General features: G+C 42.3%; 2 protein-coding genes across 4 annotated transcripts in view; one reads left to right on the top strand and one right to left on the bottom strand.

Moving 5' to 3' along the window:
- Window positions 1-18,401: 18,401 nt before the first annotated feature.
- Window positions 18,402-41,099, bottom strand: LOC109882241 (tetraspanin-15-like). 3 transcript variants are annotated; one of them, XM_031805471.1, is made up of 9 exons: window positions 40,751-41,098; window positions 30,198-30,786; window positions 27,751-27,936; window positions 27,307-27,381; window positions 26,996-27,091; window positions 24,063-24,179; window positions 22,538-22,588; window positions 21,689-21,805; window positions 18,402-19,707 (listed from the first exon to the last, which is right to left on the bottom strand). In XM_031805471.1, the coding sequence occupies exons 3-9, from the start codon at window positions 27,814-27,816 to the stop codon at window positions 19,351-19,353; spliced, it is 879 nt and encodes a 292-aa protein (XP_031661331.1). In that variant the 5' UTR covers window positions 27,817-27,936; window positions 30,198-30,786; window positions 40,751-41,098; the 3' UTR covers window positions 18,402-19,350. The 3 variants fall into 3 exon arrangements, with proteins under 3 accessions (XP_031661331.1, XP_020329926.1, XP_020329934.1); XM_020474337.2 differs by lacking the exon at window positions 30,198-30,786 and having other exon boundaries at window positions 40,751-41,099; XM_020474345.2 differs by lacking the exons at window positions 24,063-24,179; window positions 30,198-30,786 and having other exon boundaries at window positions 40,751-41,099.
- A 16,018-nt stretch (window positions 41,100-57,117) lies between these two features.
- The window catches only part of LOC109882231 (substance-P receptor-like), a 35,712-nt gene continuing 20,740 nt past the window's right edge, over window positions 57,118-72,089 (top strand). Inside the window, exons 1-2 of the mRNA XM_020474332.2 lie at window positions 57,118-57,892; window positions 68,229-68,423. Coding sequence (XP_020329921.2) covers window positions 57,483-57,892; window positions 68,229-68,423 — 605 coding nt within the window. The 5' untranslated portion in view covers window positions 57,118-57,482. The remainder of the gene's footprint in view (window positions 57,893-68,228; window positions 68,424-72,089) is intronic.

Raw genomic sequence — 72,089 nt, 5'->3', positions numbered from 1 at the left:
CACACTTACATGAGACAAAAGTCCAGAGTGGACTGACGGCTTATTACACAGAGATGGAAAAGGGGGTTGGGGAAAATAGAGAGAGAGAAAAAGGGACATTTATCATGGATACATTCTAGGACTGTCTTCACATGAATCATATACCTTGCACACAAACCTCCACCCATTTCGGAATAAGAAGCAATGAATGTATTTACGTGTTTGATTGCTGTCGTTCATCATCTATCTCTGTTGAAACCAAACCTTCTTGAAAGGGGGTTTTGTTGGCCTTTCCACAGCCACTTGTACATGCTCTGATTGTCCAGCAGATATCACAAAGTCCTTCTTCTTAGTTGTCCGGTCTCCAATGGGCTGTTTTTGTTCGGAACATGTTCTTAGCTCGTGTGGATAGTTAGAGTATGAACCCCTTTACACAGACAGCTGCAGCCTGTTCATGTTCGGGTATAGTCTGGTGAGTTTATCTTCTTCACCTCATGTTGTTTCAACCATTTCCCACATGTAGATAACGCTCCACGTTTCCTGGTCTGGTAGGTGAGGTTATCTTCTGGTAGGTGAGATTGAGAGTTTCAATCACTTCCAACATGTAGCTAATGCCTCATGTTTCCTTGTCTGGGGGCTATCTTCTCATTTAGTGTTAAGGTTGAGAGTTTCAAGTTTCTAACCATTCCAACGTGTGGATCACGGTCTCACGTCTTCTGGTATAGTATGTTGAAAAGAGTGGTTCCATCACGCTGACAAGTTCTCTGACCTCATTCGGGGAGTGGCTACTTAATGGGCAACGTATCATCAAAACTATGATCTCTTTAGAAAACTGAAATCATATTTTCATCTTAACAAAAGTATTCTCTTCATCCTTGATATTTCCTACACAACGTAAAGGATGTAAACCTGACATACACAGTGTGAAAGCTCTTCATGTTACAATATTTTCACTGCAACATTTTTATATCATTTTTAATGACATCACAAAATAGACATTAATGTTCCATAGACCATCTCTCATCATTCCCCACATCCGGATGCTTAGAAATATTGTCCCAGTGTTCACCATGTCACACCCTGGCCTAACCAGATCTTGGCTGACTGGCAGATCCTGGCTGACAGACGGGAGACTCTGGCGGCTCATGACAGACGGGAGACTCTGGCGGCTCATGACAGACGGGAGACTCTGGCGGCTCATGACAGACGGGAGACTCTGGCGGCTCATGACAGACGGGAGACTCTGGCGGCTCATGACAGACGGGAGACTCTGGCGGCTCATGACAGACGGGAGACTCTGGCGGCTCATGACAGACGGGAGACTCTGGCGGCTCATGACAGACGGGAGACTCTGGCGGCTCATGACAGACGGGAGACCCTAGCGGCGCTGGGCAGACGAGCAGCTCAGGTGACGTTGGAGAGGAGGAAGGCTCTGGCAGCACTGGACAGGCGAGGCGCATTGTAGGCCTGGTGCGTGGTGCCGGCGCTGGTGGTACTGGGCCGAAGACATGCACAGGAAGCCTGGTGCGGGGAGCTGCCACCTGAGGGCTGGTGCGTGGAGGTGGTACTGGAAAAACCGGACCGTGCAGGCGCACTGGAGCTCTTGAGCACCGAGCCTGCCCAACCTTCCCTGGTTGAATGCTCCCGGTCGCCCTGCCAGTGCGGCGAGGTGGAATAGCCCGCACTGGGCTGTGCAGGCGAACCGGGGACACCATGCGCAAGGCTGGTGTCATGTATGCCGGCCCAAGGAGACGCACTGGAGACCAGATGCGTAGAGCCGGCTTCATGGCACCTGGCTCGATGCCCACTCTAGCCCGGCCGATACGCGGAGCTGGTATGTACCGCACCGGGCTATGCACTGGGGACACCGTGCGCTTCACAGCATAACACGGTGCCTGCCCGGTCTCTCTAGCCCCCCGGTAAGCCCAGGAAGTTGGCGCAGGTCTCCTACCTGGCTTCGCCATACTCCCTGTGTGCCCCCCCAATACATTTTTGGGGCTGACTCTCGGGCTTCCATCCACGCCGCCGTGCTGCCTCCTCATACCAGCGCCTCTCCGCCTTCGCTGCCTCCAGCTCCTCTTTGGGGCGGCAATATTCTCCTGGCTGAGCCCAGTGTCCTTTACCGTCCAGTTCGTCCTCCCATGTCCATTCCTCTTTGCGCAGCTCCTGCTGCCGCTGCCTGTCACCACGTCGCTTGGTCCTGTTGTGGTGGGTGATTCTGTTACGGGTTTCCTCCTGGGAAGGATAGGCGGACCAAAACGCAGCGTGGTTATTTATAAACATCTTTAATAAAGATGATAACAATGTATAATACAAAATAAGAAAATGTGGAAAACTGAAAACAGTCCTAACTGGTGCAAAACACAGAGACAGGAACAATCACCCACAAGAGACTTAAAGAATATGGCTGCCTAAATATGGTTCCCAATCAGCGACAACGATAACCACCTGCCTCTGATTGAGAACCACTCCAGGCAGCCATAGACTTACCTAGAATACTTAACGAAACACAATCCCATAAACTACAAAAACCCCTAGACAAAACAAACCACATAAATCACCCATGTCACACCCTGGCCTAACCAAAATAATAAAGAGAACACAGAATACTAAGACCAGGGCGTGACACACCCTTTGTCTTGATGACAGTATTTGCATGATATTTAAATAAATGTCATGTTAATTCAATTTAGTTTTATTTAGCTATATGTACACTAGGGTGTATGTCATTTTTGCATCAATATATTTCATGATGTGTAACATGTGTGCAATGAGGTGTAAAACTTTTGATTTAGTGCATTATTATAGGGTAAGCATTAGAATAAGCTGCCACAATATTTGTAGCCATACGCTCTCACAAAACAAGTTCCTTGTAGAACCAAAAAGGGTTCTATCGCTTGCTTCATATATGGAACCCCTAAAAGTTCTATATAGAACCCTTTGATCAGAACCCCAAGAGTTATTCTTCATGAACCAAAATAGGTTCCATATAGGACCCTGTACGGTGTCATTTAGGAAGTATAGTTACTACTAATAAATTGTTATATTTTTTTGCTTTAAATATAACAAACAATTATATAATGGACAAAACAATACCAGCATAGTTTTGAGATTTTATTGTCATTATATGCAAACATAGTTCAGAAATATGCACTGGTGGCCAGGGAGGCCTCGCTTTGTTTGAATGATGGCCCACGTCAACCTTGGTACCAACCTAGCTGACTTCTTTTTGGAACAGTACAGTATGGTCTGTTGCCTGGCTGGTTCCTGAGAAGAAGAAAAAAAGAGCAAAAACAGTTCATCTTCAGGAATGAGCATGAGTTCATCTGCAAAATGAAGACCAAAGGCTATGCAGACATATCATTATTATGATGCAGATTAGAAGAACAACTTACATGTAGTTGTCAGCAGCAGCGAAAGCAAGATTCTCTACCTCTGATAGTTGGGTTACTGCCAAACTGAGCAAAACATAGAGAATGTTTTTGAATGTACTTTGCTCCGTTCATCTTTGCCTCGATTCTGACTAGTCTCCCAGTCCCTGCCACTGGAAAACATCCTCACAGCAGGATACTGCCACCACCATACTTGACTGTAGGGATGGTGCCAGGTTTCCTCAAGATGTGATGCTTGGCATTCAGGCCAAAGGGTTCAATCTTGGTTTCATCAGAACAGATCTTGTTTTCATCAGACCAGATGTTGTTTCTCATGGTCTGAGATTCTTTAGGTGCCTTTTGGCAAACTCCAAGCGGGCTGTCATGTGCCTTTTAATAAAGAGTGGCTTCTGTCTGGCCACTCTACCATAAAGGCCTGATGGGTAGAGTGTTGCAGACATGGTTGTCCTTCTGGAAGGTTTTCCCATCTCCACAGAGGAACTCCAGAGCTTTGTCAGAGTGACCATCGGGTTCTTGGTCACCTCCCCGACCAAGGCCCTTCCCCCTCGATTGCTCAGTTTGGCCGGGCAGCCAGCTCTAAGAAGAGGCTTGGTGTTTCTAAACTTCTTCCATGTAAGAACGATGGAGGCCACTGTGTTCTTGGGGACCTTCAATGCTGCAGACATTCCCCAGATCTGTGTCTCGACACAATCCTGTCTTGGCTTTCTATAGACAATTCCTTCTACATCGTGTCTTGGTTTTTGCTCTGACATGCACTGTCAACTGTGAGACCTTATATAGACAGGTGTGTGCCTTTCCAAATCATGTCTAATCAATTGAATTTACCACAGGTGGAATCCAATCAAGTTGTAAAAACATCTCAAGGATGATCAATGGAAAAGGGATGCACCTGAGCTCAATTTTGAGTCTCATAGCAAAGGGTCTGAATACTTATGTAAATAAGGTGTTTTTTATTATTTATACATTTGCATAAATGTATAGAAACCTGTTTTCGCTTTGTTATTATGGGTTATTGTGTGTAGATTGCTGAGGGTTTTTATTTATTTAATCAATTTAGAATCAGGCTGTAATGTAATAAAATGTGGAAAAAGTCAAGGGGTCTGAATACTTTCCGAAGGCACTGTACCTCTTTCAGCCCACTGCCCATCACCTGCATTCAATGGTCTTCTAATGGCTTCATGAAACATTGTCCCCTCATCTGACTCCACACTGAAATACTCAAATAAAACTAACAAGTTAGCTAATTTCCAATGTCAGGCTGAGTCTGGAGCCATATTTGGCATATTCCATAATAAAAAAGGAAGTGTATTTCTAAGAGTTAGCTAGCTACCTTGTAATGTGGATAATTAAAGTAGCCTAGCTTTTTCCTGTCTAGCTAGCTAGCTTACAAACGGTGCTCAAATTCTAATACAACTTTATCTATCTAGCCTAGCTATAGTTTATCATATGACTTTGGTTTCAGATATTTGAATCAAACAATCAACTTTGCTCACCTAAATAAATGGGAAAATAACCTGCTTATTGGTAAGCTATTTGCTAGTTTAATAACCATAACCTCTTGCATCATCATGCTGGAATGACAGTTTGACCAAAGTGTTCTATATAGAACCCACTTTTTTGTCTATAGTGTATGCTTTGGTTAAACACAGTATTTCCTATTGCTTCTAGCTAGCATTTAGATTGCAACAGCCCAGGTTTGTGTGAACCTTGCTGTTTTCCACTCAGATCTCAGCAACAATGTTGCAATATGCTAATTCGATCTCCCGCCTGTCAGAGAGAGTTAATTGTGTCGGAGGTCAGCTAACCATTTTCATGACCGGGAAATCATCCAGCAGTATCATTAATATGGATATAAATGTTAATTAAAAATAGCTAAAACAAATTAAAAAATGAGCTAGTTAGCTGTCATTCCAGAGTTTGATGTGTTAGCATGTGTTAGCTTTTACACTCTGGGGTAGGGATAGAACTCTTGTGGAATAATTCTAATGTAAAGGAACGATTTGAATGGAGAAAGCTGATTCGAGAGAAGACCTCCCTTACTATCGATCCTATCAATATTGACACATGCTCCAACGATGCATTTAGCGACTGTTCTCGCTGCATGGTGTTTTGGGAAATGCATGTTACATCTTCAGCCGTTGTAGGCAAGATCCATCGTTAAAACAATTGTAAGCCTAAATTCCATCGCAATTGGGAAATCGGGCCCAGCATGAGGCAGATAGACCTGTTCACACTGTGATGATCATGGCCATCAATGTCATCAATTCCCAAATCATGTAAGAAAAGAGAAAACAAGTGATGTTAGCCTTTCATTATTGTTTAATACGATTTTCCCATCTGACATCTTTCTCACATATTCTTATAGTCTTCTCTTCATAACTACCATAGACACAAAACCCTTCTTTCCAACCACCATGTGAGTCTGAACAGGCACTATCTGTACCAGCCATTGATTTAGCATCTGTGTTACATCTTAATCCCAAAGTTCAGTAGACAACTCTGTCCCTGCCTGCCTGTGAGTCTGAGTGGAGGGAGGGGAACAGGGGGGGGGGGGGGGGGGTTTGTCCTTGAGAGGCTCCCTGTCTGCTATTGATAATTACCAACAGCAGCATTCATGTCGTTATTATCATAATCATGGCTGTTTGGATGTGTCCCATTCCTGCACTCAGGTCACTGTGTGTTATTTTGGCGACGCAGTTAATTTCCTCCCGTTGTGCTTCTCGCCTCTATGTAATTATTCCATTCCTGCTGTTGATCGCCATCACAAAGGCGGTAGAGAGGTTAGAAGAGAGAGAGAGAGACAGAGAGAGAAAGTGAGCGAGAGAGAGGGTGGGGGGGAATAGAGAGAGGGGCGGTAGACATTGAGGGAAGGGAAGAAAGACACTGAGAGAGAGAGATGGGGGCGTCCAAGAGATGCTTCATCATGTTCTGTTTGTGGAAATGAACTATTGTGTACCTGTATGTGGGTCATTCCACCAATTCGGTGCCTTTTGAGAAGTGTAACTTGGTATAAAAAAAAACTTAGATTTCACCCCCCTTTTTTTACACCTTTTTTTCTCCCCAAATTCGTGGTATTTAATCGGTAGTAGTTACAGTCTTGTCTCGTCACTGCAAATCCCGTACGGAGAGGCGAAGGTCGAGAGCCAAGCGTCCTCAGAAACACAACCCAACCAAGCCGCACTGCTTCTTGACACAATGCCCATCCAACCCAGAAGCCAGCCGCACCAATGTGTCGGAGGAAACACCATACACCTGGCGACCGTGTCAGTGTGCACTGCGTCCGGCCAGCCACAGGAGTCGCTAGTGCGCGATGAGACAAGGATATCTCTGCCAGCCAAACCCTCCCTAACCCGGACGACACTGGTCCAATTGTGCGCCGCCCTATGTGCCTCCCAGTCGCAGCCGGCTGTGACAGAGCCTGAGCTCAAACCCAGAATCTCTAGGGGCACAGCTAGCACTGCAATACAGTGCCTTAGACCACTGTGCCAATCGGGAGGCGATTTCACCATTAACATTAAAAAACATGTTTTCCCATCTCAAGAGGTTAAATAAATAAAACAATGACTATAGTAAGTGCATATTAAGTGCCAAATAAAGTAACAGGGTTGACCATAACAGGGTTGAGGATTTCTTCTTAAATCAGCCATACATCCCCTTGTGATAAGAGGAATGAAAGCTTGTTGTGTGCAACAGGGAGTGGCAATTGAAGGCAAGCTTCACCAAAAAAAACAACATACAATTGTTACAACATTTCTAGCCTGTCTATCTATGGGTGTAATGCTCGACCCGTTCAGTTTTCCACCAGAAAATGGCCACGAAGAGTTGACCCAGCTCACCTGCTTTTACAATATTAGATGTTCAATGTTTAATTTCATTTTAATTCCCCCCCAAAAATAGTTTTGCATATGAAACAAGAGTTCAGTTCATGTTACAGTTTTGACCTTAAAATGAGGGACAGAAGTAAATGAATCACTAATCAAATTAAATAAATAATCCTCCAAAATGACTGTCAAAGCAACAAAATAACTAGGGCTTTACAATGATGGTGAAACTTGGATAAATGTTTGGATTAAGTGGGTTAAAACCTTCCTGGAAATGTTGACGAAGGAACATGTAAAAATGCTGCATTTTGGCACTTTAGCTAGCCTTTATTCATATAAATAAATCAGATTGATTGAATTCTCCATGTGGTCTATATTAAAGGGGACTTCATTTAATATAACAGGCTTTAATTTCTACATAAAATATCAGAGACACATATGGCACTCTTTTCGTGGAACGACCCATGTGTATTTAATTGAAGGAGTCTGTTTATCAGAAATCTATCATGAGAGTAAAGTGTAAAGTGATAAACAGCAGCTCAGGAGAAATTCAGAAATGTCAAAGAAGAAAACAAACACTATATGGCTAAGTTCCAAATGGCATCCCATTTCCAATATACAGATGTAGGATCTTAATTTGATCACTCTTTTGTTGGTGAGAATTTTCCTGCAAATTAGGAAAACCAAACTTAGTGTATTCAAGGTTTAAAAAACAATGTTTGTAATTTAAGCTTTAAAATGTCAGACTTGATTTATTCTGAAGAAAAATGTATCAACCCCTAAAAAACATTTATTTGAATTATAATACACATAATAATTCACATTATTCTTCTGTACCAAACAGACTCATATTAAGATCCTACATCTGTAGTGAACTACTTTAGACCAAGGCCCATAGGGCTGTGGTCAAACGTAGTGCACTATGTAGGGCAGGGTTTCTCAAACTGGGGTCCAGGGTCCAACAGGTACAGCAGGCGTTCAGTGAGCAGATCTCCACGAGGTGCTGCAGGTGTTCCGCGAGCCGACCTCAATATATATACCTCGTGGACCCTGGACCCCAGTACAGTGCCTTCGGAAAGAATTCAGACCCCTTGACTTTTTCCACATTTTGTTACATTACAGCCTTATTCTAAAATGTATTAAATATTTTTTTTCCTTCATCAATCTACACACAATACCTGATAATGACAAAGCAAAAACAGATTTTTGAAATGTTTGCTAATTTATGTATATGTAAAAGGTATTCAGACTCAGTACTTTGTTGAAGCACCTTTGCCAGCAATTACAGCCTTGAGTATTCTTGGGTATGACGCTACAAACTTGGCACACTTGTATTCGAAGAGTTTCTCCCATTCTTCTCTGCAAATCCTCTCAAGCTCGGTCAGGTTGGATGGGGAGCATTGCTGCACAGCTATTTCCAGGTCTCTCCAGAGTTATTAGATCCGGTTTAAGTCCAGGCTCTGGCTGGTCCACTCAAGGACATTCAGAGACTTGTCCCAAAGCCACGTCTGCGTTGTCTTGGCTGTGTGTTTAGCGTCGTTGTCCAGTTGGAAGGTGAACTTTCGCCCCAGTCGGAGGTCCTGAGCGCTCAGGAGCAGGTTTTCACCAAGGATCTCTCTGTACTTTGCTCTGTTCATCTTTGCCTCGGTCCTGACTGGTTCCAAGTCCCTGCCGCTGAAAAACATCCCCAAAGCATGATGCTGCCCCCACCATGCTTCACTGTAGAGATGCTGCCAGGTTTCCTCCAGTTGTGACACTTGGCATTCAGGCCAAACAGTTTACTCTTGGTTTCATCAGACCAGAGACACTTGTTTTTCATGGTCTGAGAGTCTTTAGGTGCCTCTTGGCAAACTCCAAGCGGTTTGTCGTGCCTTTTACTGAGGAGTGTCTTCCGTCTGGCCACTCTACCATAAAGGTGTGAATGGTTGAGTGTTGCAGAGATGGTTGTCCTTCTGGAAGGTTCTCCCATCTCCACAGAGGAACTCTGGAGCTCTGTCAGCGTGACCATCGGGTTCTTGGTCACCTCCCTGACCAAGACCCTTCTCCCCTGATTGCTCAGTTTGGCCGGGTGGCCAGCTCTAGGAAGAGTGTTGGTGGTTCCAAACTTATTTCATTTTAGAATGATTGAGGCGACTGTGTTCAAAGGGTCTGAATACTTATGTAAATAAGGTATTTCAGTTGTTTATGTTTAGTACATTTGAAAAAAATTAAAACAATCTGTTTTCACTTTGTAATTATGGGGTATTCTGTTTAGATTGATGAGGATTTTTTATTTATTTAGTCCATTTTAAAATAAGGCTGTTATGTAACAAAATGAGGAGGTTGGATGGGGAGCATTGCTGCACAGCTATTTCCAGGTCTCTCCAGAGTTATTAGATCCGGTTTAAGTCCAGGCTCTGGCTGGTCCACTCAAGGACATTCAGAGACTTGTCCCAAAGCCACGTCTGCGTTGTCTTGGCTGTGTGTTTAGCGTCGTTGTCCAGTTGGAAGGTGAACTTTCGCCCCAGTCGGAGGTCCTGAGCGCTCAGGAGCAGGTTTTCACCAAGGATCTCTCTGTACTTTGCTCTGTTCATCTTTGCCTCGGTCCTGACTGGTTCCAAGTCCCTGCCGCTGAAAAACATCCCCAAAGCATGATGCTGCCCCCACCATGCTTCACTGTAGAGATGCTGCCAGGTTTCCTCCAGTTGTGACACTTGGCATTCAGGCCAAACAGTTTACTCTTGGTTTCATCAGACCAGAGACACTTGTTTTTCATGGTCTGAGAGTCTTTAGGTGCCTCTTGGCAAACTCCAAGCGGTTTGTCGTGCCTTTTACTGAGGAGTGTCTTCCGTCTGGCCACTCTACCATAAAGGTGTGAATGGTTGAGTGTTGCAGAGATGGTTGTCCTTCTGGAAGGTTCTCCCATCTCCACAGAGGAACTCTGGAGCTCTGTCAGCGTGACCATCGGGTTCTTGGTCACCTCCCTGACCAAGACCCTTCTCCCCTGATTGCTCAGTTTGGCCGGGTGGCCAGCTCTAGGAAGAGTGTTGGTGGTTCCAAACTTATTTCATTTTAGAATGATTGAGGCGACTGTGTTCAAAGGGTCTGAATACTTATGTAAATAAGGTATTTCAGTTGTTTATGTTTAGTACATTTGAAAAAAATTAAAACAATCTGTTTTCACTTTGTAATTATGGGGTATTCTGTTTAGATTGATGAGGATTTTTTATTTATTTAGTCCATTTTAAAATAAGGCTGTTATGTAACAAAATGAGGAAAAGGTCCTGGAATCTGAATACTTTCCCGAATGCACTGTAACTTATAAATACCTAATGAGCTTAATTCAAAATATAAGTTTATTTTACTCAAAACATTTTAAACAATGTAAATGTAAACAAACACTGTATAGCCTCAAAACATTAGTAAAACTATAATTTTGATATCAAGGACGGTCAGTCCTTGCATCCATAGCTCTGTCTATGAGTGGTTACATTTATCCAGGCCTATCCCTCAGCTTTTACCAAAACAGAGGCGTGTAAAATTGCAGGAAATGAGTTTGAAAACTGCGAAATGTTCTCTCCGATGCTAAGAGGTGGGCCTTTAAAATGTTCTTTCCCAGTGCCGAAGTCCTTGTAAACTCCTTGTAAAATATTTCTCTCACTTGAACCCCTTGAATATGGTGCCATTTCGAAACCTATGACGGACAGCCTAAGACTGACAATTAACACCAACAAATCGACTATAGAATAGTCCATTGGTAGTTCACCTTTTCAGAAAGGTATCAGTGAAATTACATTTTCCTTTTTAGTGAATGCAAAGTGCATTGGCATTATATTAACTCAAAGCACACAGCAGCACAGGCTATTTGTGGTGGTGCTATCAAGCCCAACCCTGGAAATAAGACAGACGCAGCATTAATCTCTGGCCTGTGCCAATGCATCTGCTGCAATGTGCCCTGCGTGCCAACCACAAACAAATCTCTGCTGTGCAGACCCAGGGTGTGTCTAAAATGCCACCCTATTCCCTATATAGGTGATTCTACAGAAGTGGTGCAAACTGCAGTCCCACTGTACTGTACTACTGTACTTCAGTTCTCTACTTGAGTTTCATACAATTGAAGCAAGGGCCCATGGCTTCTTGATCTAGTGGTCTTGAGACCAGTCAAGACTACATAAATTTGGTCTTTAAATTTGGTCACAACTCACTGGGTCTTCATCTTGGGACTCTAGTCCTAGTATAAATCTTGGCCTTGGCTCCTGGAAATGTACCTTAGTCTTTTGTTTTCAAACCATAGGAAACCCAATCGGATCATTGGCAACCCATTGGGATCCTGAGTGGCGCAGTGGTCTAAGGCACTGCATCGTAGTGCTAGAGTCATCACTACAGACCCGGGTTCAATCCCGGGGTGTATCACAACCGGCCGTTATCAGGAGTCCCATAGGGCGGCGCACAATTGGCCCAGTGTCGTCCAGGTTAGGGGAGGGTTTGGCCAGGGTAGGCCGTCATTGTAAATAATAACTTGTTCTTAACTGACTTGCCTAGTTAAATAAAGATACAATTGGAATCCCCACCCAGTTGACTACTTTAAAATGGTGAAAGCCCAGTCCTCAATGGCAATGTCTATACTAATATAAGTTACATAAATTCTCTATGATTGACACTGAAACATCTGGTATTTTACCAAAAGACAGGTAAAGTGATCATTTAAAACATCTAACAACATAATAATTAGATGCATAAGTAATTCAATCAACCAAAAAGTTTCAGATTCATTCAATCAACCTTGAACATTTTACAGTGATCAATAGAGATGATATTTCTCTAAATTAAATTTAAAGGTTTTGACAAGATTTTCAAAAATGTATCTGTTATAGAAGGTTAATCAAAATTATCACTACTGTGTTTCCCTGCAATACAAACAAAGTGGGATGGGATATCTCTGCAGAATGCTGTGGTAGCCATGCTGGTTAAGTGTGCCTTGAATTCTAAATAAATCACTGATAGTGTCACCAGCAAAGCACCCCCACAAGTCCTCTATGCTTTACGGTGGGAACAATACATGCGGAGATCATCCGTTCACCTACTCTGCGTCTCACAAAGACACAACGGTTGGAACTAAAAATCTACAATTTGGACTCATCAGACCAAAGGACAGATTTCCACCCATCTAATGTCCATTGCTCGGGTATCTTGGCCCAAGCAAGTCTTTTCTTTTTATTGGTTTTTGCAACAATTTTAACAGGAAGACCTGATTCACGCAGTCTCCTCTGAACAGTTGATGTTTAGATGTGTCTGTTACTTGAACTCTGGGAAGCATTTATTTGGGCTGCATATCTTCCTTTCCTGTGGCGGTCCTCACGAAACCAGTTTCATCATAGCGCTTGATGGTTTTTGCAACTGCACTTGAAGAAACTTTCAAAGTTCTTGACATTTTCCAGATTGACTGATCTTCATGATCTGGTTTTGGTATTTTTCATTTAAATGTACGCAGTCTGTTGTCAAATATTGATTAGGTTAGGATTTGGGTTAAATCAACTGGTGCTGATGTAATTGTGTTTTCTGAAACATGGCTCAGCAAGTCTGACCTTGATAAGGATATTTGTATAAATGGTTACAATGTGTATCGCAAGGAACATGTTCTGATGCTGATTGGCTTCTTTTTAGGCAGCTACGAAACAAGTGTTCTTCTATTCTCAGAAAGGTCAAGTCTGAATATGTTATCTTTTACCACTGATAACCTATTAAGTCTTATGTCTGATAAAATGAATGTTAATTCATTACCGTTATTGTGTATTGAAGGACTCTGTTGCTGTATATGACAAAACTGAAATGCTAAATTGTTTCAATAGGCACTTTGCATCATCTGGTAGGCTATTTGATTCAGTACCCTCTGTCTCAGAACAACCCTGTGTGGATAAACCAATGAGAGCTGGTCAAACATTGAGCTTTTTGCCATTCTCAGTGCAGGAGGCACATAAAGCCCTGAAATTCCCCGCTTGATCCCCGCTTTTTTCAAAACTGGCAGCTGATTTCATAGCTGAACCACTTACATATCTGTTCAATCTAACCCTGGAATGTAAAGGAATTCCAAAGATATGGAAATCAGCATTTGTCCTACCACTTTTAAAAGGGGGAGATCCAACTCTTTTAAATAATTATAGGCCAATCTCAAAGCTGTCACCCCTGGAGAAAATACTTGAAACCCTCGATAATGAACAGCTAATAGGTTTTATATACTAACTCTATTTTATCAATTTACTAAATCGGGCTTCAGGAAGAAGCATAGCACAACTACAGCAACCATTAAGGTTTTAAATTATATCACTGAAGCCCTTGACAAAAAAACAGCACAGTGTCTCACTTTTTATTGAGCTCTCTAAAGCTTTTGATACTGTTGATCGTACTATACTGTGGCAGAGATTGTCGAGCGTAGGTCTTTCGGAGCATGTAGTTGCATGGTTTGCTAACTATCTGACTAATAAAACTCAGTGCACTCAATTTGATGGGCTCAAGTCTGTTAAATTGTCTGTCTGTAATGGTATGTCCCAGGGCTCCTGACTTGGTCCCCTCTTATTCACTATTTATATAAATAATTTAGACAAAAAAAAGTTTCCAGAACTTGCAAACCGCTTTTTATACTGTTCAACATACCTTGTGTCAATTGAAGCTTATCCTCAATGCTGACAAAACTAAACTAATGGTGTTTTCTAAAGCAAGAAATACACCTCTGAAACTTTCACCTATTACTACCGGTCAGGGCAATGAAATTAAGGCTGTAACCTCATATAAGTATCTTTGAATTTTAATGGATGACAGCCTCTATTTTAAATTGCATATTCAACAACTTACAAAAAAATTTAAGCTGAAGTTGGGATTTTATTTTAGGAATAAGGTCCGTTTTTCTGTTGAAGCCAGAAGAAGGCTGGTATCAGCTACATTTATGCCTATACTAGACTTTGGTGATGTTTTATATATGAATGCTTCCACTCAGTGTTTGAGGTCAATTGACACCTTTTACCATGGAGCATTGAGATTTATTTTAAACTGCAAAACCCTTACACACCACTGCACTTTATATACCAGGGTTGGTTGGCTTTCTCTAATCAGTCATAGGCTCAGTCACTGGTATACTTTTATTTACAAAGCCATTTTCGGTTTACTACCTACTATTTGGGCATTTTTATACTTCAGAAATGTGGTGGATACTCTCTTCATTTACAGGACTTCATCCTGCTAACTGTTCCAAATGTCAGAACAAAAATTTGGTAAAAGGGCTTTAATGTACTCTGCGCCATCAGGTTGGAGCACCTTACAAAATACTTTCAAACTGGAATAACTTGTCCCAATTGGTATTTTTAAGTCATTGATGAAGGATTTTGAGGCTAATTCCTTGACCGGTCAATGTTTTTGATTAGCTGTTTTATGATTTTGTTACACTCCTGAGATTTCTATGGTTTTTACTAGATTACCTGTAGTTTTTCATGTTGTCTGTCTATAATTGTGTAATGACTTGGTGCTGCCTATCTTGGCCAGGATGCTCTTGAAAAATAGATATCAAATCTGAATAAGCCCTTCCTGGTTAAATAAAGGTTAAATAAAAAGTCTTAAAAGTAATGATGGACTGTCATTTCTCTTTGCTTATTTGAGCTGTTCTTGCCATATGGACATGGTATTTTACCAAATAGGGCTATATTCTGCATACCACGTCTACCATGTCACAACAACTGATTGGCTCAAATGCATTAAGGAAAGAAATTCCCAAATAGTACTTATAACAAGGCATACCTGCTAATTGAAATGCATTCCAGGTGACTATCTCATGAAGCTGGTTGAGAGAATGCCAAGAGTGTGCAAAGCTGTCAAGGCAAAGGGTGGCTACTTTGAAGAATCTCAAATATAAAATATATTTCGATTTGTTTAACACTCTTTTGCTACATGATTCCATATGTGTTATTTGTGTTATTTCATAGTTTTTTAGTTTTGATGTCTTCACTATCATTCTACATTGTAGAAAATAATAAAAATAAAGAAAAACCCTTGAATGAGTAGGTGTCCAAACTTTTGACTGGTACTGTATATGATTGGTGGCACCTTAATTGGGGATAACGGGCTTGTGGTAATGACTAGAATGGTATCAAATACATCAAACAAATTGTTTCCAGGTGTTTGATGCCATTCCAAACTTTTGACTGGTACTCACATATACATATATATATATATATATATATATATGTCTACTTGACACATTTGAAGACGTGTACTGAAAGTTTTGTAAAAATAGGATACACATTTGCATATTATTCCAACCCCAAATTTCTACCACTTTTGAAGAGCAACCGTATGGGCCCTGGTCAAAAGTATTGCACGATATAGGGAATAGGGTGCCATTTGGCAAGCACACCCAGGAAATCCACCACATAAACTATGTGACCATTACAACATCGTTATAAGACAGGTCTGACAGGTCCGCGTCTGAAATGGCACCCTATTCTCTATATAGCAGTAAACTACTTTTGATAAGAGCCCATAGGGTTATAGTGCCATCCATATGAGACGCAGCCACACTTTACATGGGAGATGCCTGTAAAAAAAAAACGTTTATAGGCAGAATATAGATGACAGAGCAAAGAAATCAAATTCAAAACAGCTTTATTGACAATGACAGTAGTGTTTATCCAATGCCAGAGCTAAGATGAAGCTCAAACAGTGCAATAAATCAGATTAGATATGAAAAAGATCCTAGCTTTACATGGATTGATATAATTTGGACTGGATTTGTTGTATCCCTTAATAACATTGGTTTTGTTTCAAAAAAGCTAAGTATATAAAAACAATGGAAGAGACTGAAAACACCTGATGAGACCCTAAAAGATCTGTAAACAGTTTCCTTTAACTTAATTAAAATACAACACACACACACACACACTTTGTTCCTGAATAGGCAGTTCATACATACAAACATATAGTGCCGTCAAAGTATTCAGACCCCTTGACTTTTTCCGCAATTTGTTACGTTACAGCCTTATTCCAAAATTGATTAAATAATTTCCCCCCCTCTACACACAATACCCCATAATGACAAAGCAAAAACAGGTTTTTAGCCATTTTTGCTAATTTATAGAAAATTCTAAACTGAAATATCACATTTATATAAGTATTCAGACCCATTACTCAGTACTTATTGAAGCACCTTTGGCAGCGAGTACAGCCTTGAGTCTTCTTGAGTATGACGCTACAAGCTTGGCACACCTGCATTTTGGGAGTTTCTCCCATTTTTTACCGCAGGTCCTCAAGCTCTGTCAGGTTAGGTGGGGAGCATTGCAGCACAGCTATTTTTAAGTCTCTCCAGAGATGTTGGATTGGGTTCATCCGGGCACTGGCTGGGTCACTCAAGGATATTCAGAGACTTGTCCCGAAGCCGCTCCTGAGTTGTCTTGGCAGTGTGCTTAGGGTCGTTGTCCTGTTGGAAGGTGAACCTTCACCATTGAGATGGTGCCAGGTTTCCTCCAGACATGACTCTTGGCATTCAGGCCAAAGTGTTCAATCTTGGTTTCATCAGGCTAGAGAATCTTGTGGTCTGAGAGTCCTTTAGGTGCCTTTTGGCAAACTCCAAGCGGGCTGTCATGTTTGTTTTACTGAGGAGTGGCTTCTGTCTGGCAACTACCATAAAGGCGTGATTGATGAAGTGCTGCAGATATGGTTGTCCCTCTGAAAGGTTCTCCCATCTCCATAGAGGAACTCTGGAGCTCTGTCAGTGACCATCAGGTTATTGGTCACCTGCCTGACCAAGGACCTTCTCCCCTGATTGCTCAGTTTGGCTGAGAAGCCAGCTTTAGGAAGACTTGGTGGTTCCAAGCATCTTTCATTTAAGAATGATGGGAGGCCACTGTGTTCTTGGGGACCTTCAATGCTACAGAAATGTTTTGGTACCCTTTCCCAGATCTGTGCCTCAACAAAATCCTGTCTGAGCTTTACGGACAATTCCTTGAACCCCATGGCTTCGTTTTTGCTCTGACATGCACTGCCAACTGTGGGACCTTATATAGACTGGTGTGTGCCTTTCTAAATCATGTCCAATCAATTGAATTTACCACAGGTGGACTACAATCAAGTCGTAGAAACATCTCAAGGATGATCAATGGAAACAGGATGCACCTGAGCTCAATTTCGAGTCTCATAGCAAAGGGTTTCAATACTTACCGTAAGTACACTACTGTTCAAAAGTTTGGGGTCAGTTAGAAATGTCCTTGTTTTTTAAATAAAAGCACATTTTTTGTCCATTAAAATATCACATTTATCAAAAATACAGTGTAGACATTGATAATGTTGTAAATGACTATTGTAGCTGGAAACAACAGATTTTTAATGGAATAGCTTCATAGGCATACAGAGGCCCATTATCAGCAACCATCACTCCTGTGTTCCAATGGCACGTTGTGTTAGCTAATCAAAGTTTATCATTATGGCAAAAGGCAAATACTGATCATTCAAAAACCCTTTTGCAATTATGTTAGCACAGCTGAAAACTGTTGACCTGATTAAAGCAATAAAACTGGCCTTCTTTAGACTAGTTGAGTATCTGGACCATTAGCAATTATGGGTTTGATGACAGGCTCAAAATGTCCAGAAACAAATAACTTTCTTCTGAAACTCAGTCTATTCTTGTTCTGAGAAATTAAGGCTATTCCATGCGAGAAATTGCCAAGAAACTGAAGATCTCATACAACGCTGTGTACTACTCCCTTCACAGAACAGTGCAAACTGGCTCTAACCAGGATAAAAAGAGGAGTGGAAGGTCCCGGTGCACAACTGAACAAGAGGACAAGTACATTAGAGTGTCTAGTTTGAGAAACAGACGCCTCACAAATCCTCAACTGACAGCTTCATTAAATAGTACCCGCAAAACACCAGTCTCTAATTATCAATTAGCCTTTTAAAATGATAAACTTGGATTAGCTAACACAACATGCCATTGGAACACAGGAGTGAGGGTTGCTGATAATGGGCCTCTGTACACCTATGTAGATATTCAAAAAAAAAATTCAAGCTACAATAGTCATTTACAACATTAACAATGTCTACACTGTATTTCTGATCAATTTTATGTTATTTTAATGGACAATTTTTTTAAATTTTCTTTCAAAAACAAGGACATTTCTAAGTGACCCCAAACTTTTGAACAGTAGTGTAAATAAGGTATTTCTGTTTTTAATTTTAAATAAATGAGCAATCATTTCTAAAAACGGGTTTTCACTTTGTAATTATGGGGTATTGTGTGTAGATTGCAGAGGGATTATAAAAATAAAAAAAATCTAATAATAATTTAGAACAAGGATGTAGTTTAACAAAATTGTGGAAAAGGTCAAGGGGTCTGAATACTTCCCGAAGGCACTGTACAAACCGGTACAAATGGAAGCAAAGAGTTCATACAAAAAAGAAAACAGGCTACACATCCTTCACAGACATTGCACTCGAAGCAAGATAAGATTGGCTACTCCCATTCCTCTGCTCTGACTAGAATGATCATCTCAAACAAAAAAAATGTCAAGTCGGTATAGTAAATAAACATGATGTGAATTGTCTTCTGACTATTGGGCCATTTGAATACAGCCTGAGGTATGCTTTAGCACATGAGACACAGTTCAAAATAAAAGATTTATAAAATACCTGCAACAAATTTGAGGAAATGTCAAAATAAGACCACAGCTCCATTTGAAAGCTCCATTTAGAAAAAGGTAAAAACAAACTGTTAAATTAGTGTCTAAAAACCACTGCAGCATCTTGTTCTTTGAAAGACTAACAAATATTTAAAAAACAGGATAACAATTGCTCCAATAATGCCTTTCCAAAGTGCCCAACCTCTGGTTGGGTTCCAGGCCAACTGCATGCATTGCATCAACCAATGGATGTGTGCCACATCATCAACTGCGCAGTCAGTTTGCTATATCATATCATGTGGTTAGCTGATATGTTAAACACCTATCCAGGCATTGAGATCTGGAATGCGTATGCAACGTAGCCAGCTAGGAACGTGGCCATTATAACCTGTGATCATGTCAGTTAATGACCATTGATTGGTTTGACCACCAAATAGTGCAACAGGTCTAACCTGTCCTTCAACAAACACAGAGACCAAAACAAGACCAAAATATAAATTAAATTCAAAAATAATTCAAAACTTAATATTCCCTTCTTTTCTGCTTCCGCCCAATGTCTACCTCGTCCAGTCTAAGCCCAGATAGCTTGAGGTCTTGGAGGGATTGGGCCAGGGGCCTATGGACCTGGACGGGCAGGGGTCGCTGGACTCGGATGGGGATGGGCTTTAGGTCAGGGTCAGACAAGATGGGGTCTAAAGCTGGCAGGGGGAGGTAGCCTCCGTCTCTGGGCAGACACAGGCAGCAGCCAGCACCAGCCAGGTCCAGCTCGCTGTACTCAAAGCCAGCTCTTTTGAGGATCTTGAAGTCCACCATGTCCATGGACTCATTCATCTCCACCAGCAGGTTCCAGAACATACAGCTCAGCACGATGCCCATTAGCTGGAGAGACACACAGCAGAGAGACCCGTTACATTTACTCTGACACTGGGACTAGTACACACAGCTCAGCAGGCTGGAGAGAGAGGCAGGGAACACGGCAGAGATGTAAGTAGCCTTGCAGGAGCCCATCTCCTGGTTCTGTAGCGTGAGTCACCTTGATGTACAAGTTCACCTCCTGGACAGGACGCCATTGCAGGGCCTTATCGCTAATCTGTGTCCATAATGCTGTGCCAAGCAGAGACGCATTGAGTCACATTTTTACAGTCTTTGATATCACTCGGCTGGGGATTGAACTCTGACACCCTTATTCCCTATATAGTTTTGACCAGGGCCCATAGAGACTGGTACCCACAGCCAGGGGAAAATATTCCAGCTGGATATTTAAGGACCACCGCATAGAAACCAGTTTAGACCATGTAACTATGTATTTAAATATAATGCACTGTCATGTTCCTGTTTAATGTGCTTGCATGTACCTGACACCATAAAAGTTGCAGAGGCATACACATATCCAACTTTTCAATTAAGTAATATCTTACTTTGGTCCCAAGGTGGTTAATGCCTGGGCAAGCCAACTTGAGTGTGCAGCTGTCCACTCCCCCAGTGCTTTGAAATTAACTAGTTCCCAACTGAGCTTGCCTGATAAGAACCCTCGGTTTCTTTTTCAGTCCGTCTGCTACTGGACTGGACTGTCTGGATTGCACCTCATCCCCAAAGAATAGGCACATTTTATAATAGTGCAGCTGCTGCAGAATCACTATGTGGTGTAATTACACATCTCCAAGGGGGCTCGCATAGAGGTCTGGCTGCAAAATTGACACAGCACAGGAGAGCGAGGATAAAAGTAAAAAGAGGCTGATAGGGTGGGGGGAGACAGAAGAAGTGAGAGGCAGACAGACGAAACGCTCTAAACTAGAACAAAAAACGAAGTGAATGGATAATAGTAAACAACAAACTCTGATTTATTCAAATGGAGTTTATAACACAATAAAAATCATCCAGCCCCTTGTTGGTTATGAAAGCATTAATGTTACAGAGACACTATCATGCAGTGTAAACTGGCTAAGCTACAGTACATGTAGGCTAGGCCATGTTGCCAACAGAGGGAGAGGGTTGCCTAGCTAAGCCCAAATGTACAGCTCTTCGGGGGGAGTGCTTTCTACAGACACCATTCACATCACATTCTACGTGTTCCAAATGGCACCCTATTCCCTATTTATTTTTTAAAAACATGTATTTTACCTTTATTTAACTAGGCAAGTCAGTTAAGAACAAATTATTATTTTCAACGATGGCCTAGGAACAGTGCCAAGCAGAGACGCATTGGGTCCCGTTTTTACAGTCTTTGATATCACTCGGCTGGGGATTGAACTCTGACACCCTTATTCCCTATATAGTTTTGACCAGGGCCCATAGAGACTGGTACCCACAGCCAGGGGAAAATAGTCCAGCTGGATATTTAAGGACCACCGCATAGAAACCAGTTTAGACCATGTAACTATGTATTTAAATATAATGCACTGTCATGTTCCTGTTTAATGTGCTTGCATGTACCTGACACCATAAAAGTTGCAGAGGCATACACATATCCAACTTTTCAATTAAGTAATATCTGCCTTGTTCAGGGGCAGAACGACAGATTTTTTACCTTGTCAGCTCGGGGATTCGATCTTGCAACCTCTCGGTTACTAGTCCAAAGCTCTAACCACTAGGCTACCTGACGCCCCCCTATAGGGACCTGCTCAAAAGTAGTGCACTATATTGGGGATAGTATGCCATTTGGAACACAGCAATGGTTTAGTTCTGTGTGTGAGGCAGACACAATATAATGAAGTGGTGGGCAGACCGACAAAAACTGGTTAGGAGGCAATCAAAATGCAAATGTGCTAGGAGAAACCTCCCGGGCATGGAAAGACTGAGTGAATAAATACACACGCACGCTCTCACCTGGTGCAAGCGAGTGTGTGAGTCTGTGACTGACCTGTGGCAGACCTAAGGCACAGCAGAGCCCAATAGTTGCTCCCACGTTGTCGCCCATCCACAGGTTGACAGCATGGATACAGCCTCGCACATGAATCACCTCATCTAGGACCTCACGCTGACAGAGAAAGCAAGCAAACAGGCAGAATGAGGAGAGAGGGAGGAGAAGACAGAGGAAGAGAGAGAGGCTAAATGAAATGCATTTGACTGAGTGTAATTCAGTTTGTATGCATGGCGTTAAGGCAAAAACAAGACAGTCATTTCACAATGATGAGTCACTACAATGCTAACATGAACAATAGAAAAACAGCAGAAAAATATATTCTACTACGACAATCTAAGTGTGCCTTTAAAAAAAAACTGTTCAACTACTCCCAAAAAACAACTGTGATTTTCCAATATACGGTACCAAAGACAATATGGCTCAAGGACAGAAAACAGAAACAGCTGAATCAATATCACAACACCACCAGCCACTACCAGCAGGCACAATAGAGTGATACCCAATTACCATATTTGCCGCATACTGCAGCTAGAGAGAACAACCATTTTGGGGCCATAAAAATAAAATTCTCCTGTTGCTGCTCTTTTCCCTGTTGCCATCTTCGGATGTGTCCCAAATGGCACATGATATAGTGCACTATCTATGCGGGCCCTGGTCAAAAGTAGTGCACTTTATAGGGAATATGGTGCCATTTGAAACATAGCTTCGGTCTCTGTGCAGAATGACAAGCTCCACAGGCTAATGAAGGCCAACAAACAAGCAGCACACTGAGGGGAAATGGAGGGGGGGGGTTAAAGATTTCACAGCCTATTAGGACTGGGATATAACCACTTATCTTCCCCTTACCTGCTGGCTGAGAGTCTTGTAACCACAAAGAGTGTTGACAACCTCTCCCACCTGGGAAAACGAGACAGGGAGAGAGTATGATTATGAAGATGAGTCATGTGCAAATAACTAACAATTATTTGTTTTGTTTTTTGAAGTCAAGTAAGTATGCTTGTTGTTAAAAGTACATTTATGCACGTCGGACACATGTTGTGGAGCACATGGCAGAGAGCTGGACATTCCTTAATCAGTTTATAACTGTGGTGCTTTGGAGTTACCCTGTGTGGGTACAGACCAGAGGAAGAGGCAAAGAAGAGAGAGAAGAAAGACAAACAGACGAGAGAGAAAGAGAGAAGAAAGAGAGAGAGAAAAGGATGAAGTGATAAAGGAACAAGAGAGAGATAGCGAGAGGGTGAGTTAGACAGGGAGAGAGAAAATGAATCATGAGTTCAGTAAGTGGATTTAATTATCTCCCACTCCCTCAACTGACGCCGAGGTCTCGGGGTCTCTTCCTGTGCCTGAGTGACTCCACACATTTCACTGTAACCAATTCAACCAGCGTTAATTGCCTAGTAATGCAGCATGAGGCCGGGAATGAGAGGCAGGTGGAGAGGGGCTGTACTGAGAGCAGAACATGGATCCCTCCAGTCTCTCACTCAACTCATGACTAGAGGGCTGTATGGCTTTGTCTCTCAATTTCACTCTCACAATATCTGACCTGTGCACGTAAAACACCAAAGATGAACAGTAGCGCTGGTTAGCTTACTCATCGAAGTACAAGGCAAGGTCTCCCTGATGGGTTTGTGATTCCATGTGGTAGAATGACATTCACCCCCCCCCCATTTCATCTGTGTGTGAAGATCAGCTTTACAAATAACATTGTCTTAGTATATGATTAAATGGGAAGAGAGTAGAGTATTGCTTTGGGGTTTAGAGACTTCTTCCATTTCCAAGAACTGATCTTTGTTTAAAATAAATGAGGATCCCTTATTGCTACAGGCCACTGATGCTTCTCACTACCTCTGCAAGGCTCAGTGTGCTCAGTGGGTCTGTGTGTGGGTCTGGAGGAGCGCTAAATGAGATCCACAGAGACATGTGAGCGGCTGATAGGGAGGGCAGGTATAATATTGGCTAAGGTTTATGTGGGCTACCGAGTGGCACAGCGGTCTAAGGCACTGCATCTCAGTGCTTGAAGCGTCACTACAGACACACTGGTTTGAATCCAGGCTATATCACAACTGGCCGTGATTGGGAGTCCCATAGGGTGGCGCACAATTGGCCCAGCGTCCTCCGGGTTTGGCCAGTGTAGGCCGTCATTGTAAATAACCATTTGTTCTTAACTGACTTGCCTGGTTAAATAAAATAAAAATAATAAATAATAATAATCAAATGTATTGACCAGGCTCCTCTCAGTGTGTTATCAGTTCCTACCTGACACACACACACAACTGTCTAGATAACAGGTGACAGGCAGAGGAGCTGGAGAATGGTGCCAGCAGATGTTTAAAAAAATGACTGTGTGTGTGTGGACGACGACAGCATTCACCTTGTGGCGGACACAACATGTATAAGGAACGCCACAGGCCAGCGGCCCGGTGCCATTGCAGAAATGGTATTGATTGACACCCCAGTCCTTGTACTCGTCCCCACCACAACAAGAGAACTGGAGAGGAAAAGAAACAGAGAAAAAGAGAGATACAGAGAGAGAACGAGGGGAGAGAGAGGGAGAGAAACAGCACCAAACACAGGCAGCAGGTATCTTAATGAAGTAAGGGGGGGGGGGGGGGACAACCCCAGTGAGTGACTGCTTCCCTGCTCAGGTCAGAACCTCCCTGTCACCTTGGACTGGAGCCCTGAGGACATTCTCTACTCTGCCTCAGTACCAAATGGCACCCTATTCCCTCTATGGTGCACTACTTTAGACCAAAGCCTAACAGGGTATTTTATAGATTATAGACAGTTGAAGTCGTAAGTTAACTCACATAACACACGTGCGCACACACACACACACATTCAGTTGAAGTCGGAGTTTACATACACCTAGGTCAAATACATTTAAACTAAATTTTTCACAATTCCTGACATTTAATCCTAGTAAATATTCCCTGTCAGTTAGGATCACCACTTTATTTTATGAATGTGAAATTTCAGAATACTAGAAGAGAAAATTATTTATTGAAGCTTTCATTTCATTCATCACATTCCCAGTGGGTCAGAAGTTTACATACATTCAATTGGTATTTAATAGCATTGTCTTTAAATTGTTTAACTTGGGTCAAACATTTTGGGTAGCCTTCCACAAGCTTCCCACAATAAGTTGGGTGAATTTTGGCCCATTCCTCCTGGCAGAGCTGGTGTAGCCGAGTCAGGTTTGTAGGTCTCCTTGCTCGCACACGCTTTTTCAGTTCTGCCCATACATTTTCTATAGGGTTGAGGTCAGGGCTTTGTGATGGCCACTCCAATACCTTGATTTTGTTGTCCTTAAGCCATTTTGCCACAACTTTGGAAGTATGCTTGGGGTCATGGTCCATTTGGAAGACCCATTTGCGACCAAGTTTTAACTTTAACTTGACTGATGTCTTGAGAAGTTGCTTCAATATATCCATATAATTTTCCCACCTCATGATGCCATCTATTTTGTGAAGTGCACCAGTCCCTCCGGCAGCAAAGCACCCCACAACATGATTCTGCCACCCCCATGCTTCACGGTTGGGATGGTGTTCTCGGCTTGCAAGCCTCCCCTTTCTTATCAGACCAGAGGACATTTCCAAAAAGTACGATCTTTGTCCGCATGTGCAGTTGCAAACCGTAGTCTGGCTTTTTTATGGCGGTTTTGGAGCAGTGGCTTCATCCTTGCTGAGTGGCATTTCAGGTTATGTCGATATAGGACTTGTTTTACTGTGGATATAGATACTTTTGTACCGGTTTCCTCCAGCATCTTCACAAGGTACTTTGCCATTGTTCTGGGATTGATTTGCACTTTTCGCACCAAAGTACGTTCATCTCTAGGAGACAGAATGCATCTCCTTCCTGAGCGGTATGATGGCTGCGTGGTCCCATGGTGTTTATACTTGCGTACTATTGTTTGTACAGAAGAACGTGGTACCTTCAGGCATTTGGAAATTGCTCCCAAGGATGAACCAAACTTGTGGAGGGCTACAAAAATGTTTGAGGTCTCGGCCAATTTCTTTTGATTTTCCCATGATGTCAAGCAAAGAGGCACTGAGTTTGAAGGTATGTCTTGAAATACATCCACGGGAACACAATTGACTCAAATTATGTCAATTAGCCTATCAGAAGCTTCTAAAGCCATGACACAATTTTCTGGAATTTTCCAAGCTGTTTAAAGGCACAGTCAACTTAGTGTATGTAAACTTCTGACCCACTGGAATTGTTATAGAGTGAATTCATTGTTGGAAAAATGACTTGTGTCATGCACAAAGTAGATGTCCTAACTGACTTGCCAAAACCATATAGTTTGTTAACAAGAAATTTGTGGAGTGGTTTAAAAACTAGTTTTAATGACTCCAACCTAAGTGTATGTAAACATCGGACTTCAACTGCAGATAATAGCCATTTGGAAAGCACCCAATCTTTATCCTTTCAACCCAAAGCAGGGCTGGCTTCATTCATTGACTTTAATCTCACAACCCATTTCCCCCAGCAAATTGATATCGAGATTGCCAGATAGGGAGCGAGGGCCCCAGGTAAACCGGGACTTTTGACACTCAAATAAAGACTACACTTTAAACTCATGCAGGCTGTAGGAAATCAGATGGATAACCTAGCATGTTGATATCAGCGTAGAGAGAAAAGTAGAGAAACGACAGCAGGTCAACGCTTTTGGTATATTTTGGTATTATAGTGGCAGCAGCAGCTTGTTATTGTTTTGGTTCTCTTTGTGGGGCTCAAAAGCTTTGTACTCCACTGCTGATTGAGATAGAGGCTCTCTAGTAGGTGTGCAAATGACAACAGCTGTTTCCCAAATGACACCCTATTCCCTATATAGAGCACTACTTTTGACCGGGAATCATATGGCTCTGTCGAAAGTAGCAGACTGTGTAGAGAATCTGTGTAGAGAATAGTGTGCGCCATTTGCTACACAGGTGGAAATTAAAGCTTTGAGAGGTGGGAACAATGGTTGGCCAATGAAAGGATTGAATGCCTACAGCAGTGAGGCTTATTATGTCTAGTTGCCTAGTTAAATAAAGGTTAAATAAATAAATATATATGTTTGGTCTGGTTAATTAATTAACCAGGATGAATGGCAGAGATAAAATTCAAAAATTAGCCAACCTCTCAAAAGGCTAGTGTGTGTGTAGTGGGGGAGGATTTAATAATGACAGGGTTCAGTCTGTTGTTTTTTCAATCAATCACACTCTATCCATCTCAGTGTATCCTACATTCAACACACACCCAGACCTACATCACTATATCCTGTCTGTTGCTTCCGTTAATGTAAAGCGAGTCCTCCCTTACCTTCTGTTGCACAAAGTCCAAGATGTTTTTGAAGTCCAGATCATCGTAATAGTGTTTAATTCCCTCTCGTATGCTGCTTTGGAACAAGGCTGATGTCTACAGGGAGAACGAGAGAGGAGGAAGAGTAAAGAGAGAGGGGTGGGGATGATGAGCGATGGAAGTCATCATCCATCACATTGAATGCTGCTGTGATGTGATATTTTCGTGGCTGGAGGCTATGCCAGAGGGGACACCGCTGTACCATGTGAACATGATACAGATGACATGTGCGTGCATGCATGTGTGTAGGTGCCAGAAATTAGAGAACTGGCCTTCTTCTCAAAGATGAGTGCAACGATGAGAGCCACAACTTGCAGGAACAGTAGGACACACAGAACACACAAGAACTGGTGGAGAGGAGAGAAAAAGAGATGTTAATTTCCCTTGTTTATTTCCCTTTAGGTTATTGTCTATTCCATTTTCTTTGGCAATGTAAACATATGTTTCCCATGTCAATAAAGCCCTTTGAAGGGGGGATAGAGTTACCTACTCTTCTCCATGACTTCCCTCTCTCATCTACCCCTCCATCCCAATCCCTTTAATCTCACCATGTGCTTCCGCCTACATACCTTTCCCCTCCCTCTTTTCCTCCCGCTCTCATCTGCCTCTCCATTCCTCCTCCCGCTCCCCTCTCTAACCATGTGTAGCAGGATCTCCTTTCTCCTCCCTCCCTTTCTCTCGCTCCTCCCCACCGCTCCATCCCTCCCCGCTCTCACCATGTGTAGCAGGGTCTTGTTGTCCCTGAGGGAGCCCACCATGCCCACCAGGGAGACGGTGAACATCACCAGGCCCAGCAGGATGAGCACCACAGCGGGGGCCAGGAACACCCCCTCCAGGGTACGGTTATTCTGGCGCTCCACCTCCGCGTACACCCCCACGCACAGCACACACAGGCCCAGGAGCTGTAGGAGGGGAGAGGGGGTAGGGGAGGCAGGGAGAGAGTGGAGGGGCAGGGCAAGAGGGGAAGGAAGAGAGAGGGAGAGAGGGTGGGTGGGGGTAGAAGCGGCGAGACCCGTGAGATGGTGAGTCGTAAGAGAAGAGGGGTAAGGCAGGGAGAAAGGAGGAAGACAGAGAGATAGGGAGGAGAGAGGGCAGTAGGGGAGAGAAAGGAGATGGGAGAGAGGGAGAGCGGGTTGGGGTGAGAAGGTCAGAACGCTGCAGAGTGCCATCTTTATAAATTAGCATCACTGCAAATAACAGGATTTTATGACAGCAGCGTGCATAGAGAGCATAGCCTAACCAAGCGAGGAACATTAAATGCTTTTGCCATTAGTGCTGAGCGATTAACCAAAATGTCTTCATTTTCATTTTTTTAAACAAATGTTTGACCAACGTCAGTTCAATTATTTGAATTCCATTTAGTTGTTTTTTTCCCCTGTGAGCTGGATGCGCAGTTTCTGTAGAGATAAATCCTATCACGCCCGAACTGGGCGATGTTGTAGCGAGTTTTCAACAGGCTAATATTCTAACTAGTTTATAATCCATCGTGCGTCTGTCTACTTGTCCGTTCTGTGTGGAGCAGACACGACACAAAAAGAATAGAGAGCGCACGATCGAGAGGGATGGGACAGCTGTTTCTTCACGAGGTATCCCTACCTGAAAATACATGATCAAAGTGATTGATGGTTGGTATTCAGTAGTCATAAAAGTATGCCTTATTTACTTTGAAGAACTAGAAAAATGCTGATTTTGTCAGACAGCATAGCATAGAGATGAGGACTTGGAATTAAATAATAATGTCCTCAAATAAAACACATTTTATTAAAGTAATGTGAATAAATGATGGTTAATAATAAGCAGTAATGGGTAGTCACTGCCTTCATGGGACTTTTATTCATTGTTTTATTCTGTTGTTACATAATTAAACCCACATAATGCATAGAGCATTTCATGTCAAAAATAAAACCAACCACAAAAAGCACTAATTGCTCAGCACCAACTGTTATGTTCAAAGCTACCGTGGATTGGATTATAAACCCATAGCCGATTTCAAATAACAAGGACATCTTTAAAAGAGTATCAATGAGCCCCAAATGGTACCCTATTCCCAATAGTGCACTACTTTTGACCAGAGCCTAAAGACCCTAGTGTTCCTACTCACACCCTGCTGCCCAAAATAAAGTTAGCAAATAGGGAACAGAAGATGACGGAGACAGGAGAGGACAGAAAATGGTGGGCCTACCTCCTGTCTTGCTGCGACATCACCCTCGTTAGTATAAAACAACCCACTTGACTAGCTCCTAGAGTGCCATTTGGGAGCTTTCAAAACCTGGGCAGGGTGTGCTGCTAGTTCACTTAGGTAACATCCCGAATGGCACCCTATTCCCTTTAGAGTGAATTAAAAGAAACTATAAAAGGCAACATAGGGAATAGGGTGCCATTCGGAACACAAGCTTTGACTCAATGATAGTTCATTCTTTCTGCAACGCTCGCAAAAAACAACTAACAATTGCCACCAACTAGGCCTACCTATTGATTCTCAATTACAGAGAAAGGCACTCTGCACTAAGAGAGCAAGCCTCTTCGCTCTTTACCTACTTTAGTCCATTCACTACGGACAGCCACCACCACCCCGCCCAACATCGGAAAATGTATTAAAGGCTCTTTTCAAAGCTATAGGCCTAATTCAAGTCTCTTACAGCAGAACCTTAGTTCCTTTCTTATTTATTCTCTCCCACTGTAGTGTAGCCGAAGTGGCCTGAAAAGTAGGCTACACACTGAGACCGAGAGACAAATCTCCTAAGATGACCAAACCTCAGACGGATAAGAAGCTATGCAAATAGGGTACACACTCTTAAAGGATTAGTTGCCTGACTCTCTCCTCCCCCCCCCCCCAAAAAAAAACCTGCAACACACACACACTTATGCACGCACGTCATACGGATTCCCGCAAAACTGTGTGTGAAATTACATTAAACAGATTGAAGAGACAAGGGGAAGAAACAGCATTAATTAACTACGAGAGCCCCTGCATGGCTGGCTGTGGGCCAGGGAAGCTCTGGGAGGAACACAAGCCAAGGCACTAAATCTCAACACGGAAGAGTGGGAGCTGAAAGGAAGGTGAGAAGAAGAAAGGAGAAGTAAGAAAGACTGGAAAGAAGGAGATAAAAGAAAAATCCAAGCAAATGAAGTCACTGATGGTGCTTTTTCCAATGAGACTTACCCCCACACCAGTGGGCCGCCAGTGTTGTTAAAGTAGGTCTAGTGTCATTGTGTTTCCGTCAGGAGTGTGACACTAAAGACTTGTGGTGAGCAGAACCAACAACCTCTACATCATTCAAGACTTTTGGTTTGTGAGAAGGTGTTTAAGTTAGCCATTGTTTTGTAAATGCCAGCTGAAAAGTAACATGGGCTGTGCCTTGCCTTGGCTCCTTATCACCTGAATTCGAAGGTAATGTTCGAATGAAGCCTACTATGTTTAAAAAATAACTAAGTAAAAAAAAAAATGTACATTTCTATTTATATTGGAGGGGTTATAGATTTTATATTCATCTTTGATATGCTAATGTTACTAGCTAGCACAGTTAGCTGGCTAGCTGTGTTACGGTCTTGCAATTTGCAGAGCAAGAATGTCACTTGTCAGCCACAATGAAAGGTAAGGCAAGGATGTAATATAATTTGAAAAGTTTATGGACATATTATGTCAATTGCAATCTCGTCGGGCTGCCACTCCTTAAATGTTGGTCAATGAGAATAGTCTCCACATTCGAGTAGGTCCGCCGGAGCCATGGCCAAGTGAGACGGGTGCCGGCCTGCATAGATGGAAACAGAAAAGTCTGAGCCTTTTGGGTAAAACACCGGGGTAAATCCTCAGTGGAAATGCGGTATTACAGTTTGAGAGTGAGAGAAAGAGAGAAAAGTGTGCAAATTGAACATGAAAACGAATGCAATTTCCTTTGAGGTTAGAAGGAGAGTCATGGAGTGAGTCATGGAGTGAGAGAGAGGGTGAGAAAGCAGAGAGAGAGAGAGAGAGGGATTCATTATACCCACTGATTGATTCCAGAAAGACGAGTATTCACAAACAATTGTGGTGGAAAGAGAGAGTGATGGAAGGGGCATGGTTACATTTAACTGATAAAGTTAATGGATGAGTAAAATACTCACTATCAAAATTGGCTGACTCATCCATTAGCCTAGGATAGGGTTTGCAATTCAAATATGACAACAAACAAACAAACAAAAAGTGTCAGAGAGCACTAGCATATACTAGACATTCTAGTCTCAACACTTTCCAGGCAGCGCACCAACACCTAGGTTAATAACAACATAAGAACGAACACACACAACAAAATGGAATTATTCAATGACGCTGAAAGGTTGTCTACGGTGAGTCAGATATTGGCCATTTTCCCATTAAAGACGTCACCATATGCCTAAACACTGAGTCACTACTCACTACCCAAGAAAACCACTTGAAAGTCATGGCCAAAATCACTCATCCATATCTCATACAATCTTCCCCCAGTTCCCTTCATCCCCTCTTTCAGCTGCATGCAGAGGGAAACGACTGCCCCCCCCCCCCTCGTTGAACCCACGGGAGTTGAAGGTCGACCACAGTACCGCAGGCATTGTTAGCAGAATACATGACCCCCCCTCCATTATAGTGAATGGAAAAATGGCAATCTTCATGGTCAATTTGAGTAAATAAATACAAAATTCTAAGACAATCGTGGTACCAGTAACTTCTTCTAATTACACCAGATGTATGTTGCTAATTCAGCCTGCAGTTCCCCGGTGGCCTTCAACTTGAGTTCAAATCTAATTTTATTAGTCACATGCGCCGAATAGAACAGGTGTAGGTAGACCTTACAGTGAAATGCTTACTTATGAGCACCTAACCAACAACACAGTTCCAAAGAAATATGGATAAGAAGAAGAGATAAAAGTAGCAAGCAATTAAAGAGCAGCAGTCAAATTAAATAGTCTGGGTGGGTAGCCATTTGACTAGATGTTCAGGAGTCTCATGGCTTGGGGGCAGAAGCTGTTTAGAAGCCTCTTGGACCTAGACTTGGAGCTCCGGTATCACTTGTCGTGCGGTAGCAGAGAGAACAGTCGATGACTAGGGTGGCTGGAGTCTGACAATTTTTAGGGCCTTCCACTGACACCACCTGGTATAGAGTTCCTGGATGGCAGGAAGCTTGGCCCCAGTGATGTCTTGGCCCGTTCGCACCACCCTCTGTAGTGCCTTGCAGTCGGAGGCCGAGCCGTTGCCATACCAAGCAGTGATGCTCTTGACGGTGCAGCTGTAGAACCTGGATCTGAGGACCCATGCCAAATCTTTTCAGTCTCCTGAGGGAGAATAGGTTTTGTCATGCCCTCTTCATGACTGTCTTGGTGTGCATGGACCATGACAGTTTGTTGTTGATGTGGACACCAAGGAACTTGAAGCTCTCAACCTGCTCCACTGCAACCCGTCGATGAGAATGGGGGTGTGCTCGGTCCTCTTTTTCCTGTAGTCTACAATCATCTCCTTTGTCTTGATCACGTTGAGGGAGAGGTTGTTGTCCTAGCACCTCACGGCCAGGTCTCTGACCTCCTTCCTATAGGCTGTCTCGTCACTGTTCAGGCGACGTCGCTGATCACTGTTGTGTCATCGGCAAATTTAATGATGGTGTTGGAGTCGTGCCTGGCCGTGCAGTCATGAGTGAACAGGGAGTACAGGAGGGGACTGAGCACGCACCACTGAGGGGCCCCTGTGTTGAGGATCAGCGTGGCGGATGTGTTGTTACCCATCCTTACTACCTGGGGACGGCCCGTCAGGAAGTCCAGGATCCAGTTGCAGAGGGAGGTGTTTAGTCCCAGGGTCCTTAGCTTATTGATGAGCTTTGAGGTTACTGTGGTGTTGAACACTAAGCTGCAGTCTATGAGTAGCATTCTCACACAGGTGTTCCTTTTGTCCAGATGGGAAAGGGCAGTGTAGAATGCAATAGAGATTGGATCATCTGTGGATCTGTTGGGGCAGTATGCAAATTGGAGTGGGTCTAGGGTTTCTAGGATAATGGCGTTGATTGTGAGCCATGACCAGCCTTTCAAAGCACTTCATGGCTACAGACATGAGTGCTACGGGTCGGTAGTCATTTAGGCAGGTTACCTTGGTGTTCTTGGGCACCGGCACTATGGTGATCTGCTTAAAACATGTTGGCATTACAGACTCGGACAGGGAGAGGTTGAAAATGTCAGTGAAGACACTTGCCTCTCAGTGAGAGGGGGCAACACTAAGCTAGCCTTCAATGTCACTTCCTGGAGTAGCTTAAACTGGGCATGTTATGTCTCTATCTTAACCAACTTCATTTGGCTTCAATGCGCTATTGAGTCTTTACATAGGAATGAACAGTGTCACGTGATCGATGGCTTTGTCCATTCATATATACAGTTACTGGCTGCATCACTCCTCTCTGCCTGGTGGTGAGATGACAGTAGAGACTGTTATAGTTAATATTGCATCACCTGCAGAGACCGAGCAGAGTGTACAGTTGATCCCTCTCAGGACCACTGCTCTCACTCAAGGCCTCGGTCTCAAGAGACTCAAAATACATCTCAACACACCAGTTGCTTCCGAAATGGCACCTTATTCCTGATATAGTGCAGTACTTTTGACCAGGGCCCATACTGAATACAGCCATATGGACCCTTGTCAAAAGTAGCCGTAAAGTAAATGTAAGAAGTAGAGTAAGGCTTCTTTGGCTGAATAGATAGATGCAGTTCAATGCATGATTAATATAATTCACAAATATACAGTACGTCTTGGTAGTCCAACAAATATTGCTATCAGGTTTCAAATCACAGCCAACCTGGAACATTGTTTACTTCCTCAAGCTATTCGGGATGCACTATTTCAACTGGCATGCTCTGATCCAGTAGAAACATCATAAAATAGGCCTACCTGATTACCTCTCATCAGTGCTTGACTTTGATTGAAATAGGTTCCAGTACTCATTGTGAGTGCTGGTACTGTTTATATTTAGGTGCAGGAGCTCCACAATACTTTTGATCTAATATTCCATAAGAGGAACAGGAGCTCAAGCAGTAGAAAATGTGAGGTGCTGGTAGTCAGCGTCGGTGAGCTCCTGCCCAAGTGAAGTACTGCTTATTATCCCTTGCGCAAATAGCCTACAATAGCTTGCTGGCGCATGCTTTTGGCCAGGCCCAATTTAATACAATGTTTCAAGTTCATTGCAGAAAGGCCAGGTGTAGCCAATGTGATTTATAGGGCTGTAGCGTAGCGGGTCGAGAGATTCAAGTTCCTTGGTGTCCACATCACCAACGAACTATCATAGTCTATACACACCAAGACAGTCGTGACACCAAACCTTTTTCCCCTCAGGAGACTGAAAAGAGGCGCTACAGAGGGTAGTGCGTACGGCCCGGTACGTCACTGGGGACATGCTTCCTGCCATCCAGGACCTACAGTTGAAGTCGGAAATTTACATACACCTTAGCCAAGTATATTTAAATTTAGTTTTTCACAATTCATGGCGTTTAATCCTAGTAAAATTTCCCTGTCTTAGGATCACCACTTTATTTTAAGAATGTGAAATGTCAAAATAATAGTCGAGAGAATGATTCATTTCAGCTTTTATTTCTTTCATCACATTCCCAGTGGGTCAGAAGTTTACATACACTCAATTAGTATTTGGTAGTGTTGCCTTCAAATTGTTTAACTTGGGTCAAATGTTTCAAGTAGCCTTCCACAATCTTCCCACAGTAAGTTGGGTGAATTTTGTCTCTTTCCTCCTGACAGAGCTGGTGTAACTGAGTCAGGTTTGAAGGCCTCCTTGCTCGCACATGCTTTTTCAGTTCTGCCCACACATTTTCTATAGGATTGAGGCCAGGGCTTTGTGATGGCCACTCCAATACCTCAACTTTGTTGTCCTTAAGCCATTTTGCCACAACTTTGGAAGTATGCTTGGGGTCATTGTCCATTTGGAAGACCCATTTGCGACCAAGCTTTAACTTCCTGATGTCTTGAGATGTTGCTTCAATATATCCACATAATTTCCCTTCCTCAATATACCATGTATTTTGTGAAGTGCACCAGTCCCTCCGGCAGCAAAGCACCCCCACAACATGATGCTGCCACCCCGTGCTTCACAGCCAGCTGGTTTCTTCACGCATCGCGCTGACAGAAACAAGCATCTTTCTGGTAAGAAGAAGGACGGAGGTGTATGCCTTATGATTAACGAGACGTGGTCTGATCATAACAACATACAGGAACTGAAGTCCTTCTGTTCACCTGAATTGGAATTCCTCAAAATCAAATGTCGACCGCATTATCTACCAAGAGAATTATCTTTGATTATAATCACAGCCGCATACATTCCCCCCCAAGCAGACACATTGATGGCCCTGAATGAATTTCATTTGACTCTATATAAACTGGAAACCACATATCCTGAGGCTGCATTCATTGTAGCTGGGGATTTTAAGGCTAATCTGAAAACAAGACTCACTAAATTCTATCAGCATATCGATTGTGCAACCAGGGCTGGTAAAACCCTGGATCATTGTTATTCTAACTTCTGCGATGCATATAAGGCCCTCCCCCGCCCTACATTCGGAAAAGCTGACCACAACTCCATTTTGTTGCTTCAAGCCTATAGACAGAAACTAAAACAGGAAGCTCCTGCGCTCAGGTCTGTTCAATGCTGGTCCGACCAATCGGATTCCACGCTTCAAGATTGCTTCGATCATGTGGACTGGGATATGTTCCGCATTGCGTCAAACAACAACATTGACGAATACACTGATTCAATGAGCGAGTTAATTAGCAAATGCATCGGCGATGTCGTACCCACAGCAACTATTAAAACATTCCCAAACCAGAAACTGTGGATTGATGGCAGCATTCGTGTGAAATTGAAAGCGCAAACTACTGCTTTTAATCATGGCAAGGTCACCGGAAACATGACCGAATACAAACAGTGTAGCTATTCCCTTCGCAAGGCAATCAAACAAGCTAAGCGTCAGTATAGAGACAAAGTAGAGTCGCAATTCAACAGCTCAGACACAAGAGGTCGGTGGCAGGGTCTACAGTCAATCACGGATTACAAAAAGAAAATCAGCCCCGTCGCGGACCAGGATGTCTTGCTCCCAGACAGACTAAACAACTTCTTTGCTCGCTTTGAGGACAATACAGTGCCACTGACACAGTCCGCTACCAAAACCTGCAGACTCTCCTTCACTGCAGCCGACGTGAGTAAAACATTTAAACGTGTTAACTCTCACAAGGCTGCAGGCCCAGACGGCATCCCCAGCCATGTCCTCAGAGCATGCGCAGACCAGCTGGCTGGTGTGTTTACGGACATATTCAATCAATCCTTATCCCAGTCTGCTGTTCCCACATGCTTCAAGAGGGCCACCATTGTTCCTGTTCCCAAGAAAGCTAAGGTAGCTTCCGTCATCATGAAGTGCTTTGAGAGACTAGTCAAGAACCATATCACCTCCACCCTACCTGACACCCTAGACCCACTACAATTTGCTTACCGCTCCAATAGGTCCACAGACGACGCAATCGCAACCACACACTACCCTAACCCATCTGGACAAGGGGAATACCTATGTGAGAATGCTGTTCATTGACAACAGCAAAGCATTTAACACTGGGTCTCGACTAGAGGTCAACCGATTATGATTTTTCAACGCCGATACCGATTATTGGAGGACCAAAAAAGCCGATGCCGATTATTGGAGGACCAAAAAAGCCGATGCCGATTAATCGGCCACTTTAAAAAAAAATTGTAATAATGACAATTACAACAATACTGAATTAACACTTAATATAAAACATCAATAAAATCAACTTAGCCTCAAATAAATAATGAAACATGTTCAATTTGGTTTAAATAATGCAAAAACAAACTGTTGGAGAAGAAAGTAATATGTGCCATGTAAAAATGTGTGCCATGTAAAAAAGCTAAGGTTTAAGTTGCTTGCTCAGAACATATGAAAAAGTTGGTGGTTCCTTTTAACATGAGACTTCAATATTCCAAGGTAAGAGGTTTTAGGTTGTAGTTAATATAGTATTTATAGGACTATTTATCTCTATACCATTTGTATTTCATACACCTTTGACTATTGGATGTTCTTATAGGCACTATAGTATTGCCAGTGTAACAGTATAGCTTCCGTCCCCCTCACCCCTACCTGGGCTCGAACCAGGAACACATCGACAACAGCCACACTCAAAGCATCGTTACCCATCACTCCACAAAAGCCCCGGCCCTTGCAGCGCAAGGGGACTAACTACTCCAAATCTAAAAGCGAGTGACGTTTGAAACAGTAATATTTCAACCGGACAATAACGTAGTCAATATACAAAGTAAACAAGAAAGGGACTCTCTCGGGATTGCGCATGAAAAAGCTCTGTGACACATCAGGGTCCACTCATTCAGACTGGTCTCCATTTATCAGAATACCATCCTGAGACAATTTCTAAAGACTGTTGACATCTAGTGGAAGGCATAGGAACTGCAATTTGAGTCCTAAGTCAATGGATACTGTAATGGCATTGAATAGAAAACAACAACAAAAACGACTTCCTGAATGGATTTCTCTCAGGTCTTCGCCTGCCAAATCAGTTCTGTTCTACTCACAGACACTATTTTAACAGTTTTGGAAACAGAGTGTTTTCTATCCAAATCTACCAGTTATATGCATATCATATCTCCTGGGCCCGAGTAGCAGGCCGTTTAATTTGGGCATGCTTTTCATCCAAAATTCCGAATGCTGCCCCTACCCTAGAGAAGTTAAATCATCCCCCAGCGTTGCATCGATTATATGCAACGCAGGACACGCTAGATAAACTAGTAATATCATCAACCATGTGTAGTTAACTAGTGATTATGATTGATTGTTTTTTATAAGATAAGTTTCATGCTAGCTAGCAACTTACCTCGGCTTCTACTGCATTCGCGTAACAGGCAGGCTCCTCGTGGAGTGCAATGAGAGGCATGTGGTTAGAGCGTTGGACTAGTTAACCGTAGGGTTGCAAGATTGAATCCCAGAGCTGACAAGGTGAAAATCTGTCGTTCTGCACCTGAACAAGGCAGTTAACCAACCGTTCCTAGGCCATCATTGAAAATAAGAATGTGTTCTTAACTGACTTGCCTAAATAAAAGGTGTCAAAAAATAAAAATACATTTTAATTTAAAAATAAAAATAAAAATAAAATAAAATAAAATCCAAAAATACCGATTTCCGATTGTTATGAAAACTTGAAATCGGCCCTAATTAATCGGCCATTCCGATGAATCGGTCGACCTCTAGTCTCGACCCCGCCCTGTGCAACTGGGTCCCAGACTTCCTGACGGGCCGCCCCCAGGTGGTGAGGGTAGGTAACAACATCTCCACCCTGCTGACACTGGGGCCCCACAAGGGTGCGTTCTGAGCCCTCTCCTGTACGCTCTGTTCACCCACGACTGCGTGGCCATGCACGTCTCCAACTCAATCATCAAGTTTGCAGACGACACTACAGTGGTAGGCTTGATTACCAACAACGGCGAGACGGGCTACAGGGAGGAGGTGAGGGCCCTCGGAGTGTGGTGTCAGGAAAATAACCTCACACTCAACGTCAACAAAACAAAGGAGATGATCGTGGACTTCAGGAAACAGCAGAGGGAGCGCCCCCCTATCCACATCGACGGGACAGTAGTGAAGAGGGTAGTAAGTTAAGTTCCTCGGCGTACACATCAAGGACAAACTGAATTGGCCCACCCACACAGACAGCGTGGTGAAGAAGGAGCAGCAGCGCCTCTTCAACCTCAGGAGGCTGAAGAAATTCGTATTGTCACCAAAAGCACTCAAACTTTTACAGATACACAATCGAGAGCATTCTGTCGGGCTGTACCACCGCCTGGTACGGCAACTGCTCCGCCCACAACCGTAAGGCTCTACAGAGGGTGGTGCGGTCTGCACAACGCATCACCGGGGGCAAACTACCTGCCCTCCATGACAACTACAGCACCCGATGTCACAGGAAGTCCAAAAAAAAATCAGCAACGACAACAACCATCCCAGCCACTGCCTGTTCACAACGCTACTATCCAAAAGGCAAGGTCAGTACAGGTGCATCAAAGCCGGGACCGAGAGACTGAAAAACAACTTCTATCTCAAGGCCATCAGACTGCTAAACAGCAATCACTAACTCAGAGAGTCTGCTGCCTACATTGAGTACCAATCACTGGCCACTTTAATAAATGGATCACTAGTCACTTTAAACAATGCCATTTTAAATAATGACACTTTAATAATGTTTACATATCTTACATTATTAATATCATATGTATGTAGTGTATTTTATACCATCTACTGCACTTTGCCTACGCCGCTTGGCCATCCATATATTTATATGTACATATTCTCATTCACCCCTTTAGATTTGTGTGTATTAGGTAGTTGTTGGGGAATTGTTAGAATACTTGCTAGATATTAATGCACTGTCAGAACTAGAAGCACAAGCATTCCGATACACTCGCATTAACATCTGCTAACCATGCGTATGTGACCAATAAAATTTGATGTAAGAGGACTCCCATGGTATTTACATATTTATAGAAATCCATTCGGGTGTATTCTGTGGCTCATGGCAAATCTTTCTAATGATCTAAAGTCTTGATGTTGCTACTGCCTGTAAACACACAGTCCAGATTAAAGTAATTGATGGCAGGCCCATGTGGCAATTGGCTTATTTGCATATAAGCCTATTGTAGCTCTGATTGGCTATGGTTCACTGGCCGGTGTAGATATTTTAATTTTATTCGCTACAGTGTCTATTCATTTTCCAAACGCACAGACACTTTCCCACTCTATAGTGCTATAGCATTATCACAAATGCCTGAGCCATTCCCAAACATTCTATGAATGTATGAAAACGACCATATCTATATTCTTGCTTGTCAGAAAGAAAAAAGCCACCACAATCCTCCTGTGGGTGTATATGAACAGATTTGAAGAATGTTGACAAAATGCTGTCAGTTCCACTTTAAAGCCAACATGACACATAAGTGTATGTGTGTCATGTATGCTAGTATGTTATTGATTTTAAGTGAATTAGACCTGTGTAACCCACTCCTTCCCTGAAAAGCTGTAATAACACTGTAGTAAATGCCCCACATGTCTCAGAACACCAAGAAGAGGCATTAACACAAGGCTGCATTAAATGCTAATTTGACTATAACACTGATTAGACTCATTAGGCTTAATCAAATGTAGAGTAATAGGTAGGCTTAGCCCTATAGCTAGTTACTCTTTCCAATATTGCAATATGAAGGCCCTAGAATAGTCTGAAACAATCAAATGTGTTAATAATCTACAGTTAGCATCCCATTTCCGGGCGGCAAAGAAAATCTCCCACTTCACTTTTAACTGTATCACACTAGTCTCACGGCACGGCACGCCCTGCACTACAAAGCAGCAAAAGCAGTGTAGCCTAGTGTAGTAAATGAACAACAATAGCGTGCACAGCAGTATTTTCATTATTTGTTATTCTTTCAAGCAATTTGACACCAGAGTTAGCTAGCTAGCCAACTTAGAAGATCCTGGCAGCTACTAGATAGCTGTTACACTGTCTAGCTAGACAGCTGGCTAGTAAAATATAACGTTAGCTGTGTAGTAAACAAAGGTGATGGTGGTTCTCTGACAGTCACACAAACCAACATGTTTGTGGTCCAGTCCCCAACCGTGTCCCTGAAACCAACAAGTCAATATTAAAACACTTACCGAGAAGAGCATTGAGTAGATATTTAAGGTGAATTTGATGAAATAATAGAAACGGTTGCTTTTCCTCACTGCTTTGTACGAAGGCATGTTGCTTGGTAGCTGAAGAAGCAAGCTAGTTTCAAGCTAAGAACCCAATTTAGCTAACGTTAGCTATCTATGCTAGTAGACGCATACCAACACTGACCTAATTAGCTATTTCAGCTAGCCACAGTTAGCTAACTATAATATCCGATAGAATTTTCAAAACATCTCTATTTTTACACAAGTACGTCAACGCCTTCGTTTAGCTTATTTACTCAGGTTAAATGTACCCTCACAAACAATAGCAACTTCCGGGCCACGTTCCATATGCACGCTCTTTTTGGCGACGTCATTTAAAGGGCCTGAGTTATGAAATACGTTCAGCTATTTCATATGTAATTATCCAGTAAAACTCGATTACAGTATCATCATTTGCGATACCTGAGACAGTAGACAAATGAGCTGGCTCTCATTATCCAGACTATTGCTTGCTTTCCTTTACATCTTAAAGGAAATGGGTCACATCTCAGCCCACTGAAGAGTCTGTGTCACTACCCTACAAGTGTCACTGTTACTGGCATTAATCCCTGCTATTGCTCCTTGTTGCATCAGTTGTTGGTTGGCTGTTGTTGGTATATTTTTGGCACACGTGATATGGAAGCTGGATACTAGGCTGGTGGTGGACTCTGATAGAGGTGCCAGTTTAGATTATAGGTGCAACTGTCCCAGCGTCCCGGTAAGAAGATGGAAATGACCAGTAAGACACAGGTGTACAGAACACACGTTTATGGACACACTCAAGACAGGCACACACACAGTGAACAGGAAGGATAATAGACTAGTGGAAGAAAGGTCCAACTGATGAGTTGGTGTGAAGCCAGGGACACTACATTGGTAGGCTTGATTACCAACACCGACAAGACGGACTACAGGGAGGAGGTGAGGGCCCTCGGTGTGTGGAGTCAGGAAAATAACCTCACACTCAACTTCATCAAAACAAAGAAGATGATCGTGTACTTCAGGAAACAGCAGAGGGAGCACCCCCCTATTCACATCAACGGGACAGTAGTGGAGAAGGTGGACAGTTTTAAGTTCCTCGGCAAACACATCGTACAAATTGAAATGGTCCACCCACACAGACAGTGTGGCTTGTCACCAAAAACACTCACAAACTTTTACAGATGCACAATCAAGAGCCTCCTGTCGGGCTGTATCACCGCCTGGAACGGCAACTGCTCCGCCCACAACCGTAAGGCTCTCCAGAGGGTAGTGAGGTCTGCACAGCCCATCACCGGGGGAAAACTACCTGCCCTCCAGGACAACTACGCCACCCGATGTCACAGGAAGGCCAAAAAGATCATTGAGGAAAACAACCACTCGAGCCACTGCCTGTTCACCCCGTTATCATCCAGAAGGCGTGGTCAGTACAGGTGCATCAAAGCCGGGACCGAGAGACTGAAAAACAGCTTCTATCTCAAGGCCATCAGGCTGTTAAACAGTCATCACTAACATTTTTATGAATTGATACGCAAAACAACTCCGGATTCAAAACTTCAAATTTTTCAAAATAATTTACTATACAAAATTCTTGCAACTAATATAATGTTATATATATGGGGGATACAATCTTCCCAGCTCATTAGATCATTTATTTAGGTATTGTCCATATGTAGCTCGTTTTTGGTCATAGGTCCAGGAATGGCTGAAGAATTGCAACATTTGCCTAGAACTAACGCTACAGATAGCAACACTGGGTGTTTTGAAAAGCCATAGTCAATCAATCAATAATATAATAAATATTTTAGCAAAAATGTTTATTTTTAATTTACAATCTGTAGAAGCTATGAGAATAGGAAGGTTCAATTATTTTGTGAAGCATCACAGCACAGTTGAAAAATATTTGGCAAATAGAAATCCGAAATGGATGACGTTGAGAGATAGATGGGAGGGGTTGAATGGAGCTGAAGGGTGGGACTAATAACAAGATAAACATTGTAAAGCATACGGGGTCTGTAAAATGTCTATAGGTTCGGAACTTTTGTGAAATAGCACAGTTACAAATAGAAATCAAACTGGATGGACATCAGAAATAGAGGAAGGACAAAGAACAAACAAGAGAGAACTAATGTAAAGTAGACTGTGTCTGTAAAATGTGTATAAGATATATAAATTGAAGGTAAAAGCAGAAGTGTTTATTAGTTTACTCTAATTGGGGGATCGTCGGTAGTGTTTGCGGGGAATAATAATAAAGGTATATTCTTTTTAAAAAGTATGTATGTCTATATAGGTATGTGTATGTATATATGTGTATATGTATGTATGGATGCATGTATGTATATATATATATATATTTACCCCAAAAATATGGGGCATTGGAAATGATGCAGACAATTACATTGGAAGCAACATTCTGTCTGCAATATTAAGCTGATCCACCCCTTGAAAAAAAACACACGAAAAAAACATTGAGTGGCTGCTGCCAACATATTGACTCAAATCTCTAGCCACTTTAATAATGATTTGATGAAACAAATGTATCACTAGTCACTTTAAACAATGGCACTTCATATAATGTTTACATACCCTACATTACTCATCTCATGTGTATATACTGTACTCTATACCATCTGCTGCATCTTGCCTATGCCGTTCGGCCATCGTTCATCCATATATTTATATGTACATATTGTTATTCATTCCTTTTGTCAGAATGTGTGCGTACTGGTAGCGAAGTCAGGTCCAGTAGAGCAGAGATTTGTGAACAGCCGCACACGTTATTTAGGCAAAAGTGCAAAACGCACAAAACAGTCACAAGAATTATGATTAACAATAAACATCTTCATGAAAAATAACACGGAAAAAACAAGCCAGTCTGGCGCGTCAACAATACACACGTAACACAAACAATCTTACACATAGACATGATGGGGAACAGAGGAATAAATACATGTAGATTGATTGGGGAATGAAAACCAGGTGTGCAGGCAACAAGACAAAACAAATGGATACATGAAAAATGGAGCGGCGATGGCTAGAAAGCCGGTGACGTCGACCGCCGAACACCGTCCGAAAAAGGAGAGGAGCCGACTTCGGAGGAAGTTGTGACATCTTTACACTTATGTGTATAAGGTAGTTGTGAAATTGTTAGATTACTTGTTAGATATTACTGCACGGTCGGAACAAGAAGCACAAGCGTTTCGCTACACTCGCATTAACATCTGCTAACCATGTGTATGTGACCAATACAATTTGATTTGAATTTGATTTGAACAGTGGTAGGTGCCTGCTCAGTTGAATTAAAGGGTAACAACACAAAAAAATCGAATCTATCTTATATACTGGCATTGTTGTGGAGTTATAACATACTCAAAAAAATATATATTACAAAAGTGTGACTTTGAGAGGGAAAACCAGAACATTTTGGGAAAAATCTGAAACCTCTGACTCAGTTGACAGCCACATTTATCTATTTCAATAGTAGGCCTCCTATTAGTCTACTTGCACAGTGCAGCTTGGATTGGCCTGATTGAATGAACAATATGCGTTTGATCATTTTAGGTTATTCAGAGTGTATGTTACTGTTTGTCATAGACTTTTTCACACAGGGCACCTTTCCTTCGCCGGGCGGGCCATTCAGTAAAGTTTTGGCAAAATTTGAGTATACCCACTTCTCCAGGCACCACTACACCACTGCTTGTTGTGTGTCTTTGTTGTCTGTAATCTATGAAAATGGTATGCTTAATTGCCGTCCAATATGACTTTACATTGTGAAACACAACAGGTGTCATTAAAGAACATTTAATTTGCCTCGAAGAGAATTGCAATGCTGGCATCAGAGACCTCAGCTCACACAATATAATGATGCTGCAACATTTACTGAGTGGGCAGAAGATTGACATGGCCTGCATCCGAAATGGCACCTATTCCCTAGTGCACTACTTTTGACCAGGGCCCTAGTGCACCATATAGTGAATGGAGTTCCATTTTGGATGCGTATATGGTCTTTTTGGAATGCAGGTCAGCACCCTCTCCTCCATCACCTCACCATATTTGAAAAAACGTAGAGTCGATGTCCGCAACCTCGTGGAAATCTAATTAGCATAATATACAAATCCCCATCAAAATCCATATGTTTAAGCTAGAGATATGTTTTTTTTTTGTTGCATAGGTTGCGTCTCAATCCACCGTATCCGGCCATGTCGGCCACATCTGGGGTGGAAGGTGGCAGAGCTACAGTGTTTGTCAGACCAGGAGACATCCATCGGACTTCTCATGAAAATGTCCAAATGGTTTGGGCTGTATGACCACCACAATCCATGTTTGTTGTTTTTACTCTACTACGCCCACAAGCCTCACAAGACTTGTCTGAAGGTAATCCAGTACCGGGATGAGAAATGTATCAGGTCAAACGTATACAGGTCATTCCCCGGTAAAAACAAATGAACAAATAATAAACAATCCTTAGCTTTCTTATATCTCTCAGATATAGGACAGACACTGCGTTTCTATGGGCTAATAGCGAATTCAATGTTGTTGTTTTTTTAAGTATATATAAGTAATTTGACTCTAGAGGGATTTATCTCCTCTGAGATACAGGGGCTGACCACCAAACCCAGTTCCCATTTATTTATTTGAATATTCACTGATATTCATAATTAATTTCCCCCTGTATTGAGAGGTAGTGGCTTGAGAAAGGAGTCAAGTTATCAACTGAGATAAATGGGCTCGTTGTAGAAATAGGATATCCTGTCTTGTGGCATCCTATTCCCTAATGCTATATAGTGCACTACCTGTGACCAAAGCCATGGTCAGAATTAGTGCACAGTAAAGGGAATAGAGTGCAATTTGGGATGCACACTTGCGCTTTCCCTCAGGGTAGATATTATTCTTACCATGATTTGGATGGTAGTTGGTGCATGGAATGGAGGAATTTGGAGCTGATTGCAGGCTATGGAGGTTTGCCTCTGATTGTGCTGTATAGGCCTGACCATAATGAAACAAGAGAGCTGAATATCTATGAGGAATCTAACCTGTCGGTGTCTCACTTAGCTTTTTACTTTTCCAAATGCTCATACTGATTCCTTTCAGGATTCAAATTGAGTTTGAAGAATAGGCAAGTCAATTATGGAGCTGACAAGTCTTCACAGGTTGAATATAGTTTAAGGTTGAATAGGTTCACATGCTGAATAGTTGTTTTATTTTCATCTATAATTACTTTTTGACTACACCCTTGTTGGCTGAGCTTCCTGCCTTGTTTCTTAACTGCTCTTAACAATGTTATTCTTCTACTTCTTTCACCTGCTACATTATACATTCTATACCAGATACATTCTATTCCAGTTTTGATGTATTTTTAATTATTCTAAAATGTATTAGGTGTGTCCAAACTTTTGACTGGTGCTGTACATGTAGGTAGGGGTAAAGTGACTATGCATGGATAATAAGCAGCGAGAAGCAGCAGCGTAAAAAATGGGGGGGGGGGTCAATTCAAATAGTCCGGGTTGCCATTTGATTAGCTGTTCAGCAGTCTTATGGCTTGGGGGTAGAAGCTGTTAAGAAGCATTTTGGACCTAGACTTGGCGCTCCGGTACCGCTTGCCATGAGGTAGCAGAGAGAACAGTCTATGACTAGGGTAGCTGGAATCTTTGGAAATTTTTAGGGCATTCCTCTGACACCACTTGGTATTGAGGTCCTGGATGGCAGGAAGCTTGGCCCCAGTGATGTACTGGGCCTTACGCACTGCCCTCTGTAGTGCTTTGCAGTCGGAGGCTGAGCAGTTGCCATACCAGCTGATGATGCAAACAGTCAGGATGCTCTCGATGGTGCAGCTGTTGAACTTTTTGAGGATCTGAGGACCCATGCAAAATCTCTTTAGTCTCCTGAAGGGGAATAGATGTTTTCGTGCCCTCTTCACAACTGTCTTGGTGTGTTTGGATCATGATAGTTCATTGGTGATGTGGACACCATGGAACTTGACGCTCTCAAACTGCTCCACTACAGCCCCGTCGATGAAAATGGAGGTGTGCTCGGCCCTCCTTTTCCTGTTGTCCATGATCATCTCCTTTGTCTAGATCACATTGAGGGAGAGGTTGTTGTCCTGGCACCACACTGCCAGGTCTCTGACCTCCTCCCTATAGGCTGTCTCATCATTGCCGGTGATCAGGCCTACCACCGTTGTGTCGTCGGCAAACTTAATAATGTTGTTAGAGTCGTGCTTGGCCAAGCAGTCATTGGTGAACAGGGAGTACAGCAGGGAACTAAGCATGCACCCCTGAGGGGCCCCCGTGTTGAGGATCTGCGTGACAAATGTGTTGTTGACTACCCTTACCACCTGGGGATGGCCTATCAGGAAGTCCAGGATTCAGTTGCAGAGGGAGGTGTTTAGTCCCAGGGTCCTTAGCTTAGTGATGAGCTTTGAGGACACTATGCTGTTGAAAGCTGAGCTGTAGTCAATGAACAGCATTCTCACGTAGGTGTTCCTTTTGTCAAGGTGGGAAAGAGCAGTGTTGAGTCTAATAGAGATTTGTGTCATCTGTGGATCTGTTTGGGCGGTATGCGAATTGGAGTGGGTCTAGGGTTTCTGGGATGATGGTGTTGATGTGAGCCATGACCAGTTTTTCAAAGCACTTCATGGCTACAGAGTCGAGTGCTATGGGTCGGTAGTCATTTAAGCAGTCAATAACTATGTTTGTTTGAGAGAGAATGGAATTCAGGATTGCCATCTTCTAAAAGAGGATGAGGGGAGTAGAGAGAACAGTGATCAGAAAATAAAGGCTGTGTGTGAGCATGGAGAGGGCCATAGAACTCTCTACTAATGGCTAGGCAATATTATGTACCACAAATTTCATGACCACCATTATGTCCCCAAGATTATGCATAGTAGTTAGATTAATTCAATATTTTCTCTCAAATGATAAATTAGTCTATAGCTCTTAGAGATACAGTAATAGAAGCTCACATTATCATGAAACCTACAATTGTTCAAGATAATGACATACTGTACTGTATGGAGGTACCGTAGTTACACAGCAGCATTGTCACGCCCTGATCTGTTTCCCCTGTCCTTGTGCTTTTCTCCACCCCCCACCCCCACAGGTGTCGCCCATCTTCCCCACTTATCCCCTAGGTATTTATACCTGTGTGTTCTGTCTGTCTGTGCCAGTTTGTCTTGTTTGCCAAGTCAACCAGTGTTTTTCTCTCCTGCTCCTGTTTACCCAGTCTCTCTTTTTCTCATCCTCCTGGTTTTGACCCTTGCCTGTCCTGACTCTGAGCTCGCCTGCCTTACCACTCTGCCTGCCCCTGACCTCAAGCCTGCCTGCTGCCCTGTACCATTTTGGACTCTGCTCTGGCTATGAACGCTTGCCTGTCCCCAACCTGGCTTTTGTCTATCCCTTGGATTATAATAAATACCAGAGCTCAAACCATCTGCCTCCTGTGTCTGCTTCTGGGTCTCGCCTTGTGTTGGGATAAGCATACTCTGCATTTGTGAGATTTTAAGCAATCCTATTGATGAGCATCAATACAGACAGTCCCCATTGGAAGGCCTTCCAACTGCCTAGTGATGTATAACTATGCTACAGGGATGTCAATGGTGGCTCTTTGTGGAATCCTATTTTAAATTATTCTTCTCTAATGTTATAGGTACAGTGCCTTGCGAAAGTATTCGGCCCCCTTGAACTTTGCGACCTTTTGCCACATTTCAGGCTTCAAACATAAAGATATAAAACTGTATTTTTTTGTGAAGAATCAACAACAAGTGGGACACAATCATGAAGTGGAATGACATTTATTGGATATTTCAAACTTTTTTAACAAATCAAAAACTGAAAAATTGGGCGTGCAAAATTATTCAGCCCCCTTAAGTTAATACTTTGTAGCGCCACCTTTTGCTGCGATTACAGCTGTAAGTCGCTTGGGGTATGTCTCTATCAGTTTTGCACATCGAGAGACTGAACATTTTTCCCATTCCTCCTTGCAAAACAGCTCGAGCTCAGTGAGGTTGGATGGAGAGCATTTGTGAACAGCAGTTTTCAGTTCTTTCCACAGATTCTCGATTGGATTCAGGTCTGGACTTTGACTTGGCCATTCTAACACCTGGATATGTTTATTTTTGAACCATTCCATTGTAGATTTTGCTTTATGTTTTGGATCATTGTCTTGTTGGAAGACAAATCTCCGTCCCAGTCTCAGGTCTTTTGCAGACTCCATCAGGTTTTCTTCCAGAATGGTCCTGTATTTGGCTCCATCCATCTTCCCATCAATTTTAACCATCTTCCCTGTCCCTGCTGAAGAAAAGCAGGCCCAAACCATGATGCTGCCACCACCATGTTTGACAGTGGGGATGGTGTGTCCCCTCTCTCTCACACATACACTGAACACCATAATCCAACTGGGTAAATCCAGTGAGGAAACAGAATAATGCAATCAATGAGGCAAGGTCTTTCCTGGCCCCAGGGTGATGAGCTGTGTTGCTTTTACTCCAAACATAACGTTTTGCATTGTTGCCAAAAAGTTCAATTTTGGTTTCATCTGACCAGAGCACCTTCTTCCACATGTTTGGTGTGTCTCCCAGGTGGCTTGTGCCAAACTTTAAACAACACTTTTTATGGATATCTTTAAGAAATGGCTTTCTTCTTGCCACTCTTCCATAAAGGCCAGATTTGTGCAATATACGACTGATTGTTGTCCTATGGACAGAGTCTCCCACCTCAGCTGTAGATCTCTGCAGTTCATCCAGAGTGATCATGGGCCTCTTGGCTGCATCTCTGATCAGTCTTCTCCTTGTATGAGCTGAAAGTTTAGAGGGACGGCCAGGTCTTGGTAGATTTGCAGTGGTCTGATACTCCTTCCATTTCAATATTATCGCTTGCACAGTGCTCCTTGGGATGTTTAAAGCTTGGGAAATCTTTTTGTATCCAAATCCGGCTTTAAACTTCTTCACAACAGTATCTCGGACCTGCCTGGTGTGTTCCTTGTTCTTCATGATGCTCTCTGCGCTTTTAACGGACCTCTGAGACTATCACAGTGCAGGTGCATTTATACGGAGACTTGATTACACACAGGTGGATTGTATTTATCATCATTAGTCATTTAGGTCAACATTGGATCATTCAGAGATCCTCACTGAACTTCTGGAGAGAGTTTGCTGCACTGAAAGTAAAGGGGCTGAATAATTTTGCACGCCCAATTTTTCAGTTTTTGATTTGTTAAAAAAGTTTGAAATATCCAATAAATGTCGTTCCACTTCATGATTGTGTCCCACTTGTTGTTGATTCTTCACAAAAAAATACAGTTTTATATCTTTATGTTTGAAGCCTGAAATGTGGCAAAAGGTCGCAAAGTTCAAGGGGGCCGAATACTTTCGCAAGGCACTGTATCATCCTAACCTTCCTGCCCTCCAATCACACCTCTGCTGTCTTCAACCAGGATCTAAGCGATCACTGCCTCATTGCTCGTGTCCGTAATGGGTCTGCGGTCAAACGACCACCCCTCAACACTGTCAAACACTCCCTAAAACACTTCAGCTAGCAGGCCTTCCTAATTGACCGAACTGGTATCCTGGAAGGATATTGACCTCATTCAATCAGTAGAAGATGCCTGGTTATTCTTTAAAAGTGCTTTCCTCACAATCTTAAATAACCATGATCCATTCAAAAAATGTAGAACCAGGAACAGTTATAGCCTGTGTTTCACTCCAGACCTGACTTCCCTTGACCCTTGACCAGCACAAACAAAGCAGTACAAACTCCAAAAGGTTCTGGGACACTGTAAAGTCCATGGAGATTAAGAGCACCTCCTCCCAGCTGCCCACTGCACTGAGGCTAGGAAACACTGTCACCTCCGATAAATCCACAATAATTGAGAATCTCAATAAGCATTTTTCTTCGTCTGGCCATGCTTTCCACCTGGCCACCCCTACCCTGGTCAACACCCCTGCACCCCCCACAGAAACTTGCCCAAGTCTCCCCCATTTCTCCTTCACCCAAATCCAGATAGCTGATGTTCTGAAAGAGCTGCAAAATCTGGACCCCTACAAATCAGCAGGGCTAGACAATCTGGACCCTCTCTTTCTAAAATTATCAGCCGAAATTGTTGCAATCCCTATTACTAGCCTGTTCAACCTCTCTTTCGTATCGTCTGAGATCCCCAAAGATTGGAAAGCTGCCGCGGTCATCCCCATCTTCAAAGGGGGAGACACTCTAGACCCAAACTGCTACAGACCTATATCTATCCTACCCTGCCTTTCTAAGGTCTTCGATAGCCAAGTTAACAAAAAGATCACCAACCATTTCGAATTCCACCGTACCTTCTCCGCTATGCAATCTGGTTTCCGAGCTGGTCATGGGTGCACCTCAGCCACGCTCAAGGTCGTAAATGGTATCATAACCACCATCAATAAGAGACAATACTGTGCAGCTGTATTCATCAACCTGGCCAAGGCTTTCGACTCTGTCAATCACCACAGTTTTATTGGCAGACTCAACAGCCTTGGTTTCTCAAATGACTGCCTCGCCTTGTTCACCAACTACTTCTCAGACAGAGATCAGTGTGTCAAATCGGAGGGCCTGTTGTCCGGACCTCTGGCAGTCTCTATGAGGGTGCCACAGGGTTCAATTCTCGGGATGACTCTTTTCTCTGTATAGATCAATGATGTCGCTCTTGCTGCTGGTGATTCTCTGATCCACCTCTACGCAGACGATACCATTCTGTATACTTCTGGCCCTTCTTTGGACACTGTGTTAACTAACCTCCAGATGAGCTTCAATGCCATACAACTCTCCTTCCATGGCCTCCAACTGCTCTTAAATGCAAATAAAACTAAATGCACGATCTTCAACCGATCGCTTTCCGCACCTGCCCACCCGTACAGTATCACTACTCTGGACGGTTCTGACTTAGAATATGTGGACAACTACAAATACCTCGGTGTCTGGTTAGACTGTAAACTCTCCCTCCAGACTCACATTAAGCATCTCCAATCTAAAATTAAATCTAGAATCGGCTTCCTATTTCACCTCAAAGCATCATTCACTCATGCTGCCAAATATGCCCTCGTAAAACTGACTATCCTGCCGATCCTTGACTTCAGCGATGTCATTTACAAAATAGCCTCCGACACTCTACTCAGCAAAGTGGATGCTGTCTATCACAGTGCCATCCGTTTTGTCACCAAAGCCCCATGTACAGCCCACCACTGCGACCTGTATGCTCTCGTTGGCTGGCCCTCGCTTCATATTCGTTGCTAAACCCACTGGCTCCAGGTCATCTATAAGTCTTTGCTAAGTAAAGCCCCGCCTTAACTCAGCTCACTGGTCACCATAGCAGCACCTACCCGTAGCACGCGCTCCAGCAGGTATATTTTACTGGTCACCCCCAAAGCCAATTCCTTCTTTGGCCGCCTTTCTTTCCAGTTCTCTGCTGCCAGTTCTCTGCTGGAACGAATTGCAAAAATCACTAAAGCTGGAGACCCATATCTCCCTCACTAACTTTAAGCACCAGCTGTCAGAGCAGCTCACAGATCACTGCACCTGTACATAGCCCATTTGTAAATAGCCCATCCAACTTCCTCATCCCCATAATGTTATTTTTTATTAATTTTTTATTTGTTGCTCCTTTGCACCCCAGTATCTCTATTTGCACATTCATATTTTGCACATCTATCACCCAAGTGTTTAATTGCTAAATTGTAATTATTTCGCCACAATGGCCTATTTATTGCTTACCTCCCTTATCATACCTCATTTGCACACATTGTATATAGACTTTTTCTCTATTGTATTATTGACTGTATGTTTGTTTATTCCATGTGTAACACTGTGTTGTTGTTTGTGTTGCACTGCTATGCTTTATCTTGGCCAGGTCGCAGTTGTAAATGAGAACTTGTTCTCAACTAGCCTACCTGGTTAAATTAAGGAGAAATAGAAAATACAATATATATATTTTTAATAATATGCAAAACATTTATTTGTCCTTTGTGGCTCAGTTGGTAGAATATGGCGCTTGTAACACCAGGGTCATGGGTTTGAGTAATGCTGGGGCCACACAAAAAATATTATGAATGCATGACTGACTGTAAGTCGCTTTGGATAAAAGCATCAGCTAAATTGCATATACTTTATTATATTATGATGCACTCAGACACAGAAAATGACACAGAACAATATATCTCTGTGCCTGACCTGGTTAATTACCGGTTCTCCCTCATAATGTGGATGATAGATCAAAAGCTGTTGTTGATGAAACTACTTTAATGTAGTGGTTGTATACCTGGACTATCCTCAGTCAGGGTCAGCCTGATGTTCATAGGTGGTTTGTAATGATGGTGACTCTTTTGTCAGATGTATTTATTATTCCTGCCATCTTTATTAGTGGTGTGCATCTGTTCCAGCTTTTATGCACATTTCCCTTAGGTAATATGACCTCTCTTGTCAGCCACATTGACACTGTGCTTCCTCCCTTACTTCCTGGCTGCGTCACACCCTGATCTGTTTCACCTGTCTTTGTGATTGTCTCCACCCCCCTTCCAGGTGTCGCCCATCTCCCCCATTATCCCCTGTGTATTTATACCTGTGTCCTCTGCCTGTCTGTTGCCAGTTTGTCAAGCCAACCAGCGGTTTTGTGTCAGCGCCTGCTTTTCCCCAGTCTCTCTTTTCTTGTCCTCCTGGTTTTTTACCCTTGCCTGCCCTGACCCTGTACCCACATGCCTGACCATGCTGGCTGCCTGCCGTCCTGTACCTTTGCCCCTGTCGCTGTAATAAACATTGTTACTTCAAAACGGTCTGCATCTGGGTCTTGTCTCTCTGACAGTAAATGAATAGTCTCTCTCTCTCTCTCTCTCTCTCTCTCTCTCTCTTCCAGGTTGCATTGTCTTTGACGCAATAGAGACTAGAGCCTCCTTTACCTTCAATTTAAAATGAAAAGATCCATCAAGACTTTTCACACCTTTTAATAGCTAGCAAGGCAATCTGTAATACGCTAACACGATAACACAAATACGCTACAAAGTTATTTGTCCATGGTATCAAACCAGCAACACAGACATGAAAAAAGCCATTTATCCATGGTTTAAGAGCTAATAAATACCTCTAGTAAATCACTACTACCAGCGGTATAGGCATGAACTCCACTGAGAATTACAAAAATGTAGAAGCAAGTTGTTCACAATTGACATGTTGAACTGTGAATTACTGTCAATATTAGCTCTGCAAAGGGCAACACTCATATTTAATTTTCAGTCAGAAAATACTCCCTGGCACAGAACATCCCAACACATTTAATCTCAATACACAGAGCACGGAAAATGTCTAATAACACGGCATGCTACTGTGAAAAGCTGATCTTTTTTGTTTCAGCATCCAGGAAAATTCAGGTGCCTCTGAGAATAACATATTGCCGTATGAGTCATGACACTAAACTATTGAACATAAAAGATAATGGAAGTGTATCAGATGCTGACGGTTGACTTTGTCAGCTCTTGGCACAGATCATTAAGTGGCCACCAACATTGGCAAACAACAACGTTCCTTTCTTCCGTTTGCTGGGAGGTACGGCTCTGGCCAAGGCAGCACTGAGCTATTGGGAGAACTATCCTGGTATGGCAGACAGTGGGGAAATATTGCATGACCAACTCTTGGCCTTCAGTCCAAAAGCCTGGGTGTCATCCCGAAAACACTCACTGATGGAGCAAAAATGAGACCAGCAAGATGACATTCAAGCCTCTACTTCTGCCACCCAACATTAGTTATCCAAACGATATCTGGCTGTCTTGTTACAAAAGGGCACTGTGGCTTCAATTTAACTACTGGAACACAAAAGAGAGATGTAAACAGCGTAAAGAGTCATTTGCAAATCCTACTGCAACCTCTCATTTTTCAGCTTTTACATGTAATCGGTTACATTTAATCTGATTACAAAAAAAAACCTTTACCTGTAGCCAGTTACGTTACCTGGAACAATATTGTAATCAGATTAAAGATACTTGAAAAAAATGATGATTACTTCTTTGATTAATTTTAAATTCAGAAAGGATGTTTGTGAAAAAAAATACATTGACCCCTTTCTGTTTTCTCAATGACGTCAATTCAGAGACCACTATGATGACACACCAAATGCGATGGATCCTTTTTGTATTTTTCTAATGCATCTTAAAGGGGAAGTAATCCAAAAGTTACTGAAAGTAATCAGATTAAGTTACTGAGTTTGGGTAATCCTAAAGTTACACTACTGATTATAACTTTGGGCAGGTAACTAGTAACTGTAACGGATTATATTTAGAAGATGAACCAACCCACCCCTGCCTGTGGCAAGCACATAATATGATCTCTCCTGTCAGCCACATAGACACTGCGAAAGGAATAAAAATGTCCAGTTCGGCACCAGACAAGGGCTTCCTCCCTTTTCTCCTGTAGCTGCTCTCGCTAACAGTCAAAAATGTGTCCCTGACAGTCTATATTCAGCAGTCTTGCATTCAGTAGTCTCTCTCTTTCTCTCTCTCTCTCCATCCGTCCCCTATTCCTTGGCTACAACATTCATTCAGATATTTAGCTGTGACCATTATAGCGCAGAGTTCACCACAGAGCAGTAGGTGGCTGTGGCAGAAAGTACCACTAGATGGGGACAGAGAGCAGAAACATGTAGCAGACAGTCTGTTGTGATAAGGATCAAAGAGAGTAATACAACTTCTTGTTAAATTGTGTATCCCATGCTGTCTTTCAATTCTTAGGAAATTCATGATTTACTTTGACATATCCCGTTATGGCTTATGATACAGAAGCCCATCATGTCAGTTTCCAGAGGCCTCTAAAATGACCCAAATGTATCCTTTCACGAAGGTGTCCACCTCAGTATAAAAATATTTTCAGCTTTTACACCAATTTGGGGGAAACTGAGGAAAACAGAGCAACAATCATTTTAGTCTCTCTCTAAACTGCATCTCCCCTTCCCATTTTTGTCACCCCCACAACATGATGCTGCCGCCCCTGTGCTTCACGGTTGGGATGGAGGTTCTTCGGCTTGCAAGCCTCCCCCTTTTCCTCCAAACATAACGATGGTCATTATGGCCAAACTGTTCTATTTTTGTTTCATCAGACCAAAGGACATTTCTCCAAAAAGTACCATCTTTGTCCCCATGTGCATTTGCAAACCGTAGTCTGGCTTTTTATGCCGGTTTTGGAGCAGTGGCTTCTTCCTTGCTGAGCACCCTTTCAAGTTATGTCGATATAGGACTTGTTTTACTGTGGATATAGATACTTTTGTACCTGTTTCCTCCATCATCTTCACAAGGTCCTTTGCCATTGTTCTGGGATTGATTTGCACTTTTCGCACCAAATTACGTTAATCTCTAGGAGACAGAACGCATCTCTTTCCTGAGCGGTATGACAGCTGCGTGGTCCCATAGTGTTTATACTTGTGTACTATTGTTTGTACAGATGAATGTGGTACCTTCATGCATTTGGAAATTGCTCCCAAGGATGAACCAGACTTGTGAAGGTCTCCAATTTTTTTCGGAGGTCTTGGCTGATTTCTTTTGATTTTCCCATGATGTCAAGCAAAGAGGCACCGAGTTTGAAGGTAGGCCTTGAAATACATCCACAGGTACACCTCCAATTGACTCAAATGATGTCAATTAGCCTATCAGAAGCTTCTAAAGCAATGACATCATTTTCTGGAATTTTCCAAGCTGTTTAAAGGCACAGTGAACTTAGTGTATGTTCATTTCTGACCCACTGGAATTGTGATACAGTGAATTCTAAGTTAAATAATCTGTCTGTATACAATTGCTGGAAAATGACTTGTGTCATGCACAAAGTAGCCGACTTGACAAAACTATAGTTTGTTCACAATAAATTTGTGGAGTGGTTGAAAAACAAGTTTTAATGACTCCAACCTAAGTGTATGTAAACTTCCGAATTCAACTGTAGAATGTTTGTAGAATGCTGTCAGAAAATGTGAGCTATTGGAAATGGTTAGGTAAAGAGCCTATAATAAATTACACCATTGAAATACACCCACCATTCACTACAGGAGTCCTTATCTGCTATAGCAGAAACCGACCAGTCCTTTTATTCGTCGGCTAAATACTTCTCTATTGTCTACATTTGGACAATCGTTAATTACTTTAAGTATGCTGGTCTTGCTGAACAAGTTGTCCAGTCCATGGACGTTTCAAGTTACCACACACTATTGCAGAACATCTATGATATTCGCGTATGCGCGCTCCTGGCTGCGCTCCCGTTGGCGCACGTCGATTGTGTGAGAGGAGAGAGAGAGCACCTCTCTGAGCCAAGAGTATAGGGTACGGAGTACAGAGTACAGCGCTGGAGACGAGGACGCTGTTCCCCATGTCTTTTTGCTGCGGTGGAGAAGAGCCACACACCAAGGACCATCTCAATTTCACACGGAGTGGAGTCAACTTAAATACATATTCATCGTATTATCCAAATTCAATTTTTAATAACTTCGACAATTCAAATTTTTCTGTGTGTGAGCTGCACCTTCAGTGATCATTCCATTATTTTACCATTCTAATTTAGCTGTGCCAAATGAATCAGAAGAATGGCAATGATGAAGAAAGTTTAAATTGAAATACATCAACACACACCAAGATTATCTCTAACCATTTACTCAATCAGTTGTTAGTGGTTGAGTGTACATGTCATAGGTATTGCATGGACCAACATTATTTTTGTCACAAAAAAAAGATAACACCAAAATGGATCCCTTGTTCACCACGACTGATTTGCCATTGCTAAGCAATTGGACCAACGCTTCAGGGCTCAATGGAACTGATCTAGACGGAAACCAGTTTGTTCAACCAGTTTGGAGAATTGTTCTATGGGCTTTCGCCTACAGTTGCATGGTTACTGTGTCTCTGGTGGGGAACGTCGTAGTAATATGGATCATTATGGCGCATAAACGAATGAGAACTGTGACCAACTATTTTCTGTTGAACCTGGCGTTTGCAGAGGCGTCTATGTCAGCCTTCAACACCGTTATCAACTTCGTCTATTCCGTCCACAATGAGTGGTACTTCGGGCTGATGTACTGCCGCTTTCACAACTTCTTCCCCGTCGCTGCTGTCTTCGCTAGTATCTACTCTATGACTGCGATAGCGGTGGACAGGTGAGTTCAGTTTTGGGGGGGACGTTTCAATGGATATAGGCTAGAATGTTTGCCTATGGTCACAATAAGCAAAACAGAACAATAATGCACTTGGATCCTGTCACAAATGTATTTGTAATAAATATGTAATATCAATGAAATTAAAATTCAATCACATTTATTTATAGTCCTTTTACCATCAGCAGATGTCACAGAGTGCTTATACAGAAACCCAACCTAAACCCCCAGAGAGCAAGCAATGCAGATGTATGGCCACAGTGGCAAGGGAAAACTCACTAGAAAGGCAGGAACCTAGGAAGAAACCTAGAGAGGAACCAGACTTTGAGGGGTGGCCAGTCCTCTTCTGGCTGTGTCCGTGGAGATTTTGTGTACAGGTTCAAAGCGGCAATCAGCAATTGATAAATCAATTTTTTCCTAATATATACCAATTGATTCTTGTAGAATATCACTTATTGTCGCTTACTGTCAAAATATATGTTTGTTTTACTCCGTTGTTTGTAAACAATGTGGTTGTAAACAAACATTGTATAGCCTCAAAACATTGTTAAAACTTTACCCTGATGTTGATATCGTCAATGGTCAGTCCTTGAATCCATAGGTCTGTCCAGCCCTCCAGCCCTATCCCTCAGCTGTTTACCAAAACACTGGCTGGGCGCCCAATTTGTTGTTCTTTGAACTGCAGATTGCCCATTTAAGATAAGAACATTTCTACCAAGGCTACATAGACATGTTATATAGCTAATGTATTCATTCAACTTAATTGGTTCTGGGGTGATGCTGCTGTTGCTGCTCCACCATCCAACCAATCAATCAATAACGTGTGTGTGTGTGTGTGTGTGTGTGTGTGTGTGTGTGTGTGTGTGTGTGTGTGTGTGTGTGTGTGTGTGTGTGTGTGTGTGTGTGTGTGTGTGTGTGTGTGTGTGTGTGTGTGTGTGTGTGTGTGTGTGTGTGTGTGTGTGTGTGTGTGTGCGTGCGTGTGACCTCACTCTTGTGTTTATATCCAGGCTGTTGTTTTAAGCAGACTCACCCCCACAATGCTATTCTTATTAACCTCTGTTTCTGTTAGTGAGATAAAGCCATTCTCATGTGAAAGCTGCTGTCTGATTTCTCCTCTTACCCCCTGACTTGGTACTCCAGAGGTAATAACCTGTAATGCATGCATAGCTCTGCTTTTCTCCCAGCAGTCTGCATGTACTTGACCTTTGCATTGTTTTGAAATTTAATTACCCTTGAGATGACCTGGAGTAGGGAGAGCAGGGAGAGCAGGGAGAACAGGCATCATGTGAGGCGCTAAAAGACATTCTTCAAACAACACATACTGATCTGATTCAACCCCATACTTATCAACGGGTTAAGCTTCTAGTCATCTCTCCACTCATCATTATCTAACCACTCTTATAAACCTGCCTAATGAATCCTGTCTCCTCATGGTCACATTCTTTTGACATACTCAATGAGCAGTGATCGTGTATGCAAGATGTAATTGGTAAGGTCTATCATTTTTATTCTACATTTCTAGTAAACAGAGGGAGCGAAATAATCATGGCGCAGAGACTCTAATGTGTAACATATGGAGGAAAAACACCACAAACAACAGGTGTTTATGCCTTCAATTATATAGATCAAATGATGCGTCTTTCCATGTATTCCCCTTGTATAGGAAATGTCTCTCTAATGCCCTATAGAAAAGCAGTAGAGTGTGCTACGTGCCAGGTGATTGTGATGAGCGTCTCCACTTAATTCCCTCTCCCATAGTTCCAGCATCTGCTGCTTTGAGGCATCACCTCCATGTTACTCTCATGCTATGCTGTACACATATTCACAGCAAGGCAGACGCAAAACCAAGCCTGTAGTGACTCTGTCACCCCCCCCCCCCCCCCTCGTGTCAATGTATGTGTGTGTGTTTGTGTGTGTGCGTGTGGGGTGACGCTGTGTGTATGTATGTGTGTGTGTGTGTATGTGTGTGTATGTGTGCGTGTGTGTGTGTGTGAGAGAGAGAAAGATAAAGAGAGAGAGAGCATGCATGTGTGTGACACTGTGTGTATGCCTGTGTGTGTGTGCTTGGCAGCGTTGTGCTGCTGCAGTGCAGAGCATCTTAATGCAGCCATGCCGTTCTCTCCCAGCTGTGGCAGCAAGACTACTGTGTCTGTTTTTGTTCATTCAATTTTCTCTAATTTCCTCCTGACTCTCAGGGGATGTCACAGCGATTCAGCCAATCTCTGTATATTTCTCTCCTATCTTCATCTGATTGCTTCTTATAAAAAAGCAGAACAAAATTCTGTATTTAGTTGTGAAGGAATAAAAGAGAGAGTTAGAGGGTTATGAAGAAAGAGATGTATGGAGTATGCGGGAAATGAACCCCCACTGTTGGGGGTCAAACGTATTTAGTCTGGGGTCAACACGGCAGCGCTATATCCAGACCAGACTCTGGCACACCGTCTATTCACTTTGGATTTATTTGCACTGTGTCATGTTAGGCCATCATACCCCGTCTCCCACCTTTCACCTATAAGAGAACTGCACACACACAGCCACACACGCCAATACAGAGTTGATAAATAAAGCCTATATTTACTGTAGGTCTACAGCTGATCTGTCCAGAGACACACTCACATAACACACGTGCGCACACACCCACACACACATACACTTGAAGTCGGAAGTTTACATACACCTTAGCCAAATACATTTAAACTCAGTTTTTCACAATTCCTGACATTTAATCCCAGTAAATGTTGCCTGTCTTAGGTCAGTTAGGATCACCACTATATTTAAAAAATGTGAAATGTCAGAATAATAGTAGAGAGAAGGATTTATTTCAGCTTTTATTTCATCACATTCCCAGTGGGTCAGAAGTTTACATACACTCAATTAGTATTTGGTAGCATTGCCTTTATATTGTTTAATTTGGGTCAAACGTTTCAGGTAGCCTTTCACAAGCTTCCCACAATAAATTGGGTGAATTTTGGCCCATTCCTCCTGGCAGAGCTGGTGTAACTGAGTCAGGTTTGTAGGTCTCCTTGCTCGCACACGCTTTTTCAGTTTTACCCACAAATGTTCTATAGGAAGGCTAGCATCCCGGAGTCGCCTCTTCACTGTTGACATTGAGACTGGTGTTTTGCAGGTACTATTTAATGAAGCTGCCAGTTGAGGACTTGTAAGGCATCTGTTTCTCAAACTAGACACTCAAATGTACTTGTACTCTTGCTCAGTTGTGCACCGGGGCCTCCCACTCCTCTTTCTATTCTGGTTAGAGCCAATTTGCGCTGTTCTGTGAAGGGAGTAGTACACAGCGTTGTACGAGATCTTCAGTTTCTTGGCAATTTCTCACATGGAATGACGAGTTTCAGATATTTTTTTTTTTCTAGCTATTTTGAGCCTGTAATCGAACCAACAAATGCTGATGCTCCAGATACTCAACTAGTCTAGAGAAGGACAGTATTATTGCTTCTTTAATCAGAACACCAGTTTTCAGCTGTGCTAACATAATTGAAAAAGGGTTTTGTAATGATCAATTAGCCTTTTAAAATGATAAACTTGGATTAGTTAACACAATGTGCCATTGGACACAGGAGTGATGGTTGCTGATAATGGGCCTCTGCACGCCTATGTAAATATTCCATTAAAAAAACTGCAGTTTCCAGCTAAAATAGTCATTTACAACATCAACAATGTCTACACTGTATTTCTGATCAATGTGATGTTATTTTAATGGACTAAAAATTTGCCTTTCTTTCAAAACAAGGACATTTCTAAGTGACCCCAAACTTTTGAACGGCAGTGTGTGTGTATTGGATTATAATAATTAAGGATATATTGCTTCAAATCTCTGTCTTCAGTGGTTTAGGTTGTGGGCTGTGGGATGTGGGCTGTGGGTAGCATTAGATTTAGGTTGTCTATGGCTGGAGTCCAGCGGGAAGTGCTGACTGCTGGAGCAATGAACGCAGGGTAGGGCACACAAACAAACACACACACACAATGCTTGGCAACGTTGGACTGCTGCACATATATATATATATATATATATATATATATATATATATATATATATATATATATATATATATATATATATATATATAGTATATGTCTCCGGCAGGAATAGAAATCTTCTCTATCAATCAGCATTACCTCTCTCACCCGTCAGACCTGGGTTCAAATACTATTTGAAATCATTTCAATGACTTTATCTGTGCTTAATTGACCATGCTGCTTAATTGACCACTGTATAGTCCCAATACTGTAAACCCCACCTATTTGGAACCGGCAACAACAAACACTCAACATATTTGAATGATTTCAAATAGTATTTCAACCCAGGTCTGCCACCGGGCTCATTTCCTCCCAACTGTTGATGGGGATTTTATGTAATCTTCAGCAAAACAACAGTACCCCCTAAGAGCACAATGAGCTGGGAAATAGATTCCTGATCCAATTTCAGCCTTCAAACCAAAACAATTCAAAACAGAAAAACACTGCACGCGGGAAGGTTAAATATTGTGTTGGCACCTCTGTAGAAGGAGCCTATACCTTAAAGACTTATAGAGCAAGAGAGCACCCGGACAGAGCATCTGCCTGTTGTCTTTATTGGATTATTCCTTATGTATTAAGTGCCTTTGGTGGTTTAGATGTCATTGCTGGATCATTAGACCTGTGCCTCTCTCATTCATTTATACCAGGGACAGGCAACTGTGATGGGGGTGTGGGTCACAAAATCTGAACTCATCATGAGGGGCCACTGTTGAAATTCTATACATTTTGCCACAGGGTGGAGAGACATGTTTGCAGTTTTTCATATTATATCTGAGTGAGAGTGACTAACAAAATCAATGGGCGGCAATTCGAAAATTATTACTATGAGTTTAGATAGCTGGCTTGACTAATTTACCAACCTAAAAAATGTTAGCTGACATGGGCTAATTGAGTGACTATCAGCGACTGACATGACAAACGAAAAACTGCTTATGCAAAACCACATTTTGAAATTGCACCTTGTGTATTCAACTATTCTAACTCGCAACAGTAAAATGATACTCCGACTGAGTTTTTTTTTTTTGGGGGGGGGGAATTTAACCGAGGTTCTTCAAAAGAGGGGCCGCGGGCCCCAGTTGCCCGTACCTGATTTATACCATCTTCCAGTGGGGTCTGATATTGCCCAGAGACATTCGCAACAAAGCCAGGTTGAAAACCCGAGAAAGTAAGTGAGGTGTAAAACAGGTTTGAAAGAAAGTGAGACAAAGAGGGATGCCGCCGACACTCCGGGCAAACAGTAGATCCAGAAAACAGACTGAATTTATAGTTTAAAAAAATTACAAAAGGATTCCCAAAACCGTGATTCCATGCTGTTGTTGTAAGGTTATACAAAATAAAGAGAAATACAGGGGTTGTGTGTTTGCTGTGTGTTCATGTGAACATACAGTATGTAAATCTATGCATTTGTATGCAGGTGGTGAACAGAAAACAAGCTGGCATCAGTCACCAGCAGCTAACCCACACAAGCCCTGTAAGCCAGGCCTCTATATACTTTTCAAAGAGTGTTGTCAGAAACACAGCTAAACTAAACCCATACCATGGAAAAGCAGCATTGTGAGTATCACTTGAAACAAGATTCCAAGAGCCGTGTGCTCATGGAATGAGACAGGTATAGCAGATAGTCAAGATGTGACAGATAGTTGTGTTCGACTACAGAGAACGTTTGAAATCAAAGATTATTGGGAGAATGTCCAAATAGAAGATGAAATGGGGCTATTAGGTGGATTAAGATGTTGATTAAATTTGAAAGTTAAATACATTGAACTCTCAAGTGCTGCTTGACACGATCCTGTCACAGTGTTAGATATCTTGCTTGGGGTTGCATGCCAAATTGCAACCTATTCCATATAGTGCACTACTTTTGAACAGTCACTGGTCCTATATAGGGAATAGGATGTAATTTGGGACTAGGACTAAAGGGTTATTTCACTAATTATGTGCCTTTGATATTTGGGGTAGAAATAAAAAGGTTGGAACCGGTTCAGGGAACAGAACCGAAAACCGGAAATAACGAAATTATTTGAGGAACAGAACCCAAACTGAAAACAAAAGTGATCCATAGTGTTCTGGAACAGAACGTTATTTTAAAAGCATGGGAACTGGTTACATTATTTTACATTCAAGGCATTTTTTTCCAGTCCCACAAAAATCACAACAAAGCACCCATGCAAGCCCTCACTGTGTCACTTAGAAACTTATTCCAGCATCTGCCTGCCAGCTGGAAATCTTTTCCAGTGGGTGTGTTTGTGTGTGTAGACTACCTGCCCCTCCCTTCTGAAGCATAGGATACTGTAGACTACTGACTATGTTACAAGCATAATTCAGAAATTAGGGAGACACCTTTTACTGCAATGGGCTAAATCAGGATCACACAGAGTGTTTCTTGGTAGTCTTAAACAAATCTACTTTGAAACAAAAGTATACACCTCACACACATGCTTATGGGCTTAAAAAAGACGACACCTGTACCATGTCAAATATATAATTGAAATGTATTGCATTTTGAGTTTGCATCCCAATATTACACTTTATATACATCGAAGAGAGCTGAAATATAACAAATAACATAACGTTGATTAATAATGAAATTATGATACATATGAATAACATCCCACCCATGAAGCCACTAGGTAATTTGACTGCAGGAAAGGGCTACATGGAGAAGAATGGATTTACTTTTTAAATGCTTGTTAAGGATAGGATTTCACATTGGATATATTAACTACAAAAATGTAAGACGTTTTTAATTCTAGTGCTGCTCTGCACACACAAGCTTGTCATTTGCTCTGGTCCAACATTAAACCGACTCAAAAGTTCAAAGACATTAAAAGTTCCTCCATAGAATCCGCTCCTCCGTATGTATAATTCTGTGGGCCTAATTCAGATAATGCATGTCATAACAAAATGCCCCAGCACTTCAAGTTAAGCTTCCTCCATCCTCTCTCGTTCTCTCTCACCCTCAAAATTTCAGCTGCATCTCACACCCTACACTGACTGGCAGCACAGTGTTTGTTTTGTCTTTCATTATGATTAAACCATGCAGTTATCGACTTTCTTATACAGATTCAATCGCTTACCCAGCAAGCTGCTCTATCCGCACTGATTGGTGAAGTAAGTTAATTTCGAGCTAAATGTAAAAAAATATATTTCAGAGGTTTAAAAAGGAATTGTTTGAACCAGTTCAGAATGTTATTGTTTTGGTCGGAACAGTGGAACGTAATGAAAAAAATAATGGTTCTGTTCAGAATGAAACATGGAAAATAATTCAGTTCCAACCCCTGGAAGAAATTGTGGTGACAAATATTGAATTTTAAAAGCCTGTTATATTAAATTAAGTGTCCTTTAACATAGACCACATGGAAAATTCTATAAATCTGATTTTTAATATGAATAAAGACTTGCTCAAATAAATTTGTGGAGTGGTTGAAAAACAAGTTTTAATGACTCCAACCTAAGTGTATGTAAACTTCTGACTTCAACTGTACGTAGAAGTTTACATACACTTAGGTTGGAGTCATTAAAACTTGTTTTTCAACCACTCCAAAAATGTCTTGTTAACAAGCTATAGTTTTGTCAAGTCGGTTAGGACATGCGTGACACAAGTCATTTTTCCAACAATTGTTTACAGACAGATTATTTCACTTATAATTCACTGTATCACAATTCCAGTGGGTCAGAAGTTTACATACACTAAGTTCACTGTGCCTTTAAACAGCTTGGAAAATTCCAGAAAATGATGTCATGGCTTTAGAAGCTTCTGATAGGCTAATTGACATAAGTTGAGTCAATTGGAGGTGTTCCCGTGGATGTATTTCAAGGCATACCTTCAAACTCAGTGCCTCTGCTTGACCTCAGAAAAAAATGTAGACCTCCATAAGTCTGGTTCATCCTTGGGAGCAATTTCCAAACGCCTGAAGGCACCACATTCATCTTTCCAAGCAATAGTACGCAAGTATAAACACCATTGGACCACGCACCCATCATACCGCTCAGGAAGGAGACACGTTGTCTCCTAGAGTTGAATGTACTTTGGTGCGAAAAGTGCCAATCAATCCCAGAACAACAGCAAAGGACCTTGTGAAGATGCTGGAGGAAACAGGTACAAAGTATCTATATCCACAAATTATGTGGATATATTGAAGCAACATCCCAAGACATCAGTCAGGGAGTTAAAGCTTGATCGCAAATGGGTCTTCCAAATGGACAATGACCCCAAGCATACTTCCAAAGCTGTGGCAAAATGGCTTAAGGACAACAAAGTCAAGGTATTGGAGTGGCCGTCACAAAGCCCTGACCTAAATCCTATAGAAAATGTGTGGGCAGAACTGAAAAAGCATGTGCGAGCAAGGAGGCCTACAAACCTGACTCAGTTACACCAGCTCTGTCATGAGGAATGGGCCAAAATTCACCCAACTTTTGTGGGAAGCTTGTGGAAGTCTACCTGAAACGTTTGACCCAAGTTAAACAATTTAAAGGCAATGCTACCAAATAGTAATTGAGTGAATGTAAACTTCTGACCCACTGGGAATGTGATGAAAGAAATAAAAGCTGAAAATAAATAATTCTCTCTACTATTATTCTGACATTTCAAATTCTTAAAATAAAATGGTGATCCTAACTGACCTAAGACAGGGAACATTTAAATGTCAGGAATAGTGAAAAACTGAGTTTAAATGTATTTGGCTAAGGTGCATGTAAAGTTCTGACTTCAACTGTATTACAGTATATAATGTATTATTCGACATTAGTGTTAGAATAGTACTCATAGGAATGGGTCATTGTTTACAAGTTGCAAGCTATTCCCTAAAGCCATCCCGAATACCACATATTTTCCATCTTCTGAGTCTGGCAGCGTAACAAATTTCAACAGAAAAATACATTCAAAGTGCTCAAAAAAACTCTTGCTACATTGAAGGTTCCTCAAATAACCCCTTAATTAACCAACATTTCAAATATAAACCCATTGACTGCAATGGTTCCTTGTCGAACTCCAGTGTTTCTTGAGAATCTCCAGGGTTCCTCGAGTCACCCTTAATTCTAAGAAGATGAGGATAAGCTTTTACTCTTTCAAAGGCATACAGTCTATGACTCAAACTAAATTGAGACAGGGGAGGATTGCAACATGCACATTGATATTGACCCTGATGCAGAGGGGAAGAATAAAACATTTGTTTTAGTTTGATCAATTTGTGTGTGTGTGTGTGTGTGTGTGTGTGTGTGTGTGTGTGTGTGTGTGTGTGTGTGTGTGTGTGTGTGTGTGTGTGCGCGCAGAGGCGGAAAAAAATACTCAATTGTCATAATTGAGTAATAGTAAAGATACCTTAATTTAAAATGACTCAAGTAAAAGTGAAAGTAACCCAGTAAAATAGTACTAGAGTAAAAGTCTAAAAGTAAGTACAGTGGTGGAAAAAGTACTCAATTGTCATACTTGAGTAAAAGTAAAAACTATACATCAAATTGCTGTCACGGGATTCTTCTGTTGAAGGAGAGGCAGACCAAAACACAACGTGGTTATTTAGATACATCTTTAATAAAGATGAAAATAGAACAATATACAAAAACCGTGAACCACCAAACACAGCCCTATCTGGTGTAACAAACACAAAGACAGGAACAATCACCCACACACCCCAACACCAAACAGGCTACCTAAATATGGTTCCCAATCAGAGACAATGACTAACACCTGCCTCTGATTGAGAACCATATCAGGCCAAACACAGAAACAGACAAACTAGACACACAACATAGAATACCCACTCAGATCACACCCTGACCAAACAAAACATAGAAACATACAAAGCAAACTATGGTCAGGGTGTGACAATTGCTTATATTTAACAAGCCAGATGGCACAATTTCCTTTTCTATAACTTTTTTTGACAGCCAGGGGCAACTCCAGCACAGACATCATTTACAAAGGGAGCATTTATGTTTATTGAGTCCACCAGATCAGAGGCAGTAGGGATGACCAGGGGCGTTCTCTTGATAAGTGTGTGAATTGGACCTTTTTCCTGTACTGCAAAGCATTCAAATTTTAACTTGTACTTTTGGGTGTCAGGGAAATTGTATGGAGTAAAAAGTACATTATTTTCTTTAGAAATGTAGTGAAGTGAAAGTAAAAGTATTCAAAAATATAAATATTAATGTAAAGTACAGATACCGCGAAAAAAATGCTTAAATAGTACTTTAAGGTATTTTTAAATAAATACTTTACACCACTGTGTGTGTGTATATGTGTAGATCTTCACCTTGTATCTTCCTGAACATGTGTTTGACCCTCCTTTCTCTCCTCTTTTCCTAGGTACATGGCCATCATCCACCCCTTGCAGCAGCGTATGTCGTCCACAGAGACCAAGGTGATCGTGGGAGTGATCTGGGTGCTGGCTCTGCTCCTGGCCTTCCCTCAGTACTACTACTCAGTGACAGAAGAGCTGCCTGGACGAATCATCTGCTACATCGAGTGGCCCGAATACTCTGGCTTCGACTACAGAATTATGTGAGTTTCCTTTATAAGTGTGTGTATGTGTAAGAGAGAGAAAAAGAGAGAGAGAGAGAGCGAGAGTGTGTGTTTGTGTGCGTGTGCGTGGGCATTTCCACTAATCACTAAACTAAACACTCCTGATTACTTTGTATGGAGAACAAATGCATGAGGGTCGTTGGTATACACTAGCCAGTAAACAAAAGCAGCATGGAACAAAAATGCGTTGTTTCTTTTCTGTTTCTCGATGAAAGAAAAAAAAAACACCAAAAGCTTTTTATCAAGTACACCTGTGCAGGGAAAATATCACTTCAGATGTAAACAGTAGAAGACATGACTATCCAGTTTACTCTTCTCTCACTATTTATTAAAGCCGATGTAATGTTTACCATTCCCGCACTGCTTATTAAAGCAGCAGTTTGACTCTGTTTTAAATACAGTGCTAATGATGACTGTTATCGAACGCAGCGGAGAGTTAAGGCCCCCCTGTGTCGACTTCTGCATGTCTTCAGCAGAGCATATAAAAGATAGACCAAGACATTCTGCTGTTTACTATTCTGTTGCCTAACAGATCAAATATTTTATTTGCCTTCACTATCGATTCCAAATTCCTCGAATTGTGTCTCCACTCAAGAGCAGCTTGGGTTAAACATAAAAAGCCCAATTCCATTATCTTCTAGCTGTCCAAACACAGGGCAGATTTCATATTATCCTCTTAGCTCCATCCATCGAAAGCAATAAACAAACTGAAAGGACTGAGAGAACATCCCAAATGGCACCCTTTTCCCTTTATAGTCCACTACCTTTGACTAGGGCCCATATAGCTCTGGTCGAAAGTCGTGCACCATAAAGGGAATGAGGGTGCCATTTGAGACGCAGACTGGACTGAGAGTGCATGCAGACTACATACCCTGTGTCTAACCTTAACGAAACATTGTTGGAAGGGAACAGAGTATTATTTATTGGTGTGATTGCGAAGCCAGTAGACACATTCTGAGCTGCAGTATCAGGTGAATATGGGTAGCCAGATATTGAACAGATTATTACTTGTATTGTAGGGGGCTTTGGCAGTTTAGATGTTATTGCTGAATCATTGGATCTGAGCCTCTCGCATTCATTCTTCCATTCGCCCCGCTCTCAACTCTCATCTTTCACACTGTTTTGCTGTGCTTCACAGTTGAACATGAAGCAGGAAAGTGACACCATCCGACACGTGTCTGACTGAGTGATATTCTGCCCAACCTTTCCTCTACATTGCTTCCTTCCTTACGTTACCAAAATAGAACGGAAAGATTACGGTTGTCATACCCCGATTCAGAGGGTTGGGTTAAATGAGGCAGACACATTTCGGGTTGAATGCGTTCAGTTGTACTCACTAGGTATCCCCTTTCCCTTTTCAATGAACAATACAATTATAGGCGTGAAGTGCTTTATATATATAAGGAGTTAATGTTAGCACTTCACACCTATAATTGTATGCTGTATTTGATTTGTACGGTGGGGAATAGAATAGCAAGTCTGTCACCGGGACCGCTTCCCAACGCTCTCCTTGGTTCTCTTCACCCCATAATGTACGGCAAACTAAAAGCTGTGAAGCAGTGGAGTCTCCTCAGAATAGGAAGGGGAGGACCATCCTCCTCAGTGAATTTCATACAAATGAAAATAGTGAAATATTAAAAGTTATCCTTATTAGATAAAACTATGCTAAATATATTTACATCACCATATCATTGATTAAAACACACTGTTTTGCAATGAAGGTCTACAGCAGCCTCAACAGCATTCTATAGCGTAGCACCATGGTGTAGCCTGAGGACAGCTAGTTTCCGTCCTCCTCTGGGTACGTTGACTTCAATAGAAAAATTAGGAGACTTATGGTTCTCACCCCCTTCCATAGACTTAGACAGAAATTATGTCAACTTTCCGAGTTCTTGCAGTATTTACTGACATTTTGTCAATCAATTAATCTAGTACTGAAAGCATAAGCTACAGCTAGCTAGCACTGCAGTGCATAACATGTGGTGAGTAAGTGACTCAGAGAAAGGCAATAGTTTTGAACAATTACATTTCTTTAAAAATTAAGGAGAAGCAAGAGAGAAACATTCAGTTTCACTAAGCTAGTGAATGCAAATTGCTAGTTTAGCCTACTCAAACACCCGGCTCAAACAGAGAGGGATGCTATGTTAGCTAGCAAGCTTTTGGTTTTATTAATTTATTGCCACCGGGTCCCGCCGGTATAACTGCTAAACTGCTTGCTGACTGTACTGTGTGATTGTAGCGGGTTTACTAATGCATTAGTTCTAGTAGTTATGTTGACTATGACGTTATATGGTAATATGCTAATATGGTGACAATTATATAGGCTGTGTGTAGCAGTTAGTGGTTATGATATGAAGGTTTGGCTTGGAAAGTTTTTTTTGCCTGGTCACAGACAGATGATGTGTTGAGCACTGAAGTCCACGAGCGAAGGGGAAAAGTTAGAGGAGGAGAGAGATGTGTGAAGGAATTATACAATGAGCAAAATGATCATGCTGTTTGTATGTGGCTGCTATTAAAGTGAACTGTGTTTGCGTGTGATAAGAGGTGTGTTAAATCCGCCTATTCTGTTTAAAAACATTTCTAAAGCGTAAGCAAACGGAATAAAACGGGGATAAACGTACCTGAATTTGTCCAATGGAACCTCTTGTTTGCAACTGTTGGACTAATAATTAAAGCCTAGATGAGCTAGATGCAGGCAAGAGTGTGCAAGGCGGTATTGAATGTGTCACTGTCTGTCACCTTGATTACTAAAAATGTTCTTTCGACCTGTGCATCTACGTTGTAAACGTTCATTCATAGGCTAGGCTGTAGCAACTCATGATGGGTATAGGGAACATTTGAGTATCATGTACTAGCCTAAACCCATCGATGTAACATTGAGCTGGGTAAATGGAATATGAATGACAGTCATCCAATATAATGTAATAGAAATAAGGCCATGCTCATAACAAAAATGAATCGTCCTCCCTAATTGTAAATGTCACCGACCGCCACTGCTGTGAAAATGTATTACAGTGTGTGTGTGTGTGTGTGTGTGTGTGTGTGTGTGTGTGTGTGTGTGTGTGTGTGTGTGTGTGTGTGTGTGTGTGTGTGTGTGTGTGTGTGTGTGTGTGTGTGTGTGTGTGTGTGTGTGTGTAAAAGCCATGAAGGTGTATGGCAGCTTCAGCTGAAGGTTGAAATCCTCTGAGGGCCACACTGTAGAGGTAGAGAGTGCGAGAGAGAGAGAGAGAGTGACAAAGAGAGAGACCTGAGACCTGGAGATTCGAGGAATGATTCTAGCACGCGTAAGGCATATTTACTTTAACAGTGGGAAAGTGCTCCCCACCCCTGTGGCCCTTAATGTATTTGTTTGACTGCAGTCGTTACCTTCCGCCATCCAGTGAGCTGATAAACGCACAGCCTCCAGCTCTGATCTGATCAACAGCAGCCCCTCTGCTCTCAGCACATCAACACCACAGCATTTTAGGGTTGCTCTCTTTGTCTCCAAATGCCTGGCTGTCCAGGCTCCCACCCTTCCACATTGTGACCATTTGTCATAAATAGCACGATGGCAATTAGAATGTTCATGTAGGAATCGCTGTGGCACTTATTACTTTTTCAATGAAACTGTAATCACTGACACACGAGGGCTAAGTGAGCGGAGCT

This window comes from Oncorhynchus kisutch, linkage group LG3 (genome assembly GCF_002021735.2).
Source record: "Oncorhynchus kisutch isolate 150728-3 linkage group LG3, Okis_V2, whole genome shotgun sequence".
Lineage (NCBI taxonomy): Eukaryota > Metazoa > Chordata > Actinopteri > Salmoniformes > Salmonidae > Oncorhynchus > Oncorhynchus kisutch.
Note: the sequence above shows the minus strand (reverse complement) of the source record. Positions and strands in the feature narration are given on the sequence as shown.

Excerpts from the sequence above, each read along its gene's own strand:
- LOC109882241 (XM_020474337.2), bottom strand. The coding sequence starts at position 40,837 with ATGCCTTCGTACAAAGCAGTGAGGAAAAGCAACCGTTTCTATTATTTC. Across the intron at positions 27,092-27,306 it reads CACTCATCTTTGAGAAGAAG|ACATCAGCCTTGTTCCAAAG; the intron begins GCCAGTTCTCTA and ends TTCTCCCTGTAG. Across the intron at positions 22,589-24,062 it reads CATGTTGTGTCCGCCACAAG|GTGGGAGAGGTTGTCAACAC; the intron begins GTGAATGCTGTC and ends TCGTTTTCCCAG.